Raw genomic sequence first — 72,089 nt, forward strand, 5'->3', positions numbered from 1 at the left:
AAGGAGGTAGAAGCTCTGAAATGGAAGTTGCCGCAAGTCATGGAGGAGGAGGAGAGGAGCTTAGAAACCTTGAAGACCCAACTGGAGAGTGCAGAAGATCAACACCTGGTGGAAATGGAAGATGCTTCAAGCTGCAGGAAGCTGAAATAAAGGTAAAAAAGCTTGAGGGCCTCCAGGCCGAGTGGAATGAACAAGCCCAGACTATCGATGAATTCAAAGCAAAGGTGAAAACTGCAGAAGCAGACCTCCTGGAACTTGATGTCCTTCGGAGGGACGGTGGCTCAGTGGTAGAGCATCTGCTTGGGAAGCAGAAGGTCCCAGGTTCAGTCCCCGGCATCTCCAAAAAAAGGGTCCAGGCAAAATGGTGTGAAAAACCTCAGCTTGAGACCCTGGAGAGCTGCTGCCAGTCTGAGAAGACAATACTGACTTTGATGGACCAAGGTCTGATTCAGTATAAGGCAGCTTCATATGTTCATATGTTCAGAAGGTAAACTGGAGCTGGAGAAACTTAGGAAGGAGCTCGAGGCAGCTGAGAAAAAGATTCAGAATTTAAAGAATGAAAGTAGCCAGAAATCTGGTTTCTTTGAAAATGAATATTGGCTGAGCTGGCCATACATGACTAAAGAGCAGGCATATAGCCATAAGGAGGAGTGTAGGAGAGCAGCAAAAGAAGCAAGAAGAGCTGCACGAAGAGCCAATTTTCCTGAGCACAAGTATGCCACAGAACACCTAAACCATCTTAATGTGACCAAGAAATGGGAAAGCTCTTAAATACTAGTTTATTGAACTCTGTTCTCTGATCAGCTGTTACATCTATGACCGGCAACAATAATCAGTTACAATAAAGCTTGTTAACAAAAAAATAAAATAAACAAAACATCAGTGCGTGAGATCAACATATGTGTCCATAAACCAACATTCAAACAAAGCTTACAAAGAAAGTTACATATTAGTATATTGATGACTCCATCTTTATCAAATTTACATTTTAGGTTTCCAGAATAGTTAATGAAAAGCTAATGATCCTTAGTCTAATATCAGTGTTTGAAATACGGGTAAGGGATAGAATAAATACATTTATGTAAACAACTATATATTATAATCTGATCAATTAGGGAGAACGTTGTTGGATTTAAGATAAACAGTAACTGGATCCCAAGAGTATCGTTAGTTGTCGATAATAAAGAGTCTCCTAAAAAGAATACATTTGGAGTAATTTGAGACATAATGAAAGTTTCCCAAATTCTATCGTACCGTGTTTCGAGTGTAAGTTTAGCTGATTCTTTCCAGCAGGAGGCAATGGTGTGTCTGGCAGCTGCTAGTAGCTGGGAAATAAAATCTCTCTTGGATTTTAGCATCATATCTGGCCAGTGATCAAAAAGTAGAACTTCAGGATTGAAAGTCTGAATCCTTAAAATCGACCAGGGGTTTTTTTTTGTAGTAGGAACTCCTTTGCGTATTAGGCCACACACCCCTGATGTAGCCCGTCCTCCTGGAGTTTACAGTAAGCCCTGTACTAAGAGCCCTGAAAGCTCTTGGAGGATGGACTACATCAGGGGCATGTAGCCTAATATGCAAAGGAGTTCCTGCTACAAAAAAAGCCCTGAAACCAACAAAGTTTAACTCTGGGTATAAGCTTTCACATGCATGCCCAGAATTAAACTTTGTTGGTCTAAAGATGTTACTGGATTCAAACTTGGTTCTATTGCTTCAGATCAACATCCGAATCTATATCTTCTCATAGTCCAAGTATTGGTTCAAATATTGCAAGGTGACTTAATTCAACTTTGCCTCCATTTCCATCAAGTTTCAAAACTTAATTTGAATACCCATGGTTATTGGATGGGAAGGCTGGGTCTTATCCAATAAGATGAAGGGCTTTGCTTTCTTGTGTTGGCTAACAACCCGTGTCCCTCCGCTATCCCGCTCATAGTTTTCCTTGGAAAGATCTAAATCAGTTTGATCTTTCCTATGTAGCATGGATCCTATAGGTGAATGACTGTGCAAAACAACGGTGACATCAGGGGGTGTGGTCTAATATGTAAATGAGGTCCCACTGGGCTTTTCCTACAAAAAATGCCCTATGTGAAACCATGGTGACATCAGGGGGTGTGGTCTAATATGCAAATGAGGTCCCACTGGGCTTTTCCTACAAAAACGCCCTATGCGAAACCATGGTGACATCAGGGGGTGTGGTCTAATATGCAAATGAGGTCCCGCTGGGCTTTTTCTGCAAAAAAGGCCCTGATAATGGGAAATCTCCAGGTGCTACCTGGAGGCTGGCAATCCTAATTATGACATATATATTTTGGGGGCACATCATCTGGCTGCGGGTTTGTTTTAACTAACGGTCACAGAGAAAAGGGAACAACCTGAAAAGAAATGTATTCATTTCAACACTTGGTGAATTAGCATTGCTAAAGAGAAGAGCGATTCCTTGAATTTAGCTGTATTCATAAATCAGTCCCCTAGCTGCTGTGACATATTTTTTTAAGGGAGGGGGAATCAATTAGCGGAGCCCAACAGTTTTGCAAACATCTCGTAGTTCGCCGGAGCTGTTAACATTCTCTTCCCTGTCACAACTGTCAAGTGCAAAACAATGGTGCCGGAAGTTTCCAATGAATCAGCATCTCTAGACGATAGGTTGTTATGGGATGTTGCGGTAATTCAAGCGACGTCAAACGCATTTATAAAATGGTGCTTTCCCCAGGCCTTCAGAAGAACAGCAGACCTGGTTTTGACAGCATCCTTCAAAATATTACCAGAGGATATAAATCAAAGAATGATGCTACGGCGTTTGCAGTCCCATTCTATTTTGAGTGCAAAAGTTGGTTTGGGCAGACCAGTGATCTGATTCAGCATTCTGCAGCTTTGGAATGTACAGATCCAAACCTCTTTATACGCCAGCTGAGAGCTAGGGTAGTGTAATACAGGGGTGGCCAAACTGTGGCTCTTTCACACGTATTGTGGCTCTCAAAGACCCCACCGCCCGGTTGACCGGCTTGGAGAAGCCATTTGTCTCTTTAAATCACTTGTCCAAGCCAAGCTAAACCGTTAAGTTTGCCTCCCTCCCTCCCTGCCTCCAACATCTGATGTTCATGTCTTGTGGCTCTCAAACATCTGATGTTTATTCTATGTGGCTCTTATGTTAACTGAGTTTAGCTGCCCCTGGTGTAGTAATGATAATGATAATGATATTGGATTTATATCCCGCCCTCCACTCCGAAGAGTCTCAGAGCGGCTCACAATCTCCTTTCCCTTCCTCCCCCACAACAGCCACCCTGCGAGATGAGTGGGGCTGAGAGGGCTCTCACAACAGCTGCCCTTTCAAGGACAACCTCTGCGATAACTATGGCTGACCCAAGGCCCTTCCAGCAGCTGCAAGTGGAGGAGTGGGGAATCAAACCCGGTTCTCCCAGATAAGAGTCTGCAGCACACTTAACCACTACACCAAACTGGCTCTCTTCCTCCCCCACAACAGACACCCTGTGAAGTGGGTGGGGCTGGAGAGGGCTCTCACAGCAGCTGCCCTTTCAAGGACAGAGGCTCAGAGCAGCCTACAATCTCCTTTACCTTCCCCCCCCACAACAGACACCCTGTGAGGTGGGTGGGGCTGGAGAGGGCTCTCACAGCAGCTGCCCTTTCAAGGACAGAGGCTCAGAGTGGCCTACAATCTCCTTTACCTTCCTCCCCCACAAAAGACACCCTGTGAGGTGGGTGGGGCTGGAGAGGGCTCTCACAGCAGCTGCCCTTTCAAGGACAACCTCTGCCAGAGCTATGATGAGGATTGGAGAGGCCCCGGTTCAGTTGCTCACTCTGCCACAGAAGCTTGCTGGGTGACCCTGGGCCAGTCACAAACTCTCCGCCTAAGCTACCTCACAGGGTTGTTGTGAGGAGAAAACGGAGGAGAGGGGAACAATGAAAGCTCCTTGGGGACCGAGCTGGGAAGAAAGGTGGGATAAAAATGAAGTAAATAAATTAATACGTTGTTTTTCTGAATGGCCTAGGACCCAAATATCCAAAGGACTGCCTCTTCTCATATGTCCAACCGCAGTCCTTTACCAGCGGTGTTCCTCCACTTAAGTTATCCTCCATATACTTCTTAACTTGTCCTTCTGGAAGGGTTGCCAATCTCCAGGTGGGTGACGAGTAAACCATAAGGTTTCTGTGATAGCCAGCCTCTATATCACTTTAGTCAGTTTTTTAATTCTTATAAACCTCTTTATATTCTATGAAACATTTAACAAAATATAATTTCAAACTATACACTGATAAGCAGAACACCCTAGTGAACAAAAAGGAAGAACACAGTCTTTGAAAGTTCAGAATAAGCTGTCTTATAAATATCAGGTTCCGTCCTTCCACGTAATAGAGGGACTCCACGGTCCACTTGTTTCTGAGGAGACCCCACGATGTCTTTTTTTGAAGATTCAGCTTGAGATGTACACAGCCCAACACAGCTACGAGGTTGTACTTTATTTTCCCCGTTTCACCAAAGGCTTTGACCAGCTGTGTATAAAGTACAATATTTACACTACCAGAATACATTCTTAAAACATATTTATCGATATATCACCTGCATGAATACAAATTTCATCAGATCACCTGTAAGATTCCAACTCTTCTCCGTCAGAACATTCTCAGTTTTCAAAATGAGTCTTGCAAACTGCCCTTAGGGGAGCCTTCTTAAAAATACAGCACAGGTGCAAATACTTAACAGTGTTCTTAAAGATACAGTATCCTGTTTCTAGCCTCTGGGTCAACTACCACACTCATTCAATTCACAAAAATCAAATCCAAACTCAGAGAAAGCAAGATAGATCCCACTCATTGTTTAGACCCTGTGGTGTCATGGAGCGCAATCTAAAAATCCATCGCATTTCTTCTTGATGTAACCATTTTATAGCATCACATTTACTGTATGGTTTAGGTGAAAATTTGTCAACTACAAAATATTTGAGAGAGTCCATATCATGTCCACATGACCGGAAGTGCTCCACAAGGGAGCCTAGGAACATTATTTCTTTACGAGATTTATGTTCCAACACGCGTGTATGAATCATGCGTGTTGTGTTTTCGACATGCACCTTTAAACACGGGTATAAAATTATGTACACACACATTTCGGTACCACATGTAGTCGTGTCCTTTAGAGTAATTCTGAATTGGGATCAGTATATTCCCTAATTTGCATACATGCCAAGCACTTTCCGCATCAAAAGTGTCCGCCCCCTTTTTTTCTGGTTTCATTATTTATCTGCAAATCTGTTCTAATCAACTGATCTCCAATACTCTTGGCTTTTCTAAAACCTATTCTTGGTGGATTATTACATCCCGGTATATTTTTTATCACAAACCAAAATTTTTTTACGATACTCTGAATGGAGTGTGTCAGGGATAAAAACTGAAACGCACACGTAATCGTGGCCACATCACTAGCCTCCTTCCTGTTTTCAAACAGTGCCAGTCTCGGGTGTGAATTAACCCTTTCCTCCGCCCTATCCAACACAGCCTTCGGATACCCTCTATTTTTGAATTGAGCCCGCACACGGTCTCTCTCCTTACAAAAGTCCCTCCAGTGGGTGGGATTCCCTCTATTACATGGAAGGACGGAACTTGATATTTACAAGATAGTTTATTCTGAACTTTCAAAGACCATGTTCTTCCGTTTTGTTCACTAGGGTGTTCTCTTCATCAGTGTATAGCTTGAAATTGTATTTTGTTAAATGCTTCATAGAATATAAAGAGGTTTATAAGAATTAAAAACCTGTGTAGAGTGACATAGAGGCTGGCAATCACAGAAACCTTATGGTTTACTCTTGTCACCCTTTGCTGTGATTCTCTGTGCGTTGCACAGTCCCCAGGTGGGGTTAGGGGATCCCTCAGTTTGGAGGCCCTCCCCCCACCTCAGGGTCATCAGAAAGCAGGGGGGAGAGGGCAATGTCTGCTGGACACTCCATTATTCCCTATGGAGACAGATTCCTGTAGGGTATAATGGAGAATTGATCCATGAGTATCTGGGGCTCGGGGGAGGGGGCCTGTTTTTTGAGGTAGAGGCATCAACGTGTCAGCATAGCATCCAGTGCCTCTCCTCAAAACACCCTCCAAGTTTCAAAAAGATTGGACCAGAGGGTCCAATTCTATGAACCCCAAAAGAAGGTGTCCCCATCCTTCATTATTTCCAAAGGACGGAAGGCCTATAAAAGGTGTGTGGTCCCTTTAAATGTGATGGCCAGAAATCCCTTTGGAGTTCAATTGCGCTTGTCGCAACCTTGCTCCTGGTTCCACCCCCCAATGTCTCCTGGCTTCCAGATATTTCTTGAATTGGACTTGGCAACCCTATTCTAGTCATCTTCCACCAGCGGGTATAGGCTTTTTGTTGTTGTTCATTTGGCATTCCCTCAGTGGTCCCCCTTTCTTCATCAGTGTTTTAATTGCTGTTTCCGTAAGCATTTTAACTCTTTTTAAGTTGTTCTAAGGGCCCCGTGGCGCAGAATGGTAAAGCTGCAGTACTGTAGTCAGAGCCCTCTGCTCACGACCTGAGTTCGATCCCGGCGGAAGTTGGGTTCAAGTAGCCAGCTCAAGTTTGACTCAGCCTTCCATCCTTCCGAGGTCGGTAAAATGACTCCCCAGCTTGCTGGGGGAAAGCGTAGATGACTGGGGAAGGCAGTGGCAAACCACCCCGTAAAAAGTATGTGGTGAAAACGCTGTGAAAGCAACGCCACCCCAGAATTGAAAACGACTGGTGCTTGCACAGGGGCACTACCTTTACCTCTTTAACAATGTGTGGGGTTTGGGGCGGGCTGATTTTCGTGGTTTTTATGATGTGAATTTTATTGCGTATGTTTTCAATTGCTCACTTCCACGGTGGCCCTTGTTAAGGGTGGAAAGGCAGGGTATAAATTTGACTGGCTCATAAAATAAAACCAGAGTGTGTGCTTTCTACATTGCAGCCCCTGCTTTGTGGGGTGGGGTCCCTGAAGAGGTGTGGTGGGGAGCTGGCTCAGAGTATTTAAAGGAGTTGCTTGAAGGCTACTCAGTTTGCTAGGGCATTTAACAGGCTATTTTTAGAGGAGCTGAGGTTATGTCAGACCGTACTCTATTTTGTATTTTGAATTTGTCAACTATCTTGAGGCACAGGGAAGGTGGACTCTGTGGTGTTGTGCCCTGCGGAGGCCCCTCCCCTTCCCAAACCCCGCCCTCCCCAGGCTCCACCCCCAAAATCTCCAGGTATTTCTCAACCCAGAGCTGGCAACTATACTCCACCTCAATGTTATAGTCCAGGAAAGGCATTACCGGTTGATTCTGCTAAATATATAAACTGGCCTCATTCACTATTTATAGATATATGCAGGGCTTTTTGGGTAGGAAAAAAAAAGCCCAGCGGGAACTCATTTGCATATTAGGCCACACCCCCTGGTGCCACCATGGTTTCACATAGGGGTTTTTTGTAGAAAAAGCCCAGCAGGAATTCATTTACATATTAGGCCACACCCTCTGACACCAAGCCAGCTGGAACTGCGTTCCTGTGCTCTCGTGCTCAGAAAAAAAGCCCTGGATATATGCATCTCGTTGACTCGGGAAAGAGACTTTAAGCTATTTATGATTATGTGGAGGATGACATAACTAGATCCCTTGGATGTATTGCTTATTCTAGAGGTGTTTCTACCACTAAGTTCTTTCCCCCCCTATTTCTTTTCTGTGTTTTCCCTTCAAAGCACATTGAAATGGGGTATGAACTAGAGTCAGATTGAGAAGGAAATTACAGCATTGATCTGTCAAGTGCTTCCAGGATTACATCCCCACACAATTAAAAAAAAAATACACCACCTACATCAGCAATTATGGCTGAATTATTTTAAAACTTTTTATTACTCAAATGACACCAAAATAGAAGGGGACGAGGAATATGGTTTTATGAAACTTATCGGACTTTAAAACGTCCTGTATTTGTGGAGTATTTCCCCATTTCTAGTGCTGCCTGAGGAACAGTAGTCCAAAATAGCTAAAGGCTGCAGAAGAGGAATGTTTTTCATAAGGAGGATGTTAAAAATGCACATATTTTGGCCATGGCATTAAACTGTAGGTAGGCAATGTGTCATTTTTACTTCTTGTTTAAAAAAAATTGCCTGTCACAGCAGAGCACTCCAACGCATTTGGAAGATGAAGAGAATGCTTTCGATAACTGTTTTTACCGTTGAGAATGTATGTTTTTACAGGGCTTTTATTGTATTAGAAAAAGCTCAGCAGGAACTCATTTGCATATTGGGCCACCTCCCTTGATTTCACCATTGTTTCATACAGGGCTTTTTGTAGAAAAAGCCCAGCAGGGACTCGTTTGCATGTTAAGCCACACCCCCAACACCACCATTCTTTCACATAGGACTTTTTTGCAGAACAAGCGCAGTTGAAACTCATTTGCATATTAGGCCACACTCCTTGGCACCAAGCCAGCTGGAACTGCGTTTCTGTGTGTTTCTGCTCAGAAAAAGCCCTAGATCAGGGGTGGCCGATGTTAGCTCTCCAGATGTTTTTTTGCCTACAACTCCCATCAGCCCCAGCCAGCATGACCACTGGCTGGGGCTGATGGGAGTTGTAGGCAAAAAAACATCTGGAGAGCTAACATCGGCCACCCCTGCCCTAGATCTCATCTCACCACTGACACGAGCAACAAGCCAAACAGCTTTGCCGATGGGCAGTAGCTGTGATGAGAGTCTCATTCCCTTCTGCCTTTCTGGCTGATTTTTGCACAGGTGTAGTGGGTGAAATTGGTTCTGTCCAAGAGTCACGGGAAGTTAGGTCAGGAAAGTCAGGTCAGAGAATTAAATGATGTAGATCGAACTAAGCCTGAATTCACCCCAGAAGCTAAAACGACTAAACTGAGGCTATTGTACTTTGGTCACACTATGAGAAGACAAAACTCATTATGAGAAGAGCCAGTTTGGCGTAGTGGTTAAGTGTGCGGACTCTTATCTGGGAGAACCGAGCTTGATTCCCCACTCCTCCACTTGCAGCTGCTGGAATGGCCTTGGGTCAGCCATAGCTCTCGCAGAGCTGTCCTTGAAAGGGCAGCTTCTGTCAGAGCTCTCTCAGCCGCACCCACCTCACAGGGTGTTTGTTGTGGGGGATGAAGGAGATTAGGAACCACTCTGAGACTCTGAGATTATAAATAGAGTGTGGGACATAAATCCAATATCATCACTATCTTAATCACCACCTTCGTCACCATCACCTCCTCCTCCTCCTTCAATGGAAAAGGCAATATTGCTACAAAAGGGAGAACCCTCCCAGGAGATGGACTGGCTCAACCAGGGAATCCTGCAGCTCTCAGACATGCAAGATGTGAGCAATGGGAGGCTGTTTTGGAGGACATTAATTCACAGGGTTGCCATGGGTCAGACACAACTTGATGGCACTGAAGAGAGGCAGGAGTGGGGAACTACAGCTCCCATGGGCAGGGGTGTAGCCAAGATTTTTTAGGCTGGGTATTTTTTTAAAAGTTCAGGGGGCACTCAACTTTTTCAAAAGCCCCCACCCCAACCTAAAAAGATGGGGCTGGCAGGCCAGGTTTTCCTGCTTCTCGCAGCTGGAGGGCTGTGAGGAACATGGAGACCCTCCACTTCCTGCTCTCTCCTGCTCACTGAGCAGGACCGGGGAGAGAGGTGGGGCCAGCAGGCCTGGTCTTTCTGCTTTCAGAGCTGAACTTTCTGCTTTCAGAGCTGGTTGGAGACCCCATCGCCTCTCACTCTCCTGTCCTGCTCAGCTGAGCAGGAGAAAGGAGAGAGAGGTGAGACCAGCTCTGGGGCCTTGAGTTTGGGGTCCTCCAGAAGAAGAAGAAGAAATTAGATTTATACCCCACTCTTCACTACCCAAGGGAGTCTCAGAGCAGCTTATGATCTCCTTTCTCTTCCCCTCCCCACAACAGACACCTTGTGAGGTAGGTAGAAACCACTCTTGAGAAGAACAGCTCTGTGAGAACTTGTGATTGACTCGAGTCCGGCATCTAGTCCAGCATCCTGTCTCACACAGTGGCCAACCAGGGCATAGAGGCCGAGGCCTTCATCAGAACATAAGAGGCCTGTTGGATCAGGCCAGTGGCCCATCTAGTCCAGCATCCTGCCTCACACAGTGCCCAACCAGTTCCTCTGGATAGCTAACGACAGGGCATAGAGGCTGAGGCCTTCGTAAAACCTTAAAAGCCCATCTAGTCCAGCAACTTGTCTCACACAATGGCCAACCTGTTCCTCTGGATGGCCAACAATAAGGCCTAAGAGCTGAGGCCTTCCCTTGAGGTTGCCTCCTGGCTCTGGGAATCAGAGGCTTAGTGCCCCTGAATGTGGAGGTTCCCCTCAGTCACTATGGCTAGTAGCCCATTGGTAGACTTATCCTCCGTGAATCTATCTCATCCCCTTTTCGAGCTGTGTATTCCCGTGGCCATCGCTACATCCGCTGGCAGCGAATGCCACATTTGAATCAGTCTCTGTGTAAAGTCGTATTTCCTTTTGCCCTCTGTGTAAAGTAGTACTTCCTTTCCCTGGTAGGGGTGAATCAGGCCCATTTCTCCAGCTGGCGCGGCATATATTTGAGGCCACTGCTGAACGCTTAAAAGGGACGTAAAAATAGACGAGTGGGGACAGTGAAACTTCCTTTTCAAAACATGTCCCTCCTTTTCCATGGCAGGAATTGATTGTCCATTAAAACTGTAATGCTGAGAACCTTTTTCTCCTTTTGGGAGCCTCACGGGCTCGCCCTGAAAGCCCCGCGCTGGCTAAATGAACAGTAGAAGTGGGTCTATGACACGGAAAGGAGGCATCCGTTAGTGAAAACAGACTTCATCGCCTTCCAGAATGCTGAAAATAACTTTGTTAATCTCTTCCAATGTCATGAGGAACCAACCGAGTTGGGGGTGGGGGTGGGGACTCCAGGTTGAGTTGTGCTTTCCGCTGAGCAGTCAACCGTTAAAATTGCGGTATTTTTAGGATTTTAGAAGAAGCGTGTGTTTATCTGTACCGTTGGAAAGCAAATCGCTCGCACCCTTGCAGCAGTCAGCTGTGGCACCGGAGAACTAATTTATTTTAAATAATTAATTTGCTTTATTAAATTGTTTGTGTTGGGTTCCCCTAGGAAACCTTAATCAGCATATTTAAAAGCCATGATCTTGTTGTTTTTAAAAGCCGGGATCTTGTTGTGGACACTGGCAAACTTTGTTTGCATTCTGTAAGCATAAACCTACCGCTTCTAGAAGTCCAGGCCGAGGAGAAGGTTGCTGGGTTCCCCCTCTACACTGGTGGGATATGGGGAGGTGGGGTTGCCAGATTCAGGTTCAGAAACTTCTGGAGACCTCGGAAGAAGAGCCCTGCTGGATCAGACCAATGGTCCATCTAGTCCAGCATCCTGTCTCATCTGAAGAAGAAGATGACGATGATATTGGATTTATATCCTGCAGAAAACTCTGAATCTCAGAGTGGTGACCATCTCCTTTACCTCCCCCCTCCCCCCACAATGGACACTCTGTGAGGTGGGTGGGACTGAGAGAGCTTTCCCAGAACCTGCCCTTTCAAGGACAACTCTGCGAGAACTATGGCTGACCAGAGGCCATTCCAGCAGCTGCAAGTGGAGGAGTGGGGACTCAAACCCGGTTCTCCCAGATAAGAGTCTGCACACTTAACCGCTACACCAAACTGGGTCTCTGGATTGCCAACAAGAGGGCACAGAGGCCAAGGCCTTTCCTGATGTTGCCTTCTCCTGGCTCTGGTATTCAGAGGATGAGTGCCTCTGAGTGTGCAGGTTCACTTCCATCACTAGTAGCCATCAGATATCTTCTCCATGAATCTATCTAATCTCCTTTTCAAGCTGTTTAGTCTTGAAGCCGTCCTCTGGCAGTGAATTCTGCATCTGAATCACTCTCTGTTCCTGCCCACACTAGGTCCTGGAGTAGAGTAGGGCCATCTAAAACAGTGGCCAGGATTGAAGGAACAGAGTTGTCAAAGCATTACACTTGGGACGGCCCCGGTTATAGGCACAGTCGCTGAAGACATCTTGACTTCTCTTTCAGTGTCCAGGGACCTGCAAATGTGGGAGAACTGACTTTGTTTCCCCACTCTTCCACTTGCCGCTGCTGGAATGGCCCTTGAGTCAGCCATAGCTCTCACAGAGCTGTCCTAGAAAGGGCAGCTTCTGTGAGAGCTCTCTCAGCCCCACCCACCTCACAGGGTGTCTGTTGTGGGGGAGGAAGGTAAAGGAGATTGTGAGCTGCTCTGAGACTCTGATTCAGGGTGAAGGCCAGGATATAAACTCAATTTCTCCTTCTTCTCCTTCTCCTCCTCCTCCTTCTCCTCCTCCTCCTCCTTCTCCTTCTCCTCCTTCTTCTCCTTCTTCTCCTCCTCCTCCTCCTTCTCCTTCTCCTCCTTCTTCTCCTTCTTCTCCTCCTCCTCCTCCTTCTCCTCCTTCTTCTCCTCCTCCTCCTTCTTCTCCTCCTACTTCTCCTCCTCCTTCTCCTTCTCCTCCTCCTTCTTCTTCTCCTTCTCCTCCTTCTCCTCCTCCTTCTTCTCCTCCTCCTCCTCCTCCTTCTCCTTCTTCTTCTCCTCCTCCTCCTTCTCCTCCTCCTCCCTCTCCTCCTCCTCCTTCTCCTCCTTCTCCTCCTCCTCCTTCTCCTCCTCCTCCTTCTTCTCCTCCTCCTTCTTCTCCTCCTCCTTCTCCTCCTCCTCCTTCTCCTCCTCCTCCCTCTCCTCCTCCTCCTTCTCCTCCTCCTCCTTCTCCTTCTTCTCCTCCCCCAATCGTTCCCATTAATCCTGCATATTTTCAGGATTTTTCAGGAGCATTTTTTTTTTGGTATCCTGAAAAACTCCTGAATTATTTGGGCTGCTGAATATATCTGAAAAAATACTGACATGGTATGTTTGGGATCTATTTTTGACTCCGTTTTACCTGAAAGCACCAAGCCCTTCTCAGGCCCTCAATTTACTGCAGAAAAACAGCAATGAACTGGGCTGACCAGGGATTACAGAATAAGTTGTGACAAACTTGAGAGAAGCAAGACCCGGTATGAGGCGCGTGTATCTTCATGCCTGCTCCGTGACAAACTTCGCTACCACTAGTCGGTCTGCTCAAAGCCATCCCACTGAGCTATTTTGAGCGTCGACAGGAGGGGGGCTTTCTCAGCCTGCTTTTGAGGATGTAAACTTGGAACATTTTGTAGCTCTCGGTGGCTTGTTTGCTAGGCATTTCACAGACAGCGTGGCTTTCAGTCGTCACAACAGAGGCAGCTGTGCCTTTAAAGGAAAGAAAACCCCAACCCGTGCCACTGTGCTGTCAGAATGCAGCATTTCTTAGAAGCTTGGATGGTTTTCAGCGTTGCGTCCTGATAGCGGAACGAGCGGATCGAGCAACTACCTTATCTCAAAAGAAGCAGTTGTGAAATTCCTCTTGAAGGAGCCTGTCTTGGACCACCAACGTTTCAAACCACTGCCTTTTGCTGGGAAATAATCACATTTCTGGGCAAAGAGCTTGTGGCAGAATTTGGGCTTGAGTGAGCCTGGGCCTTTTCTGTTATGCTGCGTAAGGACTTGCAATAGCTAACTGCTGCTTTGGTTCTGTAGTCCCTGAGTTGGATCTGGCAACACTATGCCCTCACGGCGCAAAGATCTTCACTGTGTCACTGAAATGGAGCTGGAACCAGGCCTTTTTTTGTAGCAGGACCTCCTTTGCATATGAGGCCACACCCCTCTGATGTAGCCAGTCCTCCTGGAGTTTACAGTAGGCCCTGTAAGAAGAGCCCTGTAAAAAGAGCCCTGTAAGCTACATCAGGGGTGTGTGGCCCAATATGCAAAGGAGTTCCTGCTACAAAAAAAAAAGGCCTGGCTGGAACAATCCTTTCATGTCTGGCTTCACTTCCCTTGGCAGCCATTTTTTTTTGACAGCCATTTTGTCATTGCATCCTTCACACAATGTCAGAATTCCAAAGGTTCCAAAAAGGTTGGGGATAGAATCACAGAGTTGGAGGGAACCTCCAGGAGAGCCAATTTGGCATAGTGGTTAAATGCGCAGACTGAGGAACCGCTCTAACGGTCAGGAAGTTCTTCCTAATGTTGAGCCAGAAACAATTTTGATTTAATTTCAACCCACTGGTTCTGGTCCTAATTGGTTCCGGTCCTACCTTATCCCAATGTAGCCCAAATCAATTGTTTCGTTGCTGTGTTCTTCATCAGTTGTAGCTTGTGCGCTGTCCAGAAGGGCAGCCAGTATCACAAAATTCAGCCCAAATCTCAAAACCGTTCCCATATATGTAGAAAAACCATGAGGACTCCGCTGTATCTTTAGAAGCAAAGCATATCTGTAAGCAAGCATTTCTGGAAGTTACTGCTGAGGAAAGGATTGCACTGCCTTATCAATCAAATCCAGAAGAATTTATATTCCATGGGAATAGGCGACGATAATTAAAATCCTAGCCTGAGGGATGGTGCAAATTATTTCTAAACATTGAACAGATAATGAAATCCTGCTGTTAATTCATTATGTCTAGAAAAGAGTGCAGCATCTATATTAAGAGAGTCAACGTCTGAGAGCCAGTTTGACATAGTGGTTAAGTGCTTGGACTCTTATCTGGGAGAACCGAGTTTGATTCTCCACTTCTCCACTTGCAGCTGCTGGAATGGCCTTGGGTCAGCCATAGCTCTTGCAGGAGCTGTCCTCGAAAGCCCCCTCAGCACCCACCTCACAGGGTGTCTGTTGTGGGGGAGGAAGATAAAGGAGATTGTGAGTGGCTCTGAGATTCAGGGTGGGAGGGCGGAATATAAATCCTATGTCGTCGTCTTCTTAAACAGAAACCAAATGTTGCATGTCTATATCACACTGATTGTGCAGTTCTTGCATGGGCAAAGTCTTTAATATAACGTCAGGACTGGTTTGCACATACGTGCATTCCCTTTCTATCCAGAAGCCTCCATACTCTTTTTGATCATGGTCCATAGATTCAAAATAGTTAATTTGCACTTGACAAGCACTGTCTTCAGGCGGAACCTGCAGGGGGCTGATAGTAGTTTAAAAAGGTAAAGGTAGTCCCCTGTGCAAGCACCAGTCGTTTTCGACTCTGGGGTGTCGTTGCTTTCACAGCGTTTTCACAGCAGACTTTTTACAGGGCGGTTTGCCATTGCCTTCCCCAGTCCTCTTCGCTTTCCCCCCAGCAAGCTGGGGACTCATTTGACCGACCTCAGAAGGATGGAAGGCTGAGTCAACCTGGAGCCGACTACCTGAACCATCTTTCGCTGGGATCGAACTCAGGTTGTGAGCAGAGGGCTCCGACTGCAGCACTGCAGCTTTACCACTCTGTGCCATGGGGCCCTTTGATAGTAGTTTAGGCCTGGAGAAAGCAGGTCCTTCTTGGTCCATTCTTTGTATTGAGGAGGAGAGAAAAAAAAAAACCCTTGAACATATTTTGCTGGTACCAGCTCGCCTAGGCTGTGATCGCACACATTAAATAATGCACTTTCAATCCACTTTCCAACTGGATTTTACCAGGGCTTTTTTTGGTAGCAGGAACTCCTTTGCATATTAGACCATACCTCCCTGCTGTAGCCAATCCTCCTGGAGCTTACAGTAGGCCCTGTATGAAGAGCCTTGTAAGCTCTTGGAGGATTGGCTACAGAAGGGGTGCGTGGCCTAATATGCAAAGGAGCTCCTGCTATAAAAAAAGCCCTGGATTTTACTATGTGGACCAGCAAAATCCATCAGTGGCTATTAGCCACAGGGTATTGGTGGAACTCTCTGTCTGAGGCAGTGATGCTCTGTATTCTTGATGCTTGGGGGGGCACAGTGGGAGGGCTTCTAGCCCCACTGGTGGACCTCCTGATGGCACCTGGGTTTTTGGCCACTGTAACACAGTGTTGGACTGGATGGGCCATTGGCCTGATCCAACATGGCTTCTCTTATGTTCTTAATCCAGTAGGAAAGTGCATTGAGATGCATTATATAGGCTGGGTCCGGACAGGCAGTTTGAGGCGACACAGGGACGGCCCCCAGATCAAGTTCAGACAAAAATCAAGTTCAGACATAACCGTCCCACTCCCACACTCACCCCGTCCTCCAGCATCGTTGAAGTGTCGGGAAAAGCTGCCACTTCTGAAGTGGTAGCAAATCTCCATGGCATTTCCTCTGCCCTCCTCCCTGGCTGTCTGAACAGCCAGGGTACGAAGCACCAGGCAAGTGCTTGAGTGGTCTGACCACTCCTCCAGAGCACGCATGGCCCATCCCTATCTCAGCAGCAGGCCGTGCGCAGTCTGACCACCCCTGGGGCGCTTTCTACTCATAAGAACATAAGAGAAGCCATGTTGGGTCAGTCCAGTGGCCCATCCAGTCCAACACTCTGTGTCACATAAGAACATAAGAGAAGCCATGTTGGATCAGGCCAATGGCCCATCCAGTCCAACTCTCTGTGTCACATAAGAACAGAAGAGAAGCCATGTTGGGTCAGGTCAATGGCCCATCCAGTCCAACTCTCTGTGTCACATAACCACTACACCAAACTGACTCTCGAGCATCAGAGCATCACTGCCCCAGATAGAGACTTCCAACAATATGCTGTGGCTAATAGCCACTGATGGACCTCTGCTCCATATGTTTATCCAATCCCCTCTTGAAGCTGGCTATGCTTGTAGCCGCCACCTCCTGTGGCAGTGAATTCCACGTGTTAATCACCCTTTGGGTGAAGAAGGACTTCCTTTTATCTGTTCTAACCCGACTGCTCAGCAATTTCATGGAGTGCCCACGAGTTCTCATGTTGTGAGAAAGGGAGAAAAGTACTTCTTTCTCCGCCTTCTCTATCCCATGCATAATCTTGTAAACCTCTACTCCGCTGACTTACTTCGGTATGGGAGGCTGCCACCTCAAGCTGCCGGTCTGGACCCAGCCTTAGTGTATGACAGGGCTTTATTGGTAGCAGGAGCTCCTTTGCATATTAGGCCACACCCCTCTGATGTAGCCAATCCTCCAAGAGCTTCCGGGCCTCTTAGTGCAGGGCCTACTGAAAGCTCCAGGAGGATTGGCTACATCAGGGGGGTGAACATATGAACATATGTTCCTGCCTTATACTGAATCAGACCCTTGGTCCATCAAAGTCAGTCTCGTCTTCTCAGACTGGCAGCGGCTCTCCAGGGTCTCAAGCTGTGGTTTTTCACACCTATTTGCCTGGGCCCTTTTTTGGAGATGCTGGGGATTGAACCTGGGACCTTCTGCTTCCCAAGCAGATGCTCTACCACTGAGCCACCGTCCCTCCCCACTCCCCAAATTAGGGATGTGGCCTAATGAGCAAAGGAGCTCCTGCTACAAAAAAACCCCCTGGTGTATGCGATTCCAGCCCTAGTGTGGGAAGTGCTGGGCTGGAGGCTGCCACGGATCCCTTGGTCCTTTTTTTGTGTTAACTCTGATACCTCCTGGCTTCTCTGCTAGCTACTTTCCGTTCTTGGGTCTTGTCTCAGTAAAGTGACTCTTCAGCCTTTTATGGAACCACCTCCATTTCCCCATAGCAGTACAATTGGCTCCCCTCCTCGCACTGTGGTCATGGTTTGCCTGTTTCCCCCCCTCTGCCATTTCAGGGAGCATCGTTTCCCCAGTGGATTTCTGCTGGTCACGCAGCCTTTGTTCCTTACAAAACCTTTTACTGCCCCTTACGGTTTAATTCAGGGGTGTCAAACATGCAGTTCGGGGGCCAAATCAGGCCCCCAGAGGGCTCCTCTCAGGCCCCTGAGCAACTGGCTGTCATCCGGTTCCTTCTCCCTCTTTCTTGCTTCCTTCTGCATCTCAGCTTGCTTTGCAAGGCTTGCTCAATTGCACAGCAGCTACAGAGCAAAACCTCGGTTTTCTCCATTGGCTGAGGCTCCTCCCTTGGGGAGGAAAGGGGATGGAATAGCTTGCTTTGCCAGGCTCTCTCAATCGCACAGCAGAGCTACTGAGCCAAGCCTCTCTTTCTTCTATTGGCTGAGGCTCCTCCCTCTTCTAGTCCTCTGGGGAAGGAAGGAAAGAGCCAGAGCTTCCTTTGCCCAGTTCCCTGGATCCCATGGGAGAAATACAAAGAAAGCATCTTTAAGAACAATGAGTGCTAATGTTTTAAGCATGTTTTAAGTTTATATATATGTGTGTGTGTGTGTGTGTTTATGTGTATGTGTATATGTGTGTGTGTATATGTGTATATATATGTTTATGTTTGTCTGTGTTCTGTATAAAGAAGATATTGGATTTATATCCCGCCCTCCACTCCGAAGAGTCTCAGAGCGGCTCACAATCTCCTTTACCTTCCTCCCCCACAACAAACACCCTGTGAGGTGGGTGGGGCTGGAGAGGGCTCTCACAGCAGCTGCCCTTTCAAGGACAACCTCTGCCAGAGCTATGGCTGACCCAAGACCATTCCAGCAGGTGCAAGTGGAAGAGTGGGGAATCAAACCCGGTTCTCCCAAATAAGAGTCCGCACACTTCACCACTACACCAAACTGGCTCTGGTATAAAGTTTATATCTCTGCTACCTAACCTTAAATAGATACACACATAGCCCAGCTCAACACGGCTTGGCCCATCCCAACATGGCCCGGCCCAACAAGGTCTCAGTTATGTCAAATCCTGCCCTCATAACAGATGAGTTCTACACCCTTGGTTTAATTGATCCCTAGACCAGGGCCATAACCAGCAGTGGGGCAGTGCAGGCAGCGCCCCCTATAGATTTGGTGGTACCCCCTCCCCAATCTCCGCCGTTAATTCTAAAACAGAGGTCCTCCTATTGCCGGCGCTACCTACAGCCGTGACAGAGCTCCTTTCAGAAGCCGGAAGGAGGGGGGTGGGAAAGCACCTGTCCCTGCCTGCATTGCCTAGACGCCAAGCTAGAAGCAAGGGCTGCAGCCCTGCAAATGTGGTGCCATACAATGGCCCCTGACCTGGCATCTGGAGCATTCCCCGGTCGAGTTGGGCACAGGACAGACTCCTCCTTCAGCCTGGCCGCTGGGGTCCTGGAGGCAGATTGCTCTCCTCCCCGGCATGACATTTTACGACACACATGGCCCGGCGTGACAAGGTCCCATTTATGTCAGAGCTGGGCCTCATAACAAATGAGCTTGACACCCTTGGCTTAGAGCACTGGACTATGGCCTGGCGGAACCACAAGTCAATCCTCATTCTGCTTTGGGTTGACTTGGCTCAGCTTCTCGCTCTCATTCTCAGCTACCTTACAAGGTGGCGGGGGTTGTTAGCAGGGCTTTTTTTGTAGCAGGAACTCATTTGCATATTAGGCTGCAACCCAGACCGTTCCCTGGAAGGTCAGGTGCTGAAGCTGAAGCTCAAAAACTTTGGCCACCCAATGAGAAGGGAGCACTCCCTGGAGAAGATCCTGGTGCTGGGAAAGACAGAAGGCAAAAGAAGAAGGGGACGGCAAAAGATGAGATGACAGGACAGCATTACTGATGTAACTAACACAAAGGGTAATCAACCCAGACTGTTCCCTGGAAGGTCAGATGCTGAAGCTGAAGCTCAAATACTTTGGCTGCCCAATGAGAAGGGAGCACTCCCTGGAGAAGGCTCTGAGGCTGGGAAAGGTAGAGGGCAAAAGTAGAAGGGGACGGCAAAAGATGAGCGCAGAAGAATAGATGCTTTCGAGCTGTGGTGCTGGAGAAGACTCTTGAGAGTCCGTTGGACTGCAAGAAGATCCAATCAGTCAGTCCTAAGGGAAATCAACCCAGACTGTTCCCTGGAAGGTCAGCTGCTGAAGCTGAAGCTCAAATACTTTGGCCACCAAATGAGAAGGGAGCACTCCCTGGAGAAGACCCTGATGCTGGGAAAGACAGAAGGCAAAAGAAGAAGGGGGCAGCAAAAGATGTGATGACTGGACAGTGTTACTGATGTAACCAACATTAATTTGAGTGGACTTCGGAGGGTGGTGGAGGACAGGAGGGCTTGGCGTGACTTGGTCAAGGGGTCTAAAAGAGTCACACTCGACTGTGAAACTGAACAACGTATACCAGGGGTGGCCAACAGTAGCTCTCCAGATGTTTTTTGCCTACAACTCCCATCAGCCCCAGCCATTAGCCATGCTGGCTGGGGCTGATGGGAGTTGAAGGCAAAAAACATCTGGAGAGCTACTGTTGACCACCCCTGACATATACTGTATATGCAACCAATCCCCGTGGAGCTTACAGTAGGTCCTGTACTAAGAGCCATGTAAGCTTTTGGAGGACTGGCTACATCATGGGGATGTGGCCTAATATGCAAAGGAGTTCCTGCTACAAGAAAAGCCCTGGTTGTCAGGATAAAATGGAGGAGGGAGGGGTGATGTTATGAGCTGCTCTGAATTCCCATTGAGGAATAAATAACTGGCTTGATTGCGACCGGGTTTCCCTGCTCCTACTCACACAGTAGACCTTAAACTAAGTTATGAAAAATGGGAGACACATCCTAACAAAAGACCTTCAAATCCCATTGATTGCGATGATTTTTGTCTTGCTTTATCACACCTTTAGGGATGCCTGGCTCTTCTCAAATCCAGAATCTCTCTCCATTACAGTGGCATAATCAATAAATCAAGCTCCGTTAAGTCCCATTCATTGTGAAGGTGAAATTTAAGCATATGCTTAATTCTCCCCGTGAAATCAATGGGACATAAAAGCTCTTAATGTTGTGTGGATTGTGCCAATGGTTTTAGCAGCCCCTGAGTATACATCTTTTTTTTCCAGCCCATTGTGAGCACATCACATTCAGTTCTTTCCTTTCTCTTTCCATAACACATCTGCTTTTCCATTACCGTTATAGGAGAGGGTTAACATTTAGTTTTTAACACTCTGTGGTTAATCATAACAGGTATTTTAATGATAATACCATTGATTTTTTTCAATGATATTTGCAGGTGGGTAGCTGTATTGGGTTGAAGCAACAGAACAAAATTTGAGTCCTGTGGCACCTTTAAGACCAAATGCAATTTTGGGCTGTATCAACAGAAGTATAGTGTCCAGATCTCGTGAAGTGATGGTTTCACTTTACTCTGCTCTGGTAAGACCTCACCTGGAGTGTTGTGTTCCGTTTTCAGCACCACATTTTAAGAAGGATATAGAAAAGCTGAAACAGGTCCAGAGGAGGGCGACAAAGATAGTAAGGGGTCTGGAGACCATGTCCTATGAAGAAAAGTTGAAGGAGCTGGGCGTTTAACCTGGAGAGGAGGCGGCTGAGAGGTGATATGATCACCATCTTCAAGTACTCGAAGGGCTGTCATATAGAGGATGGGTGGAATTGTTTTCTGTGACCCCGGAAGGTAGGACCAGAACCAGTGGGTTGAAATTAAATCAAAAGAGTTTCCGGCTCAACATTAGGAATAACTTCCTGACCATTACAGCGGTTCCTCAGTGGAACAGGCTTTCTCGGGAGGTGGTGGGCTCTTATTCCTTGGAGGTTTTTAAACAGAGGCTAGATGGCCGTCTGACAGCAATGATGCTGTGAATTTAGGGGGAGGTATTTGTGAGTTTCCTGCATTGTGCGGGGGGTTGGACTAGATGACCCTGGAGGTCCCTTACAACTCTATGATTCTATGACCAACAAAATTTTATTCAAGGTATGAGCTTTTCATGTGCACGCAGACTTCCTCAGATACAGTGAAGCAGAACTTCCTCATCCATTACATATATGTAAAGAGATGGGGGAGATTAGTTGCCAGAAAGGGCTAGTTAGAGTCAAGATGCATACCTAACCGGTAATTATAGCTGCAATTGGATTAAGGCGGTTAGTAAGATCTGTGAACGGCAGTAAATTAGCATATGAATAAAAGAGTTAACAAACAGATGTGAGAACGATGTTTGAGTCCAGTGGCACCTCCAAGATAACAAAGTTCAATTCTGGGTATAGGTGAGAACTGAGAGACTTGGTATGTGTAGATGCATAGTCCTTCAGCTATAGCCTATCCTATTATATATATATATAAAAGCCTTGTGGTGAAGCCAAATCCAGGTCTCCCATTGGCTGTGGTGTGCACTCCATCAGCCTTTGGCCCATCAACCGCCACTCAAGGCCTGTTGCAATCCATTGGCTGAGGACCGAGGCACTGCTTCTCAGAGGAGAGAAAGAAAGCCTTTCCTCCATTAGCTGAGGGAGGGAAGAGGAGGGAAACAGCCACAGAAAGCCTTGCCTCAATTGGTAGAGGGATCCTCTGGGGAACTAAATAGCCAGAGAGACACAGACAAAAAAAAAAAGCATCCCTTTTAATCTAGGTATACAGAGAGAGAGAGAGAGAGAATATGGAGTCCTGTGTTTAATACAAGCTGTATAATGGTTAAGTGCGTGGACTCTTACCTGGCAGAACCGGGTTTGATTCCCCACTCCTGCATTTGCTGTTGGAATGCTGCTGGAATGGCCTTGGGTCAGCCGTAGCTCTTGCAGAGTTGTCCTTAAAGGGCAGTCTCTGGGAGAACTCTCTCAGCCCCACCCACCTCACAGGGTATCTGCTGTGGGGGAGGAAGGTAAAGGAGATTGTGAGCTGCTCTGACCCTCTGAGATTCAGAGCAGAGGGTGGGATATAAATCTAATATCTTCTTCTAAGGATGTGAGCAATTCTGTTTCACTATACGCACATGAATGCTTATACCTTGAATAAATTTTTTTGGTCTTAAAGATGTCCCTGGACTCAAACTTTGTTCTACTACTGATATTTGTTAGATGCTTTTGTTGCATTACAATAACACTTAGCCTTGGTACAGCACTAGAAAGTTTTCAGAAACTTTTTCTGAGCAGGAACACACAGGAATGCAGTTGCGGCTGGCTTGGTGGCAAGGGGTGTGGCCTAATATGCAAATGAGTTCCTGCTGGGCTCTGTCTATTAAAAAAGCCCTGTGTGGAACAATAGTGATGTCAGGGAGTGTGACCCAATATGCAAATGAGTTCCTGCTGGGCTTTTTTTTTGTAGGAAAAGCCCTCGTTCCATATATATTTTCTCCCCAAAATTTATAACAACCCCATAAGGCAGTTCATAATTATTACCCCCTGTATCAGGGTTGGTGGCAAATACTTGCAAAAATCGCTTGCCAGAAGCCCCATAGCAAGCTCACAGCTTAGGCAACCTTCGAACTTGGTGACAGCTGTTAGCTAATGGCAATAATGAATCAACGCTACTAATTATTAATCCATTCATTAAGCGTTCTTCAACTTTCCAATTTTGTGCCTTGGAGAAAATATCAAAAGGACAGCCATTTGTTTAAAGACAATTAATGGAGAATCAATCTTTCCTGATGACATTTGGAGACATTAATCCTTATGCTCCGTGACGTTATTTTTTTTTTAAACCCTAGGCATAAAGGGCAGGGCAGCCGTTCGGATGTGGAGGTTCCACAGGCGTAATATCTGAACACATCCAACTAGGGTTGCCAAGTCCAATTCAAGAAATATCTGGGGACTTTGGGGGTGGGGCCAGGAGACATGGGGGCAGAGCCAGGAGCAAGGGTGTGACAAGCATAATTGAACTCCAAGGGAGTTCTGGCCATCATATTTAAAGGGACAGCACACCTTTTAAAATGCCTTCCTTCCATAGAAAATAATGAAGGATAGGGGCACCTTCTTTTGGGGCTCATAGAATTGGACCCCCTGGTCCAATCCTTTTGAAACTTGGGAGGTATTTTGGGGAGAGGCACTAGATGCTATACTGAAAATTTGGCGCCTCTACCTCAAAAAACAGCCCCCCCAGAGCCCCCAATACCCGCGGATCAATTCCCCATCATTCCCTATGGGAATCGTTCATGGAGGTGCATAATGGCTGTGGGGGTGGGGCTTCCCCCGCCGGCCAGCTGGCTGGGGGAAGGAGGAAGCCTGTAAAAACCGGGGGAACCCCCGCTGGGACCTGGGGATTGGAAAGCCTACATCCAACCAGGAAACCTAATTGCCACCCCTGGGGCAAGTACTGAGTTATCTGACATGAACGGCCATTATGCGGCCTCCCTTCCCTTCTGTGAAGTGAGCCTTGCTTGTTAGGGCTGTCTGGAGGATTTAAAAAACCCCTTTCCCTTTTCCTGTTCCTTCCTGCATGAAGCATGTGACCCAGTCCTTTTCCTGTAGGGTTGCCACCAGTCCTCAGATGGGGCAGGGAAAAAAGGCGATAACCTCTGCGAAAGACCAGCCTCAAAAATAAGTACAAAATATATCTGTGCTTTATAAGTAGAAACAAATCGCATAAAGTGAAATCAATCGGAAACAAACAACGACCACACCCTTAGCAATAACAACGACCACCCTTAGCAATAATTCTGAAGCTAGGCTCTCTTGAAAAATGCATGACGGTATTTTGAAGCTTGCAGAAGCTTTTTTGTGAAACGGGATCAAGTACAACCCTGTCGCATTCCATGTTCCTTGCTGCACAGGATTGTTCCACCTGTATATGCAATCCTGTGCAATCCCACAATCGTGGGGCCTTTGCCACAACTTGGACTATATCGTTGCATTTTTCTGGCCTTGAGTCGCCTATCGAGAGACTTGTGTACGGGTGTGGTGGTCGTTGTTTGTCTCTATGATTGATTTCACTTTATATGATTTGTTTCAGTTTATAAAGCACAGATATATTTTGTACTTATTTTTGAGGCTGGTCTTTCGCGGAGGTTATCACCTTTTCCCTCTGCTCCATTTTTTCTGCGATTCTCTGTTGGTTGCCAAATCCCCAGGTGGGGGCAGGGGATCCCCTGGTTTGGAGGCCCTCCCCCTGCTTCAGGGTCATCAGAAAGCGGGGGTGGGGGGGAGGGATATGTCTGCTGGGCCCTCCATTATTCCCTCTGGAGACCAATTCCCATAGGATATAATAGAGAATTGATCCATTGGTATCTGAGGCTCTGGTTGGGGGCTGTTTTTTGAGGTAGAGGCACCACTTTGTCAGCACAGCATGTGATGCCTCTCCCCAAAACACCCTCCGAGTGTCAAAAGGATTAGAACAGAGAGTCCATAAGAACATAAGAGAAGCCATTTAGATCAGGCCAATGGCCCATCCAGTCCAACATTCTGTGTCACACAGCGGCCAAATATATATATATTTGGCACACACACACACACACACACACACACTGTGGCTAATAGCCACCGATGGTTCTATGGGCCCCAAAAGAAGGTGCCCCTATCCTTCATTATTTTCATAATAATAATAATAATAATTTATTTATATCCCACCCTCCCCGCTGAAGCAGGCTCAGGGTGGCTAACAACATCTCAATCCATACAATAAATTATACAACAGATTTTAAAATCACATTCACTTAAAAACATTCCAATTAAAATTAACATTCCTGGTGCTACTCTATTAGGTGTCAATATGATGGCGGAATCACTTAAGGCGAATCATCAGTCGTTCAGTCAGGTAAAGGCCATCCTAAAAAGGATGGTCTTGCAGGCCCTGCGGAACTGTTCAAAGCTCCGCAGGGCCCGCACTTCTTCCGGGAGCTGGTTCCATAGGTGTGGAGCTGCAATGGAGAAGGCCCGTGTACGGGTATTCTTTAATTTTCAATGGAGGGAAGGCATTTAAAAGGCATGCGGTCCCTTTGAATGTGATGGCCGGAATTCCCTTGGGAGTTCAGTCGTGTTTGTCACACCCCTGTTCCTGGCTCCACCCCCAAAGTCTCCTGGCTGCACCCCCAAAGTCCCCAGATATTTCTTGAGTCAGACCTGGCAACGCTAATCCATTTTCTCCCGGGGATCTGATCTCAGTAGCTTGGAGATGAGCAGTAATTCTGAGGAATCCCCAGGCATCCCTAGGAGCAGTCTTCTTCAACTCTTCTAGTCAGCTGTGCTGGAGGGAATTATTTCCCTGGTTTTGGTACTCCATGTACTAAGGCCGTCACACTTCCGGACGGGGCAGGGTTCTCCCACTCTGGAGGTCCCCGACTTACAGACCCGCAGTGAGCTGGTGTGATGACGTCACTCCCAAGTGACATCATTGCTCCGGCGACTTTGCCCACCAGCCACTCTAGGAGCTTCTGGGAAAACTCTATGGCATGTTTAGCTTGGAGAGGGGGCGGCTGAGAGGTGATATGATCACCATCTTCAAGTACTTGAAGGGCTGCCATCTAGAGGATGGTGTAGAATTGTTTTCTGTGGCCTCGGAAGGTAGGACCAGAACCAATGGGTTGAAAATAAATCAAAAGAATTTCCGGCTCAACATTAAGAAGAACTTCCTGACTGTTAGAGTGATTCCTCAGTGGATCAGGCTTCCTCAGGAGCTGGTGGGCTCTCCTTCCTTGGAGGTTTTTAAACTGAGGCTAGATGGCCATCTGGCAGCAATGAAGATCCTGTGAATTTAGGGGGAGGTATTTGTGAGTTTCCTGCATTGTGCAGGGGGTTGGACTAGATGACCATGGAGATCCCTTCCAACTCTATAATTCTAGCAATTTGGGAGGAAAGCTCTATGGTACCAGAGGCTGCAGGGGATTTAGCAACCCTACCATGTACATTGGGGAAATAACTCCCCCACCTCAAAAATATCTGTGCAGCAATTATTTGCAATATATAAGTAATGCAGTGGTTTATTTCAGTTGTTACCAATCAGCAGGGGTGGCCCGACATCCCATAGCACCCTAGGCAGACTCGCTGCCTGGAGCCCCCCGCGCCTCCCTCCTCCCCATCACTGCTCTGCCTCCCCCCTCCCTGCCACGCCTCCTCCCTCCATTCGGACCCTTTCCCACCCCCCCCCATGCCAATTTCTCTAAAGCGTCCCCCCTCCCCGGATGAACACTGGAATCATGCGTAAAGTCCTGCTGCGGGGTCGGGCTGCGCTCACCGTCTCTCAGGAATAGTGTCCTGAAAGGGTGACCCCCACCCTCCTATCCAGGAAGTGGAAGGGGAGGAGTCAGTGGCAGCGGGGGGCCGTTCTTTCGGTACGCTATTCCTGAGAGACAGGGAGCACAGCCCGGCCCCGCGGCATGGTTTTACCCACAATTCCAGTGTTCGGCCAGGGAGGGGGGGCGCTTTAGAGAGCCAGAACGTGGCGCTAGAGCCGGTTCCGGCGTTGAAATTGGCATGGGGGGTGGGAAAGGGTGCAAAGAGAGAGAGGAAGTGTGACCGGGGGGCACAGAGATGTGGCAGGGAGGCACGGGGGGCACAGAGATGCGGCGGGTGGAGGCAAAGGAAGGGAAGGGAATGGAGGGGCAGGTGGCGGTAGCAGCGGGGGGCTGGGGAGAAAGGAAAACTAGGTGCTTGCCTGGGGCACCGGGAGGGGGGCGGGGAGCCCAATTTTTCACCCCCACCTTCCCAGCGCCCTAGGCAGCCACCTAGTTTGCCTAGTGGGAGGGCCGGCCCTGCCAATCAGTACACTGTGGTTTCCGGTTTTGCCCACCTGGGGATTGGCCGCCCTAAGTTGGTATGTGGTTGCAGGGGAAACATTCATTTAGTAACAGTAACAATGACATTTCATTTGGCTCTAAGAGACTGCCCAGGCCTTATGATGCGCGTATGATGGGCAAGTGAGCCCACGGGACCATAACGACATTTAAAACAGGTAGGATTTGGAGCTATATATACCCGCTTCTTTGCTTGCTTTCGCTTCGTAAGTCTTGACCCCTTTTTCATGACAAAAGGAGAGATGCTAGTTTGGAAGAAATGGGGAATGATCAAAACATGCGCTCTGGGAGCAAAATGCAGAAAGGGGGCTCTATGTATTGACCCTGAATTGAATGGGCCACTGTATGTGCTTCGCCTAATGGTCTCGTCAACGAAAAGCGAAGCCGTATTTTTATACCCTCTTGCGTGAGAAGCGGAGATACTACTCTACATATTTATGACTGTTTTGTCTTTTGACTAATTGTGTAAGCTAGGTAACAGGCCTTCAGTAAATCTGATTAAGATGCACAGTCCTTAAGGGCAATGTCCCCTCTACGATGAGTTAGTGGGAGCTAGCTCACAGTTTTTTAGCCCCCGGCTCACACATTTTTGTCTTAGGCAAAATCGTCTCCGAATCTACTAATTTGTGCAGTAGCTTGCAAGTCTGATGCCCGTAGCTCGCAAAGTGGAAATTTTTGCTCACAAGCCGCCGCAGCTTAGAGGGAGAATGGCTTAAGGGCAGGGCTTTTTTTGTAGCAGGAACTCCTTTGCATATTAGGCCACACCTCCCTAATGTAGCCAGTCCTTCTGGAGCTTACAGTAGGCCCTGCACGAAGAGCCCTGTGAGCTCTTGGAGGGGGATTAGCTACATCAGGGGAGTGTGGGCTAATATGCATAGGAGTTCCTGCTACAAAAAAAAACAACCTTCATTGCTCTTCTGTATCACAGTGGTATGCTGTTTAAAATGTCCATAGCGTTTCCTACATTGCCACTCCTCCACCCCCCACCCCCTTTTCCACCAAAGAATCTTCCTTGGAGTTTTAAAAAATGTTCTAGCACTCACCATAGAACAGGGGTGGTCAAACCGTGGCTCTGGAAATGGGTTCTTTCACATATATTGTTTGGCTCTTGAAGCCCCCGCTGCCCCGTTGGTGGGCTTGGTGAAGGCATTTCCCTCTTTAAATCACTTCTTCAAGCCAAGCCAGCTGGTGGCTTGGAGAATGTGTTTAAAGTTGCTTTCTTTCTACATCTCCCTCCCTCCTCCCCATCTTCCTTCCTTCCTTCTGGCTCTCAGGCATCTGACGTTCATGCCTTGCGGCTCTCGAACATCTGGTGTTAAGCAAGTTTGCCCTCTCCTGCCAAGGTGCCATAGAATGTTTTTTTAAAAGTCCAAGGAAGATCACATGCTGAAAAAGGGCGGAGGGAAAGCAGCACTATTAGAAATGACCACAGTGCTCCAGAAATGGCTCATTATTGGAAGGAAATTCACTGTGTGAAACCCTCGTCCCTTGGAATCAGGCCAGCAACCAGGGCCTTTTTTGTAGCAGGAATTCCTTTGCATATTAGGCTACTACACTCCCCCGGATGTAGCCAATCCTCCAAGAGCTTACAAGGCTCTTCTTACAGGGCCTACTGTAACCTCTTGGAGGATTGGCTGCATCAGGGGGTGTGGCCTAATATGCAAAGAGGGTCCTGCCACAAAAAAAGCCGTGCCAACAACGAATAACATCCAGGCTTAGGACAGTCATTTGAAAAGGGCCAATATCATGTTGGGGTGACACTCTAGGATTCCAATGAAATTCAGTTCTTAATGCTACAGCGTCGCCCCAACATGTTCCCATTACTGATGGGCTCATGTTGGACGTTACGCTGCGCTGTCACACACACACACCCCTCACTGCCCTACCGAGTAGGGTTGCCAAGTCCAATTCAAGAAATATCTGGAGACTTTGGGGGTGGAGCCAGGAGACTTTGGAGGTGGAGCCAGGAGACATTGGGGGCGGAGCCAGAAGCAAGGGTGTGACAAGCACAACTGAACTCCAACGGGAGTTCTGGCCATCACATTTAAAAGGACTGCACATCTTTTAAATCCCTTCCCTCCATAGGAAATAATGAAGGATAGGGGCACCTTCTTTTGGGGCTCATAGAATTGGACTCCCTGGTCCAATCTTTTTGACACTTGGGGGGTATTTGGGGGAGAGGTACTGGATGCTATGCTGCAAATATGGTGCCTCTACCTCAAAAAACAGCCCCCCTAGAGCCCCAGATACCTGCGGATCAATTCTCCATTATTTCCTATGAGAATAAGTCTCCTTAGGGAATAATAGAGTTCCCTCTCCTACCCTCTCTTTCTCTCTCTCACTCACTCACACACACACTTAACTGTCTCTGGTGCCTCCACAACGAAGTCTGGAAAGTACAGGGGCTACGCTGCTCTCTTTTACACACACACTCACTTGTCTGAAACGAAAGCAAAACAACCAGGGGCTGCACTCTGACCAGGTCTGCTGTTGCTAACCCTTCCCCATGAAGTACTTCCTGCTCCAATTTAAAGGCACACACACATTTTAAAACCGGACCTGTTTGCAGGTCCTGCTGGAGATCTAGAGGTACAGGGTGGCTGTGGGGGGAGGGGCTTCCCCCGCTGGTCAGCTGGCTGGGGGCAGGGGAAGCCTGTAAAACTGGAGGATCTCCCGCTGGGTCCTGGGAATTGGGAAGCCTACTACCAAGTGGCCATGGCGGACTGAAGCTACTGGGCTGAAGCACATTCTATAGCAGGGGTGGCCAAACTTGCCTCGTGTAAGAGCCACATAGAATAAATGTCGGATGTTTGAGAGCCACAAGACATGAACATCAGATGTTTGAGAGCCGCAAGGCAGGGAGGGAGGGAGGGAGGGAGAGAGGGGAGGGGAGGGAGGGAGAGGTGAAAACAAAGCAACTTTTAACTTTAAATGCATTCTCCAAGCTGCCAGTCCCCTGGTTTTGCCTGATTGTCAACTTACTGTACTTGAAACCCTCCCCCCCCCCCACAAAAAAAGAACAGAGTTTGAGTGGGCCTGGGCTGGAAAATGTATACTCCAGGCCTAAAAATGGTCCTGATGCATAAGACCTAAAACGACTTCCTTCCATCAGTGTAATGAAATGATACCTTGTTGTACTTTCCCAGGTTTATTGAACGTATATGATACCACATGATGAAGGGCCAGTGTGGTGTGGTAGAGTAGTTAGAGCAGAGGTCCCCAACCCCAGGCCATGGACCAGTACCGGTCTGCAGCCTGTTAGCAACCAGGCCGTGAGTTGTATAATTATTTCATTATATATTACAATGTAGCAACAACAACAGCAACAATAATAATAAGACATTGGATTTATATCCTGCCCTCCGCTCCAAATTTCAGAGTCTCAGAGCGGCTCACAATCTCCTTTCCCTTCCTCCCCCACAACAGACACCCTGTGAGGTGGGTGGGACTGAGAGGGCTCTCACAGCAGCTGCCCTTTCAAGGACAACCTCTGCCAAAGCTATGGCTGACCCAAGGCCATTCCAGCAGCAGCAAGTGGAGGAGTGGGGAGTCAAACCCGGTTCTCCCAGATAAGAGTCCGCACACTTAACCACCACACCAAACTAATATAAATAAAGTGCACAATTGTATCATCCCGAAACCATTCCCTCCCCCCCCACCTAGTCCCTGGAAAAATTGTCTTCCACAAAACTGGTCCCTGGTGCCAAAAAGGTTGGAGACTGCAGGGTTAGAGTGCCAGTTCAAATCCCCACATTCCAAATCCCCAAATCCCCACATACCCCACAGTGGGGTAATTTCAGCATTAATGTGTGACAATCTTTCTCATCGCACACTTCTCTCTCTCTTTCTCTCTCTCTCTATCTCTCTCACACACACAAACACACACACACACACACAGAGAGCCAGATGGCCCTTGTCACGTTGGGCACTGAAGTTCTAGCATCAGCAGTTCGGCAAGAAATAATTGCCGTCTTCTTGAGTCTAGCTGTTACTTTACAATGTATTATTGCACTATTCAGAACCACCTCTAGACTGGCACCCCAGCCAAGGCTAACTTCTGGCACTCCCCCCCCCCTGCACTGAAAATGTCTCCAAGTCACATGGCGGGCACCCAGTTGGCGCCCCCCGAAGGCCAGCTCCCTAGGCAATCACCTAGTTTGCCTAGTTGCAGGGCCGGCCCTAGTATTACCTTGGGCACATCGCTCTCTTTCAGTCTAACCTACCTCGCAGGGTTGTTGCGCTGAGGAGGAAAAGAAGGACAGTGTTTACAAACCGTGACGGGTCCCATTTGGGGAGAAAAGCAGGATATAAAATAAAGACGCACGATAGACACATCTTTCATGTTTTCCCCCAGAGGAGATGGTTGTGATTACAATGCAGCAGAGATGAACCAGCCATTCATAAGACACAGTGTCATCTGTCTGTACCATAGACGCAAAGGCTTCAGTTGGATGATTTAATTATCTACAAATGAAATGGAGTGGGGTAATTTCAGTGACAATCTTTTTCATTGCACACTTCTCTCTCTCTCTCGCTCTCTCTCTCTCTCTCTCTCACACACACACACACAGAGCCAGACGGCCCTTGTCACGTTGGGCACTGAAGTTCTAGCATCAGCAGTTCGGCAAGAAATAATTGCCGTCTTCTTGAGTCTAGCTGTTACTTTCGTGTCAGGTCTGAGGTAACGGATGTGACAAGCCAGGGTGGTGATGAACTATGAGCCCTCAGGCGCATGAGAAATGAGAGATTACACACTGGCAAGAGGGGGCATTAATAGATCCTATTTACCAAAAAACAACGGTTTCCCTCCATCATCTCGTGTCAGTCAGCATCGATGAGTAACTGCATTAGTCGCTGGCTCTTGGGAGACTGAGGCCCGTTGCACGCACACATCTCACGGCAGATTTTTCAGAACACTATGCCTTTAACTTGACTTCAGGTTCTGTGTCTGCCTTGACAGAGTTTGTGTGCGTAGGAAGTTTTCCCCTGTGTGAGTAGACAGTTGAGTGCAACTCCAGAACACTGTGGTAAAGAAAACAAAACTCCACAACAGCCAGTTAACAGTTGTATTTTGGGCTAACACGTAAGAGGCAGTCACAAGCAGGCAAATGGTCATACACAGAATAGCAGTCCTTCCAATATGCAGCACCAAATCACAATCCAATAGAGAAGTCTAGAATCCAGTCCAATACATTACGTCAATAGCCAAGCAATCCTCCAGAGTAACAGTATATCAGTCTGTTGTTCCTCCTCTCACATACGTCCTTCTCCTTCTCCTCCATCCACCATCGCCCAACAACTACTGTGAGCAATGCTATCACTGATATAGTGCAGCCACCCAATCATAACACTGATTGAAACATTAGCTACACCTGTCCCTCTCGTGACTTCTATCACAGCTGTATAGTTTTAGTTGCATAACCTTGATTTTTTAAGTTTCCAGCAAACATTTGCATTGCTATTTTTTAAGTTTCCAGCAAACATTTGCATTGCTATTTCCACCAGAGACACCAGGTGGCAATTTCATATACAATGTGTGTTCTAGAGGAGCGTGCAGGTAAGCGGTTTTAACATCTAGGTGTTTCACAATACAATTATGCTTGGCTGCATAAGTCAGAGCACAAAAGATTGATGTAGCCTTGAGCGTGGGTGCAAACGTCTCGTCGTAGTCTTGCATAGACTGCAAGTACCCTTGTGCAACAAGTCTAGCCTTGTAATGCACGTTTCCGTCTGCCCCAGATTTTCACTTATAAACCCATCTACAACCCAAGAGTTTATGGTTAGGTGGTAACACAGACTCTTCATAGACTTGTAGACCTTTTAACGACTCAAGTTCCGCATTCATGGCTGCTGTCCATCCAGCCTGTTCGTCTTGCGTGAGATGCTTGATGCTGTCGTAGCAGGAAGGTTCAGCAAGGACGACACACGCTTGACCAGGACTGTAGCGATCTGGAGGACGAGTTTCTCTCGTAGATCGTCTGAGAACTGGTGCTGTTTCCTCATCTGACACAATCCTCATTTGTTGGTGCACCATTGGTCACCGTATTGTTAGCCGCCCTGAGCCTGCTTCGGCGGGGGAGGGCGGGGTACAAATAAAATTTATTATTATTATTATTGACACGGCATGCTGGTCCGCCGGCTTCTGCTGCTGCTGTGACACTCCCGCTCCAGAAGACGCAGGTGTAACAGGTTCTGGCTTGATGACTCTGCTGCTGGGTGAAGGACTCCGCCTCTTGCCGCCAGTTGGTAGCTGCGTATCAGTTTCCACCGCTGTAGGCAGGAATACTGTAGAGGACGTTCTCTCCCAACCGACAGAGGTTTCCAAGAACTTTGCAGAGCAGGACGTTGTTATCTTCTTGTCACCTACTTGGGAAAATCTGTAAGCCTGGTGATTATTTGAGTAACCAAGAAATAACAACTTTACAGCCTTGTTTCTCCCCTTTCTCTGTAGCTGCTTTGGGATGTTTACATAAGCTGGTATCCCAAAGATCTTTATATGGCTAATGGAAACTTTCCTGCCATACCACACCTCAGCAGGTATTTTTCCAATAGCAGAAGACCAGGAGTAATTCAGAACATGGGAAGCGCACATGATACTCTCCCCCCAATAACTGATTGAAACATTAGCTGCACCTGTCCCTCTCGTGACTTCTATCACAGCTGTATAGTTTTAGTTGCATAACCTTGACTCAGCGTTTTAGTTCTCTTAAAGCAACTTAACACTGACATGCCTTATGCACCGTTCTTTTGCCTCCAGTGTATTTATTCTGCAGCGACCGTTTTAAAACACACACTTTTCTAAATCAAGGTGGAGCATCACTCGCGACGTGGGAAGGCAGCATCCCATTTTTTAAAATTACGCAATTCCCTTGTCACGGCTCTGCAGTAGCGCCCAGCAAGCGCCTTCCATTTAAATCTTCATGGTTTGAGTTCTGCGCATTTAAGCGTTAGTTCATTGACTGGAAGGGAACAGAAAGGAAAAACAGGCAAAGGTGGGAAACCCACTGTTGAAACTGAGCAGACTTTTCCTGAAACTGACAAGCAGCTGCAAAGCCCTGTTTTCCATATTGCAGAGCACTAGGGGACTCTCGGCTGTGTTATCATGAAGAATGGGAAAGAGTCACATGATCTCATAATCTGGAGGAACACGTTGAGCGTACAGAATTCACAGTAGAACCCACTGACATTGGCATTGCAGGCTGTGACTGCGATTTCTTCTAGGTCCCACTAACCCCGTTTCCACCACCCCCTGCCCCAGACCAACATGACCATGGGGGGGGGGGGCGGAAATCATATACCTTGTTTGGTTCTTTGAGATTCTCCAGGCAGATCAGGATTCTGAAACTGTTTCCTTGAAAAGTAGTGGGTCAGACACTAGATTCCAGCATAGCTCTTTTATTAGCAAAAACTAGGACTTTTTTTGTAACAGGAACTCCTTTGCATATTAAGCCACACACCTCTGAGGAAGCCAATCCTCCAAGAGCTTATAGTAGGTCCTGTACTAAGAGCCCTGTAGGTTCTTGGAGAATTGGCTTCATCAGGGATGTGTGTGGCCTAATATTTAATTTATTTATTTCTGTACATTTATATCCCACTTCTCCCGAATCAGCAAAGGAGTGCCTGTTACAAAAAAAGCCCTGCGAAAACCCAACTGAAAACACACGTGGGTAGTTGCACACCTCCAGCAGTAAACAACCCAATAGAAAAACAGGCGCTTGAAACCCTCGTTTGCATGGGTTTCGTTCAAATGGATATTGCCTAACTGGCTGCCTCAGCAAGGGCAGCCACTCTAAGTTAGTTACAAGGAGCCTCTCAAAGAATGGGCTCCATTCAAATGGATATTACCTGATTGGCTGGCTCAGCAAGGGTGGCCACTCTGAGTGTAGCTGCAAGAAGCCTCTCAAAGAATGGACTTCATTCAAATGGATATTACCTAACTGGCTGGCTCAGCAAGGGTGGTCACTCTGAGTTAGCTGCAAGGAGCCTCTCAAAGAATGGGCTTCATTCAAATGGGTATTACCTGATTGGCTGGCTCAGCAAGTGCAGCCAATCTGAATGCAGCTGCAAGGAGCCTGTCCAACAAGGGGGTCTTCGTTTGAAGCTCCCAGTACACTACAGTTCCCTCAGCTTCCTCTCCTTGCCACCCTGGTAAGACTTACTTTGGAATAAGCATTTATGATGGACCCCTGTCACTCCCCCACTGAAAGAATTCCCCACCCAAAGTTTTGTTCTCTGCTGTGACTGAGCAGTCCCAAGTAGTGAATCGATATTTGTGTTTTTGATCGTCTGCTTGTCCCACATAGAACTATAATTTGGATTTTTGCCCAGCCTAGCCCAGGAACAAGATGGGGAAACCAGGAGTCCTTAACTACAGTTAATGGCAAAGGAGTCTTTTTTTCCTTCACTTGAAAGCAGTACTCACTCTAAGCTGAGTCAGCTGGAGATTTTTAGCCTCCAGCTCACACATTTTTGTCTTAACTCAGAAAGGATGGCCCCAGAGCACACTAATTTATGCCGTAGCTCACAACTTTAATGCCAGGAGCTCACAAAGTAGAATTTTTGCTCACAAGACTCTGCAGCTTAGAGGGAACGTTGCTTGAAAGTGAACCTGTGTGAAACATAGGAGATTAGGGGAGGGACGGTGGCTCAGTGGTAGAGCATCTGCTTGGTAAGCAGAAAGTCCCAGGTTCAATCCCCAGCATCTCCAACTGAAAAAGGTCCAGGCAAGTAGGCATGAAAAACCTCCACCGGAGAGCCGCTGCCAGTCTGAGTAGACAATACTTTGATGGACCGAGGGTCTGATTCAGTATAAGGCAGCTTCACATGTTCATATGAACCTGACTTTTCCTGTCAGAGTCGCTGACTCCAAACTTGTCAGAAACCAGCTGACTGCCTTCAGAGTAGTTCTAGTTGACAGAACCTCTGGAACGGGATGAACCGAACTGGATCAAACTCTCTCCAGCTGATCATGTAGTTTTTCCTCAGCTGGCCCTCACTCAGGCTCTTCACTTCAGTGGAGTAACCCTTCAGCTCTCCCCACCCACTCTTTTCTTTCTGCACTAGGAACCTGGTTTTGAAGTGCAGTCCATCACAACATGGATAAACTCAGAGCTGTGGATTATGTGAAGGTCCTGGAGAAATCTGCTTTACTGCCCTTGGCATTTGAAAACACTGAAGTGAGAGAGACAGTTTTCAAGGGTTTTCGAGCGACGATTGCCATGACAACACTTAGTTATTCAGATTAAGAGAGAGACAACATCCTTTTTTAAAAAAAAAAATATTCGGCACATGGATCTAATGATTGCTGTATGAATAAAGGGGAAATTTGGGTGAAAAGGTCATCCCATCTCCACAGCGTCCATCCTATTTTCACAAAAATTCCACTTCTTTTACCAAAGCACTTTCTGGTTGTCTTTGGTCTTTCTCTGGAGACAGTTTTATCTCCATTTATTCATCAATTGCTTGAAGAAAATCAGAAGTATGCTGTTGAAATGAGGAAAATATGCACATGAAAACCAGAAAACAAATAGCTACAAAAAAAAACAAACCCTAGGGGATTTTCCTATTGATACAGGATATCAACACTCCTACATTACAATTTGAGAGTCAGTCTGGTGTAGTGGTTAAGTGCGTGGACTCTTATCCAGGTTTGATTCCCCACTTCGCCACTTGCTCCTGCTGGAATGGCCTTGGGTTAGCCATAGCTCTGGCAGAGGTTGTCCTTGAAAGGGCAGCTGCTGTGAGAGTCCTCTCAGCCCTACCCACCTCACAGGGTGTCTGTTGTGGGGGAGGAAGGTAAAGGAGATTGTGAGCCATTCTGAGATTCGGAGTGGAGGGTGGGATACAAATCCAATATCATCATCATCTTCTTCGTCTTCATCTTCTTCTTCTTCACTGATTTTCAACATTCTGAGAAGGCTTGACAACTCCATCGAACCGATCTTTTACCCTCTTGGATTGATACTTCTTATATGGATATTCCCCTTGGCATTAAACGGACTGGTTTAAGCAGTTTTCTTTGCTACGTGGGCCACTATATATCATATTATTTATTTATGGAATTGATAGGTGTTTGAGGGAACTTAGTTATATTATCTGTTTTCTGTACATGTTCATATCTATCCTTTATTACATTCTGCCAAGGATTTATAGCATACCAATGCACTGAAATTAGTGCGTTCAATTTTATTAATTATTAATGTACGTCAGGTAGGGTTGCCAATCCCCAGGTGGGGGCAGGGGATCCCCTGGTTTGGAGGCCCTCCCCCTGCTTCAGGGTGGGGGAGGGAAATGTCTTCTGGGCTGCTTAACTTGGAGGGTGTTTTGAGGAGAGGCATCAGATGCTATGCTGCAAATTTGGTGTCTCTACCTCAAAAAAACAGCCCCCCCCCCCGAGCCCCATTCACCCACAGATCAATTCTCCATTATACCCTATGGAGATTGGTCTCCATAGGGTCTAATGGAGTGTCCAGCAGGCATTCCTCTCCCTCCCCCCACCCACTTTCTGATAACTCTGAAGTGGGGGGGGGAGGTCTCCAAAAGAGGGAACCCCTGCCCCCAACTGGGGATTAAGAAATCTCAGAATAACTGTGGATTATTAGAATCATAGAGTTGGAAGGGACCTCCAGGGTCATCAACCCCCCCCCCCCCGCACAAGGCAGGAAACTCACAAACACCTCCCCCTAAATCCACAGGATCCTCATTGCTGTCAGATATCCATCTAGCCTCTGCTTAAAACTTCCAAGGAAGGAGAGCCCACCACCTCCTGAGGAAGCCTGTTCCACTGAGGAACTGCTCTAACGGTCAGGAAGTTCTTCCTAACGTTGAGCTGGAAACTCTTTTGATTAACGAAATAACACTCAGTAATAAAAATACCACTATTAAATGCTTTTCGCTGACCTTTTGAGTAGAAACAGCCACAAAATCACATACCCAAAATACTCATAAATCAGGGGTCCCCAACTCCCGGGCTGTGGACCGGTACTGGTCCGTGGCCTGTTAGCAACCGGTCCGTGAGCGGTATAATTATTTCATTATATATTACAATCAGTATTCTCTCTAAGCTGAGTTAGTGTGAACTAGCTCACAGTTTTTTAGCCTCCGGCTCACAACTTTTTGTCTTAGCTCAGGAAAAATGGCCCCAGAGCACACTAATCGATGCAGGAGCTCAGAACTTTAACGCCAGAAGCTCACGAAGTAGAATTTTTTGCTCACAAAACCCCACAGCTTACCGGGAGCATTGATTGCAATGTAATAACAGAAACGAAGCGCACAATTGTATTATCCTGAAACCATAGGCCCCCACCCCACCCCCGCCGGTCCATGGAATAATGGTCTTCCACGAAATCAGTCCTTGATGCCAAAAAAGTTGGGGAACCACTGTCATAAAACAAAATAGGAGTCAAGCTGCACCTTTAAGACCAACTCAGTTTTTTTTATTCAGAACGTAAGCTTTCATGTGCTCTCGAAGCACACTTCATCAGACGAAGAATCCGGTACAGTGAGCAAAGCCCCACATAGCTGGTACTCAGTAGCTCAGAATGCAAACTGGTACCAATTTAAGATCCAATGACATTATAGTAAAATTATCTGGTAGGGAGTGGTTTAGAATGCAAAATGGTACAAATTTAAGATCCAATGATAGTATAGTAAAATTAACAAATTGAGCAAACCTTTGATCTGAGTAGCGTGAGCATGCAAGAGCAATAAAACAGTAATATGTCAAAATGTGAGAATGTCTGTTAATTACCATATTGCAGGGGTGGCCAAGGGTAGCTCTTCAGCTGTTTTTTGCCTACAACTCCCATCAGCCCCAGCCAGCACGGCTGGTGGCTGGGGCTGATGGGAGTTATAGGCAAAAAAACAGCTGAAGAGCTACTGTTGGCCACCCCTGCTATATTGTATTAAGCTTGGATCAAAAGGAAGTTATTTATATCTCAGAAGATTTCCTATCCAACTAATTTACCTTTTAACATGTCACATACATATAGTTTGCCATTAGGAGAGAAATACATTAAAATTAGTGGGAGATGGGTCCAGTATATGTAATGGAATAAACAGCCAATATCCCTGTTTGAGTATGTCAATACAGCTAAAAGAGAAATGCGTTGGATAGTGATGTTCTTGTCCACTTAATTTACTTTTTAAAGTTCCTAATGCTACTATTGCCACATTCAAAATCACAATCAAATACAAAATTATCAAGGTTTTCAGTCCATTTGTGTGTGCATGTCAATGTTTGACTTCAGAAGCTTCAAAAGATGATCCGCCCTCTTGAACATATGTGAACATATGAAGCTGCCTTATACTGAATCAGACCCTTGGTCCATCAAAGTCAGTATTGTCTTCTCAGACTGGCAGCGGCTCTCCAGGGTCTCAAGCTGAGGTTTTTCATGCCTATTTGCCTGGACCCTTTTTTGGAGATGCCAGGGATTGAACCTGGGACCTTCTGCTTATCAAGCAGATGCTCTACCACTGAGCCACCGTCCCTCCCCCTCTTCCGTCATGGAGGTTAGATAAGCTGGAAGAGGAGGAGGCAGTCGGAATGGAGTCCCTAAGGACAGTATTCTGGGTAAACACAGAGCAGGAGAACAGACACCGTGAAGGACATAGAGGAAATTGACCTGTGCCACCTCCGGGGCTACTGCTGTGCTTGGCACAAAGACACCTTTGTCTGGCCTTTCACTTCCAGCGGGGGGTTGGATGGGGGGATATGCCGGAATAAATATTGTAAAAGTGCCACCGGACTCCTGTTCAATTTTGCTGCAGTGGACAACACGGCTATCCCTTTCCAATGACTAAACTTTTAAATAATATGACCAGTTTGAAGTTCAGTCTTGATGGTACCTAACGGCAGGACCTTGGACCTTGCTGTGAACCATCTCTCCATGCACCCGCCCCCCCCCCCAATACCTCTGCTTTCTTTCCTTCTGCAGCTGTGCGTTAGTAGCAACGTGGTAATCTAATCTTTGAAGCTAGCCTGAGTAGCCCAGAATTGGCTTCTTCCCTCCACCCCCTTCTGCTCTTCCGCAAAGATAGAATGGTGCAGTACGGCGGGAGGAGCATGCATTTTTTATAAACGCATCCCGCATTATATGAAGAAAACGGTTATTAACGAAATAACTTAAGCGACACCCCCGTCACGACAACAAATGGTTTAATAATCATCAGTCGTTAAGTGACTCCAGAGTTCCAAAAGCGACTTTGGATACCACTGCAGACTCCGTCGCTCATTCCATGAATGCCCAAAGTGGCAATAAGATGCTACCCCAAAGGATTCTTCATTTGTCCAATCTGGTATGTGGTTTTCAAAGGCTTCAGCTGGTTCCCCTGGTTATACAAGGGATGTATTTATCGACGTAAATCGGTAACATCACATGAAATAGTTTTGTAGCCCCTTCCAAAGGATGCTCAAGGGTTTTTTTGCCCTCCGTGTTTTTGAGGAGGAAAGGGCCTAGTGGCTTCTTCTAGAAATACCCCTCACTGTTCAACCAATGTGCTACCGTTCCATGTGATTGCCAAAATTACCTCAGCCTCCATTCCATTCTGGTGATTCAGACCAGCTGTGATTTTCTTCAGGAGAACAAACATCTTCGTTGGCAATAATGCACAAAAGGGTAACCACGACAAATACCAGGGGTGGCCAAACTTGCTTAACATAAGAGCCACATAGAATGAACATCAGATGTTTGAGAGCCACAAGACATCAATGTCAGATGCTTGAGAGCTGCAAGAGAGGGAGGGAGGGAGGAAGGAAATAGATGAGGGGAGGGGAGGAGGGAGAGGTGGAAAGAAAGCAACTTGAAATGCATTCTCCAAGCTGTCGGCTAGCTTGGCTTGGAGAAGTGACTTAAAGAGAGAAATGCCTTTTTTCCAAGTCAGCTGATGAGGCTGTGGGAGCTTCAAGAGCCACACAATATGTGTGAAAGAGCCACATGTGGCTCCCGAGCCACAGTTTGGCCACCCCTGACAAAATACTCTTAAAACACACTGGCGTGGTTTTTTTTAAGTTTTTGTTGGCCTGAACTAGCAGAACAAAGTTTGAGTCCAGTGGCACCTGTAAGACCAACAAAGTTTAATTTGGGGTATAAGCTTTTGTGCGCAAGCAACACTTTTTCAAATACAGGGAACTTTCTCAACCATTACATATAGAAAGAGAGAGGGCTTTTTTTGTAGCAGGAATTCCTTTGCATTTTAGGCCACACACCCTTGATGTAGCCAGTCCTCCTGGAGCTAAAGGTAGGTCCTGAACTAAGCGCCTTGTAACCTATTGGAGGTAAGCTCAGGGGTGTGTGGAGTTCCTGCTAAAAAAAAATGCAAAGGAGTTCCTGCTAAAAAAAAAAAACCCTATTAAGAGAGGGGTGGCGGAAGTTTAGTTGTCTGGAAGGGCCAATTAGAGTCAAGGCAGAGACAGAAACAAAATTGGAAATTACCAATCCGTACCTATAGATAGAGGGTAAGCAGTAAATTATCATACAACATAGTTTAACAGATTCAAGGATCAAACAGGAATAATAAGCTTAGTTTATATGGCAGCAGTTTGTTTGGGTTCAATAAGGAAATAAATATGTCAAAATTGGAGATTGATGTATTCTTAATTGTAGAATTTTAAAATGCTGAGATTAATTGTGTGTGTGTGTAAATATAACCTGCAGTCTTGCCTAATCTTTCTGAGAAATTATCTCCTTTCCCCCTCCAACAACCAGGGTCATCCCAACATAAGAACAACATACTCTGGAAAATAAACAATTCACTCCCAAGGCTTTTCTGCATTCTTATTTTCCTTGCTTATGTGTTTCTGTTGCTTTTTCTCACGTTTTGCTCCATCTAGTGGCCAATCCAATATTATACCAGTTTATGTCTGCATATCTTTTTGTAGATTTAAACTGCAGGTTTTATTCCTAACACGCTGGACCAAAACATGTGCAGAACAGACTGCCCCCTCACACTGAAGAAGCAGGAACACACACATGCGGAAAATGAAAATGCCAAAAGACCACAAGGCCTTAGGTGAGAAGACAAGAAGCCTGTTGTGGAATTTTATAGTGTAGTCTTAAACACAGGGTCTTTCTTCTGTGCAAGCATGGCAAAATGGAGTTCTGGAACTTCATTGTGGAAACAAAGTTCTAAAAAAAATGTTTAAAAGTTCATGAGGGGCATCCATGTGTTTCTCCTTCATGTGCTTCTTGAGAGTTCCAGCACCTCTTTTTCCAGGGAAAAAACTGCTGCCTAAACAGAATTATACCTTCTAAGTCCATTGCCAGTTTGGTGTAGTGTGTGGACTCTTATCAGGGAGAACTGGGTTTGATTCCCCACTCCTTTATTTGCAGCTGCTGGAATGGCCTTGGGTCAGCCATAGCTCTTGCAGGAGTTGTCCTTGAAAGAGCAGCTTCTGTGATAGGCCTCTCAGCCCCACGGACCTCACTGGGTGTCCTGTTGTGGGGGAAAATAGAGAAGATTATGAGCCAGTGGAGTGGAGAGCAGGATATAAATCTGACGACATCATCATCACCTCACCACCACCACCATCATCATCTTCTCCTCCTCCTCCTCCCCTTCAATGGTCTTAAAAGGGTGTCACTTTGCTGAAGATTGTATCGTAAGCTCCAAATTTGATTTGACAGAAAACCTGCTAATAATCTGGGCACAGAGAACAGATTGCATTTGGGACATGGACTCAGTATTTTAGAAACTGGATGCCAATTTGGCAGTCTGTTTCATATACAGAAGGGATACCTGATCCAAATGCAGAGCAGCTCCTAATTCTAATGGAATAGCTGAGTTAAGGCTGCAGTCCTAGAACACTTCCTGAGGAGTAAACCCTATGGCATAAAGTCAGACCTACACTTGAGTAGACTTGCTTAAGGCTTCCACCCATTACCTGTTGCAAAAACAAACAGGAGTTCTGCAAGAGATTTATCGAAGCAGAAGCGTTCGTGCTCCAGAGTCTGTTAGATGCATGAAGATGCATGAAGTATTTGTGCAGCATCTGCTTTAGACAGCAATGAAAATCCCGTGAATTTAGGGTGAGATATTTGTGAATTTCCTGCATTGTGCAGGGGGTTGGACTAGATGACCCTGGAGGTCCCTTCTAACTCTATGATTCCATGATTCTATGATTTCAGTTTCTTCAGGGTTCTTTTTTTCCTGTTCTGCGTGTGTTTTGCTCCCTCCTGTGGTCGACTTGATATTACATCAGTTTGTGTCTGACATACCTTAACTGCAGGTTTTTATGCCAGACATAACCTGGTATGATATTAAATTGGTGGATGAAAGAGAGGTGGTAGATCAAGAAGGAATAAAAAGAGAATTCTTTAAGTATTATGCCAAGTTATTTAAAGGTGTTAAAATAAGGAAAGGAAAGATGGATGAGTACTTACAAAAGATAAAAATAGCACTCTTAGCAGAAAATATACAAAAAGTTTTGAACGATCCAATTGAAAAAAATAGAAATTGAAGCAGCAATTAATGCAATGAAAAATGGAAAAGCACCTGGGCCAGATGGATATACAGCTAATTTTTTTTAAACCCTCAAAGAGGAGTTAATCCCGAAACTTCAGAAATTGATGAATATGATAAGAACAAAAGGGAAAATACCAAATACGTGGAAGGAAGCTGTTATTTCGTTGATTCCAAAGGAAGATAGAGATGTTACGAACGTAAAAAATTATAGCCCAATTTCATTATTAAATAATGACTATAAAATATATACAAGAATCTTGGCAGAACGGTTTAAACAATATTTGATAAATTTTATAAAGGAAGATCAAGAGGGGTTTCTTCCCAAAAGGCAAATAAGAGTCAATATCAGAACTGTTGTAAATATTGTAGCATATTATGAAAGACATCCAGAAAAGGAAGTAGCATTATTCTTTGCGGACGCAGAGAAAGCATTTGACAATTTAAATTGGGATTTTATGTTTGCAATAATGGAGAAAATGGAGCTGGGAGAAAGCTTTATAAGAATGATAAAAGCAATATATACTGAACAACATGCAAGGCTATGTATAAATGCTGATCTTACAGAAGACATGAGAATTAGTAAAGGTACAAGACAAGGTTGTCCACTTTCCGCACTGTTGTTTATTGTTACTGATGCAAATGCAAGAAGATAAAGAAATAGAAGGATTAAAAGTAAAAGGATTTACTTACAAATACAGAGCATTTCCAGATATAATGTTTATAAATGAAAACCCCATACAAGTCACACCTTTGTTGTTAGCCAAAATACAAGAATATGGGGAGTTGGCGGGACTTTGTATTAATAAAGAAAAATCAAAACTTTTATGTAAAAATATGCAAATAAATAAGCAACAAGAATTGCAGAGACTAACGGGCTGTGAAGTTACCTCCAAGGTAAAATATTTGGGTGTGGAGATAACAATGAAGAATATTGATTTGTTCAAAAATAATTATGAGAAGCTATGGCGTAAAATGGATGAAGATATGTTAAAGTGGAATAAACTTAATTTGTCACTGTTGGGTAGAATAGCAGCAATTAAAATGAATATTCTACCAAGAATAATGTATTTGTTTCAAACTATTTCGATTGTGAAAGACAGTAAACAATTTAATAGATGGCAAAGAAAAATTTCAGAGTTTGTGTGGGCAGGGAAGAAACCAAGAATTAAAATGAAAATTTTAACAAATGCAAAAGAGAGAGGCGGATTTCAATTACCAGACTTAAAATTATATCATGAAGCAGTTTGCTTAGTATGGATAAAGAATGGATAATGTTGTTAAACAAAAAACTCTTAGCGTTGGAAGGTCATGGAAATAAATTTGGCTGGCACGCTTATATGTATTATGGGGAAAAAAAGATAGACAGCTTTTTCTCTCACCATTATATAAGAAACAGCTTGCTAAATACATGGATGAAATATAAGAAATATGGAGATGGGAGAAAACCGTTATGGATAGTGCCAGCCGAAGTGATAAAAATAACAGCTGAGACAGGTGAAGAAAAGTGGTTGTCATATAATCAACTATTAAAAATACAAAGTGGCAAAATAGAATTGAAAACTGCTGAAGAGTTGAATAATAAATATGATTGGTTTCAAATGCAACAAATAAAGAGCTTGGTGGAGAATGACATTAAAACTGAAGGAATAAGAAAAGAGCAAACAGAAATGGAAAAAGTTCTGCTGGGAGACAACGAAAAATTAATTTCAAAATTATATAAATTACTTTTGAAATGGTCTACGGAAGATGAAGTAGTGAAATCTCAAATGATTAAGTAGGCAATTAATGTCAATAAAGAAATACAGATGGAAACTTGGGAATATTTGTGGAAGATCTCTATGAAGCTTTCAGCGTGTCATAGTATTAAAGAGAACTGTTTTAAAATGATGTATAGATGGTATATGACTCCTAAGAAATTGACAAAGATGAATAATAAGATGCCAGACAGATGTTGGAAATGTAAAAAACATGAAGGTTCTTTCTACCATATGTGGTGGACTTGTGAAAGAGCAAAAAAGTATTGGCAGATGATTCAACAAGAAATTTCTAGGATCTTGGGATATGAATTAAGAAAGTTGCAGAAACTTTTCTGTTGGGATTACAAATGGAAAAATTTCCAAAAGAAGATAGAACTATAATTTGGTATTTGCTTTCAGCTGCTAGGACATTATATGCGCAGTTGTGGAAGCAAGAAAAAAATACCAGAAAAATGGGATTGGATTGTAAAAGTTATGACATGGAGTGAAATGGACAAATTAACAAGAATTTTAAGAGACTATGATTTAGAAGTTTTTAAGATGGAGTGGGAAAAGTTCAGAAGATATGTAGAAAAAGAGTGGAAAATAAAAGGACATTGGACAATTTTTGATAATGATTAAGTCTTAGAAAAAAGAATATTATTTTTTGTTTTTATTAGTTAAGGGTACCTTTAAACATTAGTACTTTAAGTAAATAACACCGGCGGGGGTCAAGTAACGGTGGAAGGGGTGGGTAGAAAGTAATATATGGGATAGATAAAAGAAGTTATTAATGATGCAAGAAATATAATTTGTTACCATATGTTACCAAATAAAATTGTTTTAACCACAAATATACATAACTAGTTTCAGTGCCATCTCTCAAAGCCAAGGGAGGTACTATAATAAGTTTTTTTCTGTCAGTGGACAGCAATTTCCATTTATCCTCTTTTGGTCCATCAGGGGCTATTAGCCACAGCGTATTGTTGGAATTCTCTGCCTGGGGCAGTGATGCTCTGTATTCTTGGTTCTTGGGATGGGGTACAGTGGGAGGGCTTCTAATATTCTGGCCCCACTAGTGGACCTCCTGATGGCACCTGGTTTCTTTGGCCACTGTGTGACATAGTGTTGGGCTGTATGGGCCATTGGCCTGATCCAACATGGCTTCTCTTAAGTTCTTATGTTCTCCAACTGTAGACTTCTGCTCCAGTATTTTGGGAAGCTCAGGAGGGAGGTGGGGGGCAGGAAAGTTCTGTTCTGTTAGTAGAAGTATTATTTGTTGGCAGAACCCTTGACTTTGGATCCAACCCAATACATTTTTCTTGAGGCCCTTGGGAACCAAGGTAGGACCAGAACCAATGGGTTGAAATTAAATCAAAAGAGTTTCCGGCTCAACATTAGGAAGAGCTTCCTGACCGTTAGAGCGATTCCTCAGTGGAATAGGCTTTCTCAGGAGGTGGTGGGCTCTCCTTCCTTGGAGGTTTTTCAACAGAGGCTAGATGGCCATCTGACAGCGATGAAGATCCTGTGAATTTGGGGTAGGTATTTGTGGGTTTCCTGCATTATGCAGGGGATTGGAATAGATGACCCTGGAGGTCCCTTCCAACTCCATGATTCTAAACTGAGTTTTGAACTTGAGGTGGAGAACTGTGCTGTAGCATGTGTATACCAATTTCCCTTTATGGCAGCAACTGCTGCGCCTTATGTGTGTTATCTCCCCACCCACAAGGCAATTTTCTTTAAGTGCTCTTCATGGCTGCACCATCTACTCACAGGGGTGTCAAATATGCAGCCTGGGGGCCACATCAGGTCCCCGAGCAACTGACTGTCATCTGCTTCCTTCTCCCTCTTTTGCTTCCTTCTGCATCACAGCTTGCTTTGCCAGGCTTGCTCAATCACACAGGACCTATGGAGCACAGCCTCTATTTTCTCCATTGGCTGAGGCTCCTCCCTTAGGGAGGAAGGAGGGGAGGAATAGCTTGTTTTGTCAGGCTCTCTCAATTGGACAAAGGCAGCACAACCGAAGTTATAGTGACCGAATAACTAAGAATGTACTGAAACAAAATCATACAAATATATTTAATAGAAGACTAAATAGCAATAGCAAGTCCCAAAAAGTTTCACAATTCCATCAAAGGTGTCCCAATGAACAGGAGGTCGACTTGATTATTTCTGCTTCGAATCCTCTTCTAGCATAGGGGGCTCCAACCACGTATCTCAACCACTGCAAAGAATAACAAAAACTCTCAATCGAACAGCAGAGCTACTGAGCCAAGTGTCTCTTTCTTCTATTGGCTGAGCCTCCCTCCCTCATTCCCTAAGGAGGGAGGGAAAGAGCCAGAGTTTACTTTGCCCGGTTCCCTGGATTGCACAGGACAGATACAAAGAAAGCACCTTTAAAAAAAAAAAGGAAAGCAAGCACCTCTGTATCCTTTATACAGTTTGTATCTCTGCTTCCTGCCCCGGCATTACATTTTATGACATACACGTCCCGGCCCAACAAGGTCTCATTTATGTCAGATCTGGCCCTCATGACAAGTTCGATATCCCTGATCTACTGTGCTGTGTTGAAGAGCTCTCCTTCTCCTCCACGAGGATTCTCAGGGCCGAGACGAGGTTTCCTGGTGGAAGGAGGAGGAGGGGAAAGATCTGCTCCATCAACTCCTTTTCTTTCCTTTTGGATCCAACCCATTTTTTGGACCACTGCCTGTAGCTTCATTCCCTTTATCCGGAGAAACCGCAGGAACACACAAAATAGATTTTTGTTTTCAGTCCCTTGATGAAAGTGCATTCTTGCTGTCAGGCCGATTGTTTATTACTGGAAGAGGCTGTCAGACGAATGCTTTATTATTGGAAATGGTCCAAACTCACACTGTCTTTTTGTATTCAGCCTATGTGGCAGCGTGTTGTTGTTTTTCTCCTTGGAAAACTATTTTCTTGGACTTTTAGACTCCCCCCCCCTCTAAAATTATGAGTAATTTATATTATCAGGAAAGTCTTTGGTCTTGCACATTCATCTTACACAGTTTGGTGTAGTGGTGAAGTGTGCGGACTCTTATCTGGGAGAACCGGGTTTGATTCCCCACTCCTCCACTTGCACTTGCTGGAATGGCCTTGGGTCAGCCATAGTGTCAAACAATGTTTTACATGACCATAACTGCCTATGTTTATCAGAATATAACTGCTGTACTGTACCTGTTACTAACCGTGAAACAAAAATGAGGCACATCAAAATAGAATAGTTAGCTGGCACCTCCTCCCTGCGCCTCTCTCGCTTTTACTAACAAATGCAGGAATTCCCTCTTTGAAGATAAAAACCTCCAGGGACATTTTCCCAGGCCAAGCCTGGTCCCAGGAAGCATAACCGCAGGGAGATAAGAGGAAGTACTGTGTGAATTTTCACAAGTGAATACAGGACTGTTTAGTAATTGTAACTTTGTTGCTAGAAGCTTTGATGTGCCATCTTTAAGTATGCACCCTGCCATTACTCTGTATCAGTTCCAATTCTTGGCTCAACAGAAGCACATGGATTATCAATAAACCTATACTTTGTTTCAGATCAAGGACTGGTTACTTTGAGATCCGCTCGCTTGACACACAGCTCTCGCAGAAGTTGTCCTTGAAAGGGCAGCTGTTGTAAGAGCACTCTCAGCCCCACCCACCTCACAGGGTGTCTGTTGTGGGGGGGGGGGGGGTAAAGGAGATTGTGACCAGTCTGAGACTCTGAGATTCGGAGTATAGGGTGGGATATACATCCAATATATTCATCTTCTTCTTCATATGAGTTTGCAAAACATTCACCTGATATTTTCCCTTTAGTTTCCGCAAGAATGGCGGTTTATAAATAAAGTAACATTCCTTGTGGGTCTGTATATCTGCCTAGAGAGCCCCGTGGCACAGAGTGGTAAAGCTGCAGTACTGCAGTCGGAGCCCTTTGCTCACGACCTGAGTTTGATCCCAGCAAAAGCTGGGTTCAAGCAGCCGGCTCGAGGTTGACTCAGCCTTCTATCCTTCGGAGGTCGGTAAAATGAGTCCCCGGCTTGCTGGGGGGGAAGTGTAGAGGACTGGGGAAGGCAATGGCAAACCACCCCGTAAAAAAGTCTGCCGTGAAAACGCTGTGAAAGCAATGCCACCCCAGAGTCGAAAACGACTGGTGCTTGCACAGGGGACTGCCTTTACCTTTATATCTGCCTGTCCAGTACAGAAGCCTTTACATGGGAAGGGGCCAGAAGATCTGCTTGGTATGCAAAGGGTCCCAGGCCCAATCCCTGCCTTCTTCAGTTAAAGGATCTGGCAGTAAACCTCCCTGCCTGAGACCCTGAAGAGCAGCTGCCCGTCCGAGTAGACAGTATTAACTGTGATGAACCAAGGTATAAGAAGAAGAAGAAGATATTGGATTTATATCCCGCCCTCCACTTGGAAGAGTCTCAGAGCGGCTCACAATCTCCTTTCCCTTCCTCCCCCACAACAGACACCCTGTGAGGTGGGTGGGGCTGGAGAGGCTCTCCCAGCAGCTGCTCTTTCAAGGACAACCTCTGCCAGAGCTATGGCTGACCCAAGGCCATTCCAGCAGGTGCAAGTGGAGGAGTGGGGAATCAAACCCGGTTCTCCCAGATAAGAGTCCGCACACTTAACCACTACGCCAAACTGGCTCTTTGTGTGTTCTCTTCCTCCCATGAAACTTTTAAAGTAATAATATCCCCCAGGGAAAAAAAGGGGGCAACTCTCCTCTTGCAGAGATTTTAGCGAGATAAAGTAGAAACTGAGGTGCTACATTTTGAGCTGGGTTGGATTTCTAACAAACCCAGTTGGATTTCTAACAATCCTAAAAGGGTCAAGCTAAATATTGTCTGTCTGTCTGCTTATCATCATAATCGTCATTGTTGTCGTCTATCATCCATCCATCCATCCATCCATCCATCCATCCATCCATCCATCCATCCATCCATCTATCTATCTCCCAACCGACCTACCTACCTGGTGTACACAATGGCAAAGATTAACAATGAAAAACATACAGTCTGAAGATCAGACGACATAGAACATCAACATGAGCTTTACGTAGAGCCACACAGCATAAACGTCAGAAGTTTGAAAGCTGCAAGACAGAGGAAGGATGGTAGAAAGGAAGGAGTGTGGAAGGGAAGGAAATAGATGGGGGAGAGAGAGGTGGAAAGAAAGCAACTTTCACATCACACGCAATCTCCAAGCTGCCGGCTAGCTTGACTTGGGGAAGTGATTTCAAGAGAGAAATGCCTTCTCCAAGCTGGCCGACAGGGCGGTGAGGGCTTCGAGAGCCACACAAGATGTGTGAAAGAGCCATATATGGCCCCCGAGTCACAGTCTGACCACTCCTGGCTTAGAGAGAGGCTGATTTCGAACTATGCTTGTTCCGGGTGGAGAGCCCTTTTGTAACCGGGGGTTCGCTCTATTTTCGCACATGTTGCCCCGGAGCTGCGAGTTGCCGCGCTGCTATTCTTGCAGCAAGTGGGATATGCTGATAAGCAGACCAGTTTCACACTAGACCTTTAATCCTGGTTTAGCCCTGTCCTTAAACTAACATTCCGCACTAGAACAATAGAACCAGAGACACCAATACCAACAGAGACTCCATGATTTTATTGCAGAATGTCAGCTTGGAGACAGGGCTGAGCCAGGATTAAAGGTCTAGTGTGAAATTGGTCGCAGTTTCTGCTTGCTACGGACTAGCAGGTTGCCAACTCGCAGCTCCGGGGCAACTTGTGCGAAAACAGAGCAAAGCCCTGGTAGCAAAAGGGCTCTCCACCCCGGAACAAGCATGGTGCAAAATCAGTCAGAGTTAGGCTTCCCAATCCCCAGGTCCCAGCTGGCCGGCAGAGGGGAAGTCCCGCCCCCACAGCCACCATGTACTTTTAGATCTCAGGCAGGTTTAGAAATCTGCATACAGATCCCGTTTTAAAATGCGTGTGTGTGCCTTGAAAGTTGAGCAGGAAGTACTTCATGGGGAAGGGTCAGTAGCAGAAGCTCATCAGAACACAGCCCCTCCATTTGTTTTGCTTTCGTTTTAGAGCAAGTAAGTGGGTGTGTGTGAGTGGGTGTGTGTGAGAGAGAGTAGTAGCTAGGGCTGCCAATCCCCAGGTGGGGGCAGGGGATCCCCTGGTTTGGAGCCCCCCCCCCCGCTTCAGGGTCATCAGAAAGCGGGGGGGAGGGGGGGAAATGTCTGCTGGGAACGCTATTATTCCATATGGAGTATTATTCCCATTGGAAATAATGGAGAATTGATCCGCGGGTATCTGGGGCTCTGGAGGGGGCCCCTGCTTTTTGAGGTAGAAGCACCACATTTTCCACATAGCATCCAATGCCTCTCCTCAAAATAGCCTCCAGGTTTCAAAAGGATTGGACCAAGGGGGTCCAATTCTGCGAGCCCCCAAAGAAGATGCCCCTATCCATTATTTCCTATGGAAGGAAGGCATTTAAAAAGGTGTGCTGTCCCTTTAAATGTGATGGCCAGAACTCCCTCCGGGGTTCAGCGATGCTTGTCCCACCCTTCCTCCTGGCTCCGCCCCCAAAGTCTCCTGGCTCCACCCCCCCAAAGTCCCCAGATATTTCTTGAATTGGACCTGGCAACCCTAGTGAGAGCATTGCTAGTAAGTCTACTGTCTTCTGGGGACACAGATCCAAGGGGCAGCCAAACGGTCTGAAGCCCTTGAACAAAGCAGGAGTCACACTGCACCTTTAAGTCCAACGGGTGTTTATTTAGAACGCAAGCTTTGGTATGCTCTCAGGCAGACTTCATCAGACAAAACGGGGATGGAAGCGGCAAACCTTCATATAAGTGAACCCATGCTCTCTATTTAAACGAACAAAGCGTTTCCTAGATGTATGGCACTTCGCGCCTACAACAGCAGTCTGCTTTCTTCTTCTTTTTATCATCACCCTCCAGCGTCGTTTCAGCCCTGCTCTGTCCTAACGCTAACCGACACAGCTCCCTATCTGGGATACTCTTAACCGGTTAAAAACATTCCCGGGAGTCTCCACCGCCCACTTCGGTGAAGCTTTGCCGTTCCCATTTGGCCCGACGAAGTCCGCGGGAGAGCGCGCGAAAGCCGACGTCCTAACCCAAAACGGGCTGGTCTTAAAGGTACCCCTTGACTCCTGCTTTGTCCGACCGCTTCTGGGGAGGGGAATCTCTCCCTCCCTCCCGCCTTCCCTCCCTCGCTGGGCTCTTGCAAGTGAATCAGCAGCAGGTCGGCGGCGGGGCTGGGGGAGGCGGCGCCCACGCCCGGCGCGGAGGTGAGCGGCGGCTGCTGCTGCTGCTGCTGCGGGCGGCGCTTCGCTGCTGCCACGTTCCGGCTCTCTCCCGGGGCTGCTTCTCCGGACCGGCGGCGGGGACCATGGAGGCGAGGCGGGTGGCCAGCATCTCCGGCCAGCTGGAGGAGGAAGGCGGCGGCGGCGGCGGCTCGACGGGCGGTAGGGCTCCCCGGGGCGCCTGGCCGCGGGTGGCGCGAACTTCGCTGGCTGGGCGGGAGGGGGCGCTGTTTTTTGCAAGCTCCGCCGGGCTTGCTGGCTTGGCGGGAACGGGGCGTGCATGTCGGAAGGCGGCCGTGCCCGAGCGCTCTTGGTTTTGGATGCGTGATTCCCTCTCCTGCTTCCCCCTCGACGCTGGTACTTCTCTTGCTTTTCCTTGCAAATGCAAAGCAGCTCCTGTTGCCAGCGAGCCAAGCAAACCGGCGGGGCTGGCGCGGATTTCCCGCCCCCGCGTCCAGGGGCGCCGCTGCTAACTCGCCTCCCCGTCCGCTGTGGTTTCCCCGCACGTGTGAAACGATGCCGTTTCAAGGGGACTTGAGGGTGCTTTCGCGCCTGCTCGACGCTGCCGTTTCGAGCCGCTTTGCGAGTGGGTTTTTGCCCTTTCGCACGGGAAAACCCGGTTGCAGGGCGCATTGCAAGGGCGCTGTTGGGGACGCGGGAAAGCACCCTTTAGCCGCCCCCCCGCGCAGCCGAATCCGGTTGCAAAATACACGGGCGGTGGATCGAAAGTGCATTATTTTAGCGCGCTCGCGAAAGCGCCTACGGGCGCTGCGCAAATGCACTTTGGGGTCCCCTTTTTGCAACTGGCTTTTTTAAAACCCGTTTGCAAAGAGGTCCGCTAAAGTGCAGGCAGAAGCGCGTTGGGAAGGCTGGATCCCGCGCGTGCGACTGCAGCACCGGCGCCAGTGACTTGGGGCTGCTGCGGGCTTGAGAGATGCGGGGTTTTCTTTCCAAAACGCTCCGGGGTGGCGGCCGACGAAGCGGTAGAGGCTGCCGCCGCAGCTGCTTCTCGCAAAGTCCTTGCAGTAGGTAGCTGGCTAATGAAGATCCTGTGATTTTAGGGGGACTGGGGAGCAGTGCGCCCTTAAGCTGAGTTAGCGTGAGCTAGCTCACAGATTTTTTAGCCTTCTGCCTGCATACTTTTGCCCTAGCTCAGGAAGAATGCCCCCAAAGCACAGTGATTTATGCAGTAACTCACAACTGTAGTGTCACCAGTAGCTCCCAAATTAAATTCCAGTAGCTCACAAAGCAGAATTTTTGTTCAGAAGACTCTGCAGCTTAGAGGGAACATTGCATACGACTAGTGTTCCCTCTAAGCTGAGTTCGCATGAGCTGGCTCACAGGTTTTTAGCCTCCAGAGCACACTAATTTACGCTGTAGCTCACAACTTGAATGCCAGGAGCTCACAAAGTCGAATTTTTGCTCTGCAGCTTAGAGGGACTCTGCAGCTTAGAGGGAACATTGCTGGGGAGGTATTTGTGAGTTTCCTGCATCGTGCAGGGGGGTTGGACTAGATGACCCGGGGGGGGGTCCCTTCCAATGCTACGATTCTTCCGGACAACCCGTTGCAGTCGGAGCAACCAAAACTTCCGTGCTGGCCCCCTGGTTTTTGTGCCTGGAAGCGCCTCCCTTCCTGCTGGGGAATTAATGGTTGCTGCTGCGAAATGAGCCGTAAGTTCTGGCATCCCTGCCAAAAGGGGTTAGGGGCCTGTTCACAAAGGGGTCCTGAATTCCATGCAAACAGCCCCTTCCCTAGTGGCCTGCCCTGGACTTTTAGGGCTACTGTGTTTGGAAAAGCCAAAAACGAGGCCATACTTCCTGCCAGACTGCCTCCAACAAGTGATCACTGGGCCAAATCTTATTTTAAAGACTCCCCTCTTCTTGAAGTCGTGAGAATTGCTGCTCGCTAGCAATATTCCCTCTAAGCTGCAGAGGTCTTGTGAGCAAAAATTCTACTTTGCGAGGTGCTGGCATTCAAGTTGTGAGCTGCTGCGTAAATTGGTGTGCGCTGGGGCCATCCTTCCTGAGCTAAGACAAAACTGTGTGAGCCAAAGGCTAAAAATCTGTGAGCTAGCTCACACTAACTCAGCTTAGAGGGAACAATGTTAGGAATATCCCTAACCTGCCAACCTAAACAGAGGATGTCTTCATCAGATTTTTTTTAGGAAGAACCCAAAACAGGATGGACCAAAGAAAGCGGACGTGTCCTCTAAAAAGAGGCCATCTGGTAACCCTAGGCGTGACCGTCAGAAACCTTACAAAACAAGCATTTTGCCATGTGTGGTGTCTGACGGATAGGAAGATTCTCTGTTTTGCTTGGCAGGGTGGTAGACAGAGCTCTGGGGTAATTAGGACATCTGTGTCGACTCCTGAATGTCCCCTTCTCCCTTTCCCTGTTTCGTTTTGCAAAGAGCAAGTGGTCAACGTTTCTTTTGCTGTCGATTGAGGATGCTGCAAACTTCTGCTCGCTAAAATTCTGTGTTCACGGTGGTAAAGCAGCACGAGCGGTCATTTGAACTCATCCCAAAATGCCTTAAATTTCAGTAGGCTATTCCCAAGTCGATACATTTAGGAATCAGAGCCTTTTCTTTGCGATTTCATGTCGCCTTTTTGGTTTTGTTCTTTGCCCTTGTGGCACTTGGGAGGACAGAGTAGTGGGAGAGGACTGGCACTTTAATATAGGCTGAGCGACATCATTTATTTGGAACTGGGGCCATCATATGGACCACTGTCGGGGAAAAAAAGTAATTGTGAAACTAATGAACTAAACTGCCTGCTGAAGAAGGTTGTGATCCGCTGATTTAATTTTTTTTTGAGTAGCACCACAATGTGGTTTGAATTGATTTCCGTATCGTGAAGTTTACTGTTTTTAATTCTGTGATTTAATACTGTTATTCTGGTTTCTTGTTAGCTGCCCTGAGTCCGTTCACAGAGAGGGCAGGATACAAAGCTGAAGGAAGAGAGTAATCCTAAACAGGTCTACTCTGAATTCTACTTTGGTCTGTTCAATGGGACTTACTCCCAGGAAAGGGATTTTAGGATTGCACTGTAAAATAAAATAAGCAGGCTGGGGTCTAGGGAGAGAGTATCCATAAAAAGTTGCATTAAAAGCTGGCAAGCTCTCTGATGTGTTTCAGTGCTAGGAAAAGATGCCCTGGGGGTTTTCTGCTCTACATAGGGCAGTCCTCTCTGAGGGGCTGGAAGACTGGTGGTAAAACCCTCACCTTGAACAGCATAGTGCAGTTGAAAGAACTGTGTGGGGAATGTTGGATTTAGAAATAAAGAATGCATTGGAGCGTTTATATGGTACAAAACAGTTCCTTAATGTTTTCTGCGAGCGTCTGAAGAGCACAAACGTTCAGGTTGGGATGCCAAGGAAAATAAAGAGGTGCTATTTGATTTCTTCCCAAATCATATAATGACTAGTGTTTTGGATAGCATACCTGTTGGTGCTACTTGTTGCCTCTGTAAACCCCTGGTTTCAAATACTTAAAAAAAAACAAACCAGAGGCAGAACTCTTATTCAGACAGGGTGCCTAGCTTTTTGACTGGACAGTGTTTCTGGGCCATCCAAAGCAGCCAGTGGGGGATGGGAATCCTCGCCACCCAGTAGCTCCATGCTGGGAAAAAACCAACCTTCTGGTGCTAAAAGTTTTGCTGTTGAAAGCATAGGAGGGGGAGGACTGATTGAAATATTTTTTATTTCTCATTCTCATTTTCCGTTTTATTAGATTGCAAATAAATCTGTGCTGTAAGAGAACATAAAGAAAATGATGCAGTTTAGGCTGAGTCGTCTGAAGCTTAATCCGACGAATACAAGAGGTCCTTTGTCTGAGTCATGGCAGTCTGGGAAGGGAAATCCCTCTACCAGCTTTTGATGGGGCGCCACTGATATCGGCGCCCAAAGTCAGAAGCTTGGGGTTGCTGCTGGAGCCCACTTTGGCAATGGAGGCTTAGATAGCAGCCACTGCGAAATCCACCTTCTTTCACCTTAGGTGGGTATGACAGTTGGTCCCCTTCCTTGAGCGCAGCGACCTAGCAACTGTGATCCATGCAACGGTCACCTCGAGACTAGACGACTGCAATGCCCTTTACATGGGGCTGCCCTTGTCTCGTATCCGGAATCTGAAGTTGGTGCAGAATGCGGCAGCCAGGCTGTTATTGGGTCTCTCTATACGGGAGCACATACAGCCAAGGCTGCGGGAACTGCACTGGCTGCCAGTAGTATTCCGGATTCACTACAAGATGCTGGTTATCACCTTTAAAGCCCTATAAGGCCGAGGACCTGTCTGCCTTAGGGACCGTCTCTCCCCGCATGTTCCCCAGAGGGTACTCAGATCTGGAACGCAGAACTTATTGTCAATCCCTGGACTGAGGGAGGCGAGACTGAAGGGTACCAGAGAAAGAGCCTTCTCAGTTGCAGCCCCCCACTGGTGGAACCAACTTCCAGAAGAAGTAAGGGCCTTGCGGGACCTTGCTCAGTTCCTCAGGGCCTGTAAACCAGCCCTATTTCGACTTGCCTTTAGCTGAATTATAGTATAAGTAGATGCCCAACAACGCTGAACTTAATGAAATCAACGCTAGCGCCAAAACGGTTTTAAATCGTTTTAAACTCTTTTTAAAATTATTTAATTGGTATGAATGTTAAAATTTTAATTGTTTATTTGCTGTTTTATTGTTTTAGTTTGACGGTTGTGAGCCGCCTGAGCCTGCTTCGGCGGGGAGGGCGGGATATAAATCTGAGAAATAAATAAAACCTATCCAGACAGTACACTTAAAATAATATTTCTCGTATTTTTTTCCACTGATACATGAAATCATTTAACTTGAAACGTCTATCATGAGAGCATCTTTTAGGACAAAAAGTAGCCGGTCTAGATTCAGAGGGGCTCTAGAGAGATGACTCTTAATGTATATTAATACTAGAAATCCCAGGGTTTGAAGTATTTTCTGCTTGTCGAGTCCATAGATATCCCCAACATGAGCATTTCATGAAATGTGTGAACAGTTGTCCACCCCATAACTAATCCATGGGAGCTTGGTAATGTGCCAGGAATGGAGGCTGAGGTCTTGGGTTCTAATTCTCTGCTTGTTTCCGTGGGTGTTGTGTGCCAGTCCTTCCCAAGGCTCTTATCGCACACCGGTCCAAAGTCTTAAAGGGAGGTAGGGCTTGAAGATGAAGGAAGGCTGGTGAGTGGAAATGTTTTTGTTTGCACAAATGGAAGTTTGCCTCCGATAGGAAAAGATAAAAGCTCAGCTCTTGAAAAGCGTTAGTCTTTGCCAAATAAAATTGCAAACCTCAAATTATTCTTCTGCCCTTGGAACAGTAGCTTTGCTCGAGGCAGGCTCTTTTGCGCCAGGAAGAATGCTGCATTGGCCTTGAAGTGGGTGTTTAATTCCGGACACCGTTTGCTTACTGTTGAAACAAGCTGCAAATGCTGCTGTGTGGTTTTGTCAATGGGATGAGCACGGGATTTGGTGGTTGAAAGAACAGATTTTTGCAATGTGCTGTGAAATCGGTGGTCTGCTTTCAGATATCACATGCGGATTCCACTTTATGTTGTATCTCTCTTCCCCCCACCCCCTACAGCCATTTTGAGCCTTGGAAAGGTTCAACCTGCCGAACTGTAGATTTGATCAGTAGGTTTTCTGGATGCCCACTTACGGCCAGCAGCCTCTCAGCAATTTTGGCTGCTGCCTGCTGACACTCATCCGATTGATGGGCGGAAACAGGCTGGCCGAACAGAGGGGGGGTGATCATTGTCCCCATATGATGACATCACATGCCACTATTGTGCCTTATTGTCCCCATGTGATGACATCACATGCCACTATTGTGCCTTATTGTCCCATGAGAGCCAGTTTGGTGTAGTGGTTAAGCGTGTGGATTCTTATCTGGGAGAACCAGGTTTGATTCCCCGCTCCTCCACTTGCACCTGCTGGAATGGCCTTGGGTTAGCCATAGCTCTGGCAGAGGTTGTCCTTGAAAGGGCAGCTGCTGTGAGAGCCCTCTCAGCCCCACCCACCTCACAGGGTGTCTGTTGTGGGGGAGGAAGGGAAAGGAGATTGTGAGCTGCTCTGAGTCTCTGATTCAGAGAGAAGGGTGGGGTATGAATCTGCAATTCTTCTTCATGTGATGACATCACATGCCAGTATTGTGCCTTATTGTCCCCATGTGATGACATCACATGCCAATATTGTGCCAGGGCGATGCTCTGGCATTCACCCCCAACCCCTATAGTTTGCATAGAGTTCGAGGGTGAGCGCTAGAGGGTGGCCCTAGGGCGTCTTGATTGCCCTGGAAGTGACATCATTACTTAGAGACACTGAGCACCCACTTGGTGGTAAATACTTGTGTCCCCCCCCTTAAAAACATTTTAAGTGGTGTCAGTGACGCAGCTGGGATTTATCCCGTGTTCTTTCCAAGTATTCTCTGTAACCTTAGAGGGTTAGGGAGGTAGGGTCCTTAATCCAGGTTTCCTGTAAAAAAAAACAATATCACAGTTTGTTAGGGTTGTAAGAAATTCAGAGTCAAAAAGTTTGTTGTGCCCTCCCCAAGATTCCATGACAAGATCCTTAGTTGTCACTTTTCTTCAGTAATTTTTTCTAGGTTGCCTCTCAGGTCATGGTGGACGCATCCATTCATACATTGCTCCTCTTGTGCTGGAAGTTGTTCAGGTTCTGCGTTCTCACCAACAAACTGTCCATAGCTTCCCTCTGATTTTCTGGTTGGAAGGGTTTTCAACTGCAACATTTGAAGTTGTTGCCTCGTGAGTAGTTACTATGGGATGAGAAAGTCTTTGGGGTGTCTCGTTTTCCTTGGTTTTCAGAAGTTCACTTTTTAGCCAATCCAGACTTGATGTAATGTCTATTTGCTCCTCTGAGGGCATCTTTGGGAAGGAATTAATTAAACCAGGGGTGTCAAACATGCAGTTCGGGGGCTGAATCAGGCCCTGGAGGGCTCCTATCAGGCCCCCAAGCAACTGGATATCATCTGCTTCCTTCTCCTTACATCTTGCTTTCTTCTTCATAATATCTGGCTTTGCAAGGCTTGCTCAATTGCACAGGAGCTACAGAGCAAAGCCTCTATTTTCTCCTTTGGCAGAGGCTCCTCCCTTGGGGTGGAAGGGGAGGATGGAGAGCTTGTTTTGCCAGGCTCTCTCAATTGCACCCCAAAGCTACTGAATTAAGTATCTCTTCCTTCTATTGGCTGAGGCTCCTCCCCCTACTGGTCCCCAGGGGAATGAGGGAAAGAGACAGGGCTTCCTTTGCCCAGTTCCCTGGGTCCCATGGGAGAAATACAAAGAAAGCACCTTTAAGACCAACAAGTGCTAATGTTTTAAGCATTTTTTAAAAAAATTTATATATATATATATATATATATATATATATATATATATATATATGTTTAATTGTATTTGTGTCCTTTATATAATTTATATCTCTGCTACCTAAACTTAAATAGGTACACACATGGCTCGGCCCCTCAAGGTCTCATTTATGTCAGATCCGGCCCTCATAACGAATTTGACTCCCCTGAATTAAGCCCTCTTCTGTTGAGTTCTCCGGATAGGAGCAGACTCTATCACTGTTTGCATCCTTGAATATTTCAGTTGAGTTTCTTTTAGGCTGCAGTTCTATAGCTGTGGGTAAAAGCTTATTATCTTAAGTCTTTTTGTCAACCACTGTAGTTCCTGTATGCCAGGGGTGGCCAAGGGTAGCTCTCCAGATGTTTTTTGCCTACAACTCCCATCAGCCCCAGCCAGCATAGCCAATGGCTGGGGCTGATGGGAGTTGTAGGCAAAAAACATCTGGAGAGCTACTGTTGGCCACCCCTTCTGTATGCCATTCTTTGGGGAACAAAGATGCTTCAAGTACTCAAAAGATGGGGGACAAAGTTGTTTCCAAGTACTTTCCAAGTACGCAAAAGTCTGCGTGTGTTATAGCACCAGTTCTGGGTTGGGAAATCCGTAGAGATTTGGGGGGTCAAGCATGGGAGGGGCAGAGTTTGGGGAGGGACTTCAGCAGGGTATAATGCCATAGAGTCATTGCTGAGATGTTTTACCTCTTCCTGTAACCCTTTTTTAAAAGCTTTGTTTAGGGTATGGAATAGATGCTCAGCTAGGATTGCCCCTCCTACTTCATTACTAGTGGAGTTTACAAATTACTCGCCTTTTATACCAGGTATCGTCATCAATTCTTTTAGTATCTGGCGTAAATCTAATCTCACCAGATTTTTTGACATTTTGTCACATGGACGTCTAAAGCCTAAGCTCTCACTTGATTGTATTTCTACTGCCGCTTTGCCATGGATGGAATACTTACAAGTGCAAAGCTTCTTAGGCCGTTATTCCTTTAAGCCAGCGTTGAGAGCAAAGTTTTCGGACTTTGAACAGCTTTTGTGTTCTGAGGACAATCAGATCAAAGGTCTGATCTCAAAAGTTTATTATTTGCTTCTTAATAGGGACTATTATACTAATTCCTCTTGTAGGGATGCATGGCACTCAGAATTATCTTGTAGTTTTGATGTCACAGATTGGCTCAGCATTTTGGCAGTCCCCTTCTCTTAAATCGAGATCAATGAATATTAAGTTTTGTTATCGTTCAGTTGCACAGTCGAGTCCAACTCTTTGCGACCCCATGGACAGAGTCACGCCAGGCCCTCCTGTCTTCCACCATCCTCTGAATGCTCAAATTCATATTTGTTACATCAGCAACGCTGTCCAGCCATCTCATCTTTTGCCATCCGCTTTTTCTTTTGCCTTCTGTCTTTCCTAGCATCAGGATTTTCTCCAGTGAGTGCTCCCTTCTCATTTGGTGGCCAAAGTATTTGAGCTTCAGCATCTGACCTTCCAGGGAACAGTCTGGGTTGATTTCCCTTAGGACTGACTGATTGGATCTTCTTGCAGTCCAAGGGACTCTCAAGAGTTACAGGAATATAAAATGTTAGCCAGGTGGTACCTAACACCGGTACGTTGGTCTCATCTTTTCCCATCTAGTTCCCCCTCTGTTGGAAGGGGTGTGGCAATCGTGGTACATACCTTCACAGCTGGTGGCTATGTCCATTGATTAGGCCTTTTTGGTCTTTAATTCTGTCAAAGGTTTTATTAACAGGCATTGTAATACCACCTGACCCTAAGGTTATCCTTTTAAATATTTGGGGGGATTTCCTAATTTCTAAGTCACAAAGGGAATTTATTTCCCTATTATTCACTGCGGCCAAATATGCTATAGCTTTATCTTGGAAAAAACCTGAGTCTTCCTCTATCCAAACTTGGGCTTCTAAACTTTGGGAATATTTTCTTTTAGATAAATTAGTTTTCAATCCCGTTATGGGTCTACGTCTTCTCCTTCTATGTTGCGTAAATGGGAACCTTTTGTGAAAAGGAATTTTGGTTCCTGCCTTCACACTTCAGTGTTACCATAAGATGAATATCTTTCATTAATAACCTCGCATTGATTGTTTTCATAAATGAAGCCTTGAATCTTATGTATGTATCTATATGTGTGTGTATGTGTATTGTATTTGAGTTTATTGTAATGTCTTCATTAATTTATCTATTTCGTTATTTAGTTTAGATTTGCAAAGTACCTTAGGTTGTGGCGTGCAGTATTATTATTATTATTATTATTATTATTATTATTATTATTATTATTATTATTATTATTATTATTATTAATATTTTTGGTAGTATTGTGATTATTGCAGTATTCTTTTTAGGCCTATATTCAACCTTGTAACGTGACAGCCTAATCTCAGGATTGAAATCTTCTCATTGTTTCTGTTTTGCTTACCATTCCTTATTGTCATTCAATTTTATATTGTACTTGCTTATGAAAGTTTCAATAAAATCCCTTTTAAAATGTAAAAAAAAAAATAGAGTCATTGCTAAGCAGTCGGATTAGAACTGATCAAAGGCAGTTCACCCAAAGGGTGATTAACACATGGGATTCACTGCCACAGGAGGTGGTGGCGGCTACAAGCATAGCCAGCTTCAAGAGGGGATTGGATAAACATCTGGAGCAGAGGTCCATCAGGGGCTATTCGCCACAGTGTATTGATGGAACTCTCTGTCTGGGGCAGTGATGCTCTGTATTCTTGGTGCTTGGGGGGGGGGCAACAGTGGGAGGGCGTCTAGTGTCCTGGCTCCACTGGTGGACCTCCAGGTGGCGCCTGGGTTTTTGGCCACTGTGTGACTCGATGGGCCATTGGCCTGATCCAACATGGCTTCTCTTATGTTCTTAGTCTATCCTCCAAAGCAGCCAGGGGTATTGATTTTGGCCAAATTAACCATAGATTTCCCCTCCCCCCCCAAAATGCCACACCGTTGTCCTGACACAGTGACGTCACTTCCGGGTAACGTGGGCAGTGACACGGGCACATTTCTGTGATGTCAGTTGGGCCTCCCTCCTGGTAAATCCCCCCCCCATCCCTCATTGGTTGCTAGGAGGGACCTGGCAACCCTAGTCCCGAGACAACGTGAAGGGCCTGTCACCCCAAGAGGGCCTCAGAAGGCCAGAAGACAGCACAAGACAGTTCTGGGTTTGCCCACCATACTCTGGCTGAAGGTGCTCAGCAAAAGCGCCATTCTAGATCCTGGAACTGCTGATTTATTTATGTTGGGTTGGAAGGATATAATTCTTGCCACCTTGTGGTGGCAGAAACCTGACCTATTTCAGAAATGTCTTTAAAATCAGAGAGCTGGTTTGGTGTAGTGGTTAAGTGTGCAGACGCTTATCTGGGAGAACTGGGTTTGGTTCCCCACTCCTCCACTTGCACCTGCAGGAATGGCCTTGGGTCAGCCATAGCTCTCATACAGGTTGTCCTTGAAAGGGCAGCTGCTGTGAGAACTCTCTCAGCCCCACCTAGATCACAAGGTTTCTGTTGTGAGGGCGGGGGGGGGGGAAGGTAAAAGAGATTGTGACCGCTCTGAGATTCAGAGTATAGGGCGGGAAATAAATCCAATATCATCATCATCTTCTTCTTCTTCTTCTTCTTCTTCTTCTTCTTCTTCTTCTTCTTCTTCTTCTTCTTCTTCTTCTTCTTCTTCTTCTTCTTCTTCTTCTTCTTCTAAAACTCGTCTTCAGCTTGGAGATGGTTGCTGCGTCAACTGTCTCTCTTTTTTTGCTGTTCTGGGAGTTGGGTAGCTGCGTCCGGCTGTTGTTGCAAAACAAAACTGGTGTCCAGCGTCACCGTCCCACCATTTATTTCATGGTGAGCTTTTCTGAGTCACAGTTAGTCCAGACTGGAATCAATACCATTCGTCTTTCAATCGCCACCGGACAGCAGTTTTCGTCTTCTGCTCGTTCATCCGTTGCAGGCGAGTGACTCTCCTGTAATGTGCTCAAGCCAGACTTGCTGCTTCCCTCCCTCCCATCTCACACCCTAAATCATGTTGAAAGTCCCTTTGGTGTCCAAAGCAGTTGCCCAGGTGGTTTCGGAGGAGAAGTGGGCTGTTTTGAAGGGGTTTTTTTTGGCTTGGACTTGAGGGATTAATTTCCTGGTTCTTCATATCTTGGCCGCTGCTTTTCGAGAAGGAAGAAGGCTGCTGGATCCTCAAATGTCCAATTAATGTGCCACAGGACTTGAGGTGCGCCTTACAGCAATGCTGTGGCGTGAATGAGTCTTCTTCCTAGAAAAGAGAAGTGCGGCAGAGTGAACATATGGAATAGTAAGCATAATATTGTTGTTTGGGGGCCCTCCCCCTGCTTCAGGGTTAACAGAAAGGGGGTGGAGGGAAATTTCTGCGAGGCACTTCATTATACCCTATGGAGACTGATTCCCATAGGGTATAATGGAGGACAGTTTTGTGGGTATCTGAGACTGGGGGGCTGTTTTTTGAGGTAGAGGCACCAAAATTTGCAGCATAGCATCTGGTGCCTCACCTCAAAACACCCCCCTCCCTCAAGTTTCAAAAAGATTGGACCAGCGGGTCCAATTCTGTGAGCTCCCAAACAAGGTACCCATATCCTTGATTATTTCCAAATGGAGGGAAGGCATTTAAAAGGAGTGTGGTCCCTTTAAATGTGATAGCCAGAACTCCCTTCGGAGTTCAGTCGTGCTTGTCACACCCTTGCTCCTGGCTCCCCCCCCCCCAAGCCCCTAGATATTTCTTGAGTCGGACCTGGCAACCCTAAATTGAGCCCACTTTCCAAAGCAGCCATTTTCTCTGGGTGAACCAATCTCTGTTACTTGGAGACTAGTTGTAATTCTGGAAGATCTCCATCTACCACCCGGAGACGGACAACCATAGAAAGAATTGCCACTAGGATTCGTATACCATATTTACTTGAAAGAAAGACAACCCTGATTGCAAGATGATAGCCCCAAAAAATGTTATACCCCAAAAGATTTCTCTTATCAGACGTCACTGTAGCTTGTCTGCAAATTTAGAATGACCCCTCCTAAAAAAACTTTAAAAACTAATCTTGCATTTGGTAAATGTTGTTTAATATAAGGAGTTTGCTTTATCGGATAAGAGGATACATTTGCATTGACAAACCTAAGCTGAATCATAGGTAAAACAGTACTTCCTCTCTTTTTTATACCTAGCTGATTTTTAATGACTCATACTTGGAAGGTTTTGCTCTATGACTGGATATAGAGACTTTTTTTTAACCTTCCTATGTCTCACTCTTAAGGAAGCGGAAAATGTACATAAACTGCATATTTGATACTGTTCATAAAGAAGATTTTTGCCTATTTGATAGGTTGCAGTTAGAAATATGTGGCCCAAATCAGAAGATGATGATATTGGATTTATATCCCGCCCTCCATTCCGAAGAGTCTCAGAGCGGCTCACAATCTCCTTTGCCTTCCTCCCCCACAACAGACACCCTGTGAGGTAGATGAAGATATTGGATTTATATCCCGCCCTCCACTCCGAAGAGTCTCAGAGCGGCTTACAATCTCCTTTACCTTCCTGCCCCATAACAGACACCCTGTGAGGTGGGTGGGGCTGGAGAGGGCTCTCACAGCAGCTGCCCTTTCAAGGACAACCTCTGTAAGACTATGGCTGACCCAAGGCCATTCCAGCAGCTGCAAGTGGAGGAGTGGGGAATCAAACTCGATTCTCCCAAATAAGAGTCCAGGCACTTAACCACTACACCAGACTGGCTCTCCAACACCAAAGTGGGTTTTGGTTTTAAATACAGTCAAAAGCTGAGGCTTGGTTTTAAATACTGATTAAAAAGTGAGTGCTGCAAAAAGAGAGCCTTTTCCCATTTGAGAATGTTTTGCAGCTAGAATCTCGCTGTGACCTACATCCTGATCTTCAGTCTGTTGGCATTTATTTACCGGTAGCGGCTTTTGAAAGACTTGGAAGCCATTTCCCAAACCTGCAATCTCCATTTAACCGGAGAGCTTAGTAGAACGGAGAAAATGAACACGTACGCATACAGTATTGGCAGATCTAGTGTACATGTTTGCATGTATAAAAAACTAATGTGTATACATCAAGGGTTCCCAGCCCTTTTGGGCCTGCAGACACATTTGGAAGTCTGACACCGCGTGGTGGGCCCAGCCACAAAATGGCTGCCACAAAATGGCTGCCGCCAGAGATGAAGCCAGCCGTGCAATGGGTCCTGCTGCTTACTATGACTCACACAGTGAAGCTCTGTAGGCTGCAGTGGCTGCTGCTAAAACTACATTTCAGAACATCTGCTTAGCCAATCAGATTTCCAGTGGCCAGTCAGCAGCCTTGCTGGGCAAAAGCCCCACACGCTTTCTCTGTGATTTAAACAATTTATTAGTAGCATATGGTTACAAAACTTATCTATTTCTTAAATTTTTTTTCCCACATTTATCCATATGACATTTCCATCCCCCCTCCCTCCAATGTTGACTTCCCCGAGGTTATAAGTTCAAATCCATACTAAAGGCACTTCTAACTGCTCAAAGTTCAATATATATATTCTTACAACTAAAAAATTGTCCAATGTTTCTTTACTTTCCAAGTTTTCTCCATATATCCTTTACATTTTCTCCACTCCCTTTTGAATATCTCTAGATCATAGTCTCTTAGTGTTCTGGTTAATTTGTCCATTTCACACCACGATAAAACTTTCATGGTCCATTCCCATTTCTCTGGTATTTTTTCTTGCTTCCAAAGCTGCGCGTATAAAGTCCTAGCAGCTGATAACAGGTACCAAATTAGAGTCCTATCTTCTTTTGGATATTTTTCTAATTGTAATCCAAGTAAAAACGTCTCTGCAATTTTCTTAAAATCATAGCCCAAAATTTTGGAGATTTCTTGTTGTATCATCTTCCAGAATTCTTTCGCTTTTTCACATGTCCACCACATATGGAAGAAAGAACCTTCATGTTTTTTACATTTCCAACATCTATCCGACATATTCTTACTTATCTTAGCCAATTTTTTCGGAGTCATATACCACCTATACATCATCTTAAAACAGTTCTCTTTGATGCTTTGACAAGTTGATATCTTCATTGAGTTCTTCCAGAGGTGCTCCCATGTTTCCATTTGTATTTCTCTGTTCACATTGATTGCCCATTTGACCATTTGAGACTTTACTACTACTTCTTCTGTAGACCATTTCAATAATAACTTATATACTTTTGATATCAATTTTTCATTGTCACCTAACAAGACCCTTTCCAGTTCTGTTTGTTCTCGTCTAATTCCCTCTGGTTTTATGTCATTTTCCATCAAACTTTTAATTTGTTGCATTTGAAACCAGTCATAATTGTTATTTAACTCTTCTGAGGTTTTTAATTCAATTTTGTCTCCTTGAATCTGAAGCAGTTGATTATATGACATTTCTCTTTTTTCTTCAGAATCAGCTGTTATTTTTATTACTTCTGCTGGCACTATCCATAGTTGTTTTCTCTCGTCCCCGTATTTCTTGTATTTTATCCAAGTACTTAGTAATGTATTTCTGACATAATGGTGAGAGAAAAAACCGTCCATTTTATTCTTCCCATAGTACATGTACGCGTGCCAGCCGAATCTATTTCCATGAGCTTCTAACCATAAAGGTTTTTTGTCTAACAGCATTATCCAATCTTTTATCCATGTCAAACAAACTGCATCGTGATACAATCTTAGATCGGGAAGTTGGAAACCTCCTCTCTCTTTGGCATCCGTTAAGATCTTCATCTTTATCCTTGGTTTCTTTCCGGCCCAAATGAAATCAGAGATTTTCCTTTGCCATTTGTTAAATTGTTTTGCTTCTTTTACAATCGGGATGGTTTGAAACAAATACATTATCCTTGGCAAAATATTCATTTTGATTGCAGCTATCCTGCCCAGTAAGGACAAGTTGAGTTTATTCCATTTCATCAAATCTTTGTCCATCTTACACCAGTTTTTCATAATTGTTTTTGAATAAACTCAACTTGTCCTTACTGGGCAGGATAGCTGCAATCAAAATGGAATAAGCCCCACATGCTTTCTCAAAACACGTGGGGGACACCAGGAAAGATGTCTGTCTGCAGGCACCATGGCACCTACGGGCAGGGGTGGAATTCTAGCCTTGTAAGCTCTTGGAGGATTGGCCACATCAGGGCTGTGTGGCCTAATATGCAAAGGAGCTCCTGCTAGAATTCCACCCTTGCCTATGGGCACCGTTTTGAGGACTGTTGGTCAGGTCTGTGAGGTGGATGAAGATATTGGATTTATATCCTGCCCTCGACTCCAAAGAGTCTCAGAGCGGCTCACAATCTCCTTTACCTCCCCCTCCCCCACAACAGACACTCTGTGAGGTAGATGAAGATACTGGATTGATATCCCACCCTCGACTCCGAAGAGTCTCAGTGCGGCTCACAATTTCCTTTACCTTCCTCCCCCACAACAAACACCCTGTGAGGTAGATGAAGATATTGGATTTATATCCCGCCCTCGACTCCGAAGAGTCTCAGAGTTGCTCACAATCTCCTTTACCTTCCTCCCCCACAACAGACACCCTGTGAGGTAGATGAAGATATTGGATTTATATCCCGCCCTCCACTCCGAAGAGTCTCAGAGGGGCTCACAATCTCCTTTACCTTCCTCCCCCACAACAGACACCCTGTGAGGTAGATGAAGATATTGGCTTTATATCCTGCCCTCCATTCCGAAGAGTCTCAGAGCGGCTCACAATCTTCTTTCCCTTCCTCCCCCACAACAGACACCCTGTGAGGTGGGTGGGGCTGAGAGAGCTCTCCCAGAAGCTGCCCTTTCAAGGACAGCCTCTGCCAGAGCTCTGGCTGACCCAAGGCCATTCCAGCAGGTGCAAGTGGAGGAGTGGGGAATCAAACCTGGCTCTCCCAGATAAGAGTACGCACACTTCACCACCACACCAAGATAAAGTGCACAATTGTATCATCCTGAAACCACCGCGCGCCCCCCACCCCCATGTCTTCCACAAAACCGGTCCCTGGTGCCAAAAAGGTTGGGGACCGTGTTCTGGGGGGTACCAAATTGGGTTCCCCCCTTGTTACTTTGTGACATGATCAATGCAGAGGGGCCCCCCCAAAGTTAGCCTTGCCTAGGGTGCCAGACACTCCAGTGCCAGCCCCGCAGTTGGCATACCTGATGAGTCTCACTGAGATCTAGCCCTTGGTCAAGCTTACGGAGCACTTCCCTGGCAGACGCATATCCTTTTAAGTCATTGGAAGTCAGTGGGCTCAGAATGAAGTATCTCTGTGCGGGATTCATTGCAAACGACTTGGATGTCTCAGTCTTTGAGAACCAGTTTGGTGTAGTGGTGAAGTGTGCGGACTCTTATCTGGGAGAACCGGGTTTGATTCTCCACTCCTCCACCTGCAGCTGCTGGAACGGCCTCGGGTCAGCCATAGCTCTGGCAGAGGTTGTCCTTGAAAGGGCAGCTGCTGTGAGAGCCCTCTCCAGCCCCACCCACCTCACAGGGTGTCTGTTGTGGGGGAGGAAGATAAAGGAGATTGTGAGTCGCTCTGGGATTCGGAGTGGAGGGCGGGATATAAATCCAGTATCATCTTCTTCATCATCTAGATCCCCTCACATGTTGATAAGTGTACTCAGCTTTATTTCAGTGAGAAAAAAGGATATGTTTGGGATGATGGAAATTTAAAACTGTACTATGCGTATGTAAAATCCTGTACAATTAAAAGAAGAAGAAGAGATTGGATTTATACTCCCCTCCCTTCGCTCAGCGTCTCAGAGCAGCTTAAAATCTCCTTCCCTTCCTCTCCCCACAACAGACACCCTGGGAGGCAGGTGAGGCTGAGAGAGCTCTGACAGAAACTGCTCTTGAGAGAACAGCTCTGAGAGAACTGTGACTGATCCAGAGTCACTGAGCAGGTGCATGTGGGGAACTAGGGAATCTAACCTGGTGCTCCCAGATTAGAGTCCACGTTCTTAACCACTGCGCTAAACTGGCTCTCAAAGGTTAGTGCGGCCTTGTTAGATGTGGTCTCGGTCACACTATAATGTGATTACTTTATGAAAAGGAAGGAGAAAAGTCCTGAAAAGCCAGGGTTCCTCACGAAGGTTGAAAAGGCAATCTTATTTTCAGGCTCAGCTGGGTTACCATGCCCTGTTCTTAGGGATGCCAGACTCCGGGTGGGGCCTAGGGATCCCCCAGAATTACAGCTTGTCTCCAGACTACAGTGCCCCCTCCCCAAATTTGGAGAGTGGGCTCTGTGGCATTGCACCCCGCTGAAGCCTCTGTCCTCCCCCAGGCTCCATCCCCTCCAGATCTGCCTATAGAGTACCGGATCTGTTTCAAGGTGTTAGTTCTGACTTTTAAAGCCTTATGCGGTCTGGGACCAACAAACCTGCGGGACCGTCTCTTCCCGTATATGCCCCGGAGGTCGGCCTCCCAAGATCTTCTGACTGTCCCCAGCCCAAGAGATGCCCGTCTTGCCTCTACCAGGGCCAAGTCTTTCTTATTGGCCCCAACCTGCTGGAATCAGCTCCCTGTGGCGGTCTAGGCCCTACCTGGCTTGTTAGCCTTTCGTAGGGCCTGTAAAATGGAGCTGTTCCGCCAGGTTTTGGGGTGAGGCGGCAGGCATCTATTCACTAGATCAGTTGGCCTCCCCTACTGTAGTATCCTACTGCGCTGTTTTGCTGCATTGTATTGTCATACCAATAAGAGCCCCTTGGTGCAGAGTGTTAAAGCTGCAGTACTGCAGTCCTTCAACCATCACCAGTGGTCTGACCTAGCCTCAGATCGCAAAGCATGGAGGCACACCGTCCACCAGGCTGTCTCTTCTTTTGAGAACGCACGCATAGCTGGTCTTGAGGACAAAAGGAGACTGAGGAAGAATCGCACTGCTACAGCACCAACCCCAAATCAGACTTTTCCCTGCAGCCACTGTGGCCGGACCTGCCTGTCCCACATTGGTCTTGTCAGCCACCAGCAAGCCTGCAGCAGACGTGGACTACTGCACCTTTCTTAAATCTTCGTTCGCGAAGTCAAGCCGAGAGAGAGACTGCAGTCCTAAGTTCTGCTCATGACCTGAGTTCGATCGTGGCAGTAGCTGGGTTTTCAGGTAGCCAGCTCGAGGTTGACTCAGCCTTCCATCCTTCCGAGGTCGGTAAAATGAGTTCCCAGCTTGCTGGGGGGAAAGTGTAGATGACTGGGGAAGGCAATGGCAAACCACCCCGTAAAAAGTCTGCGGTGAAGACGTGAAAGCAACGTCACCCAGAGTCGGAAATGACTGGTGCTTGCACAGGGGACCTTTCCTATTGTCATACCATCCTGGTCCTGTTAAACTGTTCTGTTGGACTGAACATTGTAATCGTTTTTTTACTGTTATGCTGTTTTATTGTTACATTGATTTTGTTGTGATTTTATTATCCATGTTGTGCTCTGCTCTGAGCCCCTATGGGGAATGGGCAGAATATAAATAAACAGAATAATAATGATAATAATAATAATCTCTAGAAGTTTCCCAACCTAGATCTGGGAACCCTATTCCCGCCATTCGCTGCCAGTGGCCGGGGGATCTGGCAACGCTCTCTGTGCTCCAAGCCAAATAACCTAGCACTCTGCTGCTTGCCATGTATGTGCCAGAGGTTACTTACCTCCGCTCAGACCTGTTTCTGTCAAACTGACAGTGTAAGAGATGGTTTGGAAAGTGTGGCCTATTTCTCCGCAGGCGCGCGCTGGCGGAGAAGTGCGACGCTCGACAAAATGTGCACCCGTCAGACGATTTTAATTGTCTCGAGCGCAGAAATGGCATCCCGTCAGGTCGGGACTAATGGGGACATACAAATGAGCTTTTTGAGCTGTTTGTCGTAGAAAAAAAAGTGCCAGCACATTTGAAAATGATCTCCTTTGGCAGCTCGTAAAATATCATCTG

General features: G+C 46.2%; 1 non-coding gene across 1 annotated transcript; it reads right to left on the minus strand.

Moving 5' to 3' along the window:
- Positions 1 to 39,734: 39,734 nt before the first annotated feature.
- TRNAI-GAU (transfer RNA isoleucine (anticodon GAU)) lies at positions 39,735 to 39,801 on the minus strand. The gene has a single exon. It is a non-coding gene; the product is annotated as a tRNA-Ile (tRNA).
- Positions 39,802 to 72,089: the final 32,288 nt, after the last annotated feature.

Source organism: Heteronotia binoei, chromosome 9, assembly GCF_032191835.1.
Source record: "Heteronotia binoei isolate CCM8104 ecotype False Entrance Well chromosome 9, APGP_CSIRO_Hbin_v1, whole genome shotgun sequence".
Lineage (NCBI taxonomy): Eukaryota > Metazoa > Chordata > Lepidosauria > Squamata > Gekkonidae > Heteronotia > Heteronotia binoei.